We start from the raw sequence: 69,054 nt of genomic DNA on the forward strand, positions 1-69,054 counted from the left end.
GCAGAGTTTTGAGTGGCAGGACAGTGGGGGTTGGTAACAACTGAGGCCAGGGGCCTGCGCTGTGGTAAAGCAGGCAAAGCCACCGTCTGCAGTGCCGGCATCCCATAAGGGCGCCAGTTCAAGTCCCGGCTGCTCCACTTTCCAATCCAGTTCTCTGCTGTGGCCTGGGAATGCAGTAGAAGATGGCCCAAGTCCTTGGGCCCCTGCACCCATGTGGGAGACCCAGAAGCAGCTCCTGGCTCCTGGCTTTGGATCTGCGCAGCTCCGGCTGTTGTGGCCAATTGGGGAAATAAGCCAGTGGGTAGAAGACGTCTCTCTCTCTCTTTCTATGTCTGTAACTCTGCCTCTCAAGTAAATAAATACATCTTAAAACAAAACAACAAAATGGAGGCCAGAGATGGGGCAAGGAACCCCTGGGTCACAGCTGGGTGAGGCAGTTGGTGGACAGAAGGGATTTCAGAAGTTCGTGGAAAATGGAATTAAACGATATTTATTTCAGGGCAAAAAAAATTTTCCAGATCCATGGGGTTGTTGTCATAATACGCATTTTCCTCGAACCTTCTGAAGATCCTTAGAAGTGTTCAGGTGCCACTTCTCACCCCCCCCCCAATCCCAACATGGCTATGGGCGGGAAAACCGAACCCCAGACAGCAACAAGCAGGTGTGTAAGAGCAGCAAGGCTGGCATGGTGCAGACACACACACACACACACACACCCTGCCTGCTGGCTCCTTTTCTGCTCACATATCCAATACACACACACACACACACACACACACACACACACCACCTGGCTCTGGGCTCCTTTTCTGCTCACAACCCAAGATGGAACAAAACTGCAAAGGCTTCTGCAATGTTTCTTGGAAACTCGAAGCAGGAGGGTGTGGAGGGCTGGGTGGGGGATGGAGATAACATCTCTGAGGCCTTCCAGGGGTGAACAGAGCACACCCCACCCCCAGGAAAAAGGGAAGAGAAGCCCCTGGAGGGAGAGGCGAAAGGAGGGCCGAGCCATCCAGCCCAGGCCTCCCTGCCTCCAGCCAGTAACTTTCCACTGGCCCGGAGCTGGCCATGCACACATGCCAGCTGCACGTTCTCCAGGTGTGGCCCCCCAGTCCCCTCCCCTGGCCGAGCTTGGGTGACCCAACGCACACCCTGCCTGAGATCCCAGCCGCCTGGAGGCTGATAAGGGAGCCCTGGCCTCAGCGCATGGGGCCAGCCGGAGGGCCTGGCCCTGGCTGTCAGCATCAGGGCTGGACAACTTGCAAAGGAGATGCAGCGATAAGGGGTGGGGGCGGGGGCTTGGGGCTGTGGGCCTGTGGGGAAGGGACGTGGCATTGCCAACACCACTAAGGCCTTAGGAGGCCCGGCGGGGGGGGGGGGGGGAGGCTAGCAAAGGGGAGCAGGTGGGGGAGGGCTCTGGAAACAGGTACAGAGGGGACTTGGGGGGGGGGCAGGACAAGGCGCCCTCCAGAGGGGGTGGCCCAGCTGCTGCAGCCACTGCCTCTTCCCCCAGAGCCTCCTGCCTGAGGGCCTGCACACCTCTCTCCAAGCCTCAGGCCGGGGCTAGAAATGAGAGAATGGAGGCAGAGGGGAGGTGTAGGACTTGGCTCCACACCCCCAACACCTGCCCTGTGGACACAGCGGAGGGTCACGTACTACAGAGGGTCACTCCCTGCTCTCCAGGGGACCCAGGACGGGCCTTTTTCAGGAGAAGCCCCCTTCCCCCCAACCATGTCCAAACCTCCTGCCCCAACAGAGCTCCGTCACACCCAGGAGGGGAAACCAAGGCAAGCAGCAGAGGCACCGGCTTCCTGCCTCTCTCCTGCAGCCCTGGGCCCCTGGGCCCAAGCCCCTGGAGCAAGCGACTGGTGGGAGGCCCTTCTCTCACTTCATCCCCCACCTGTGAGCATCCCCCCTTCCTTCCAAAGTGACAGTGCCGACCTGTGGCACAGTGGCAGCTCCAGGCGTCCTGGGAAATCCTGCCAGGTCCCTCTCACCCGTCCCTCGGATCCCCAGACTCAGAGGGGCCTTCGAGTGTGACTGTCCCAAACTGGAAGATGTCATTGGAAAGGTTCTCCATGGGGCCCTGATGGTAAATGCACATGCGACATCTTAGGGGCCGGGCGGGGCACATGAGACGTGGGCTGGCGGGCAGCTAGTTTTATGTCTGGTCTTGGGAGAGCAAGGGGAGAGGGCGTTCTGAGGGAGAGGCAGGGGTGGGGGCGGGGGGCGGGGCTCCTCAATCCCGGTTGGTGCCAAAAAGCTGCAGGAAGAAGGTGAAAATGTAGATGATATCCAGATAGATGTTGAGGGCTCCAAAAATATACTCCTCGGGGCTCAGCGAGTGGCGACGGTTACCCATCAGCAACTGGGTGTCAAATGCCAGGAACTAGGGAAAGGAAAGAGAGAGAGAGACAAGTCAGAGCCCGGTTAGAGTGACACTGCCTGCCACAGCCCCGCCGCCCCACCCAGGTCACACCCCCTCCCACCCTTTTAATCCCTTCACCTGCTGCTTGGCTGCTCAGTGCCCCACTCCCCGCATCCCCTGCGACAGCCTGGAATCTGGAACCTTCCCGACACCTCCCATCTCTGTTCCTAGTCAACACCTGCTTACTGGGCACCTACTACGTGCCAGGCAGAAAGACACAGCAGAGACACAGGATCCCTGCGGTCGAAGAGCTCAGGGAAGACCAAGAGTATAATCCAGGAAAATACAAAGCTCCCCCTGGGTGCTGGAACCCGACCCTTGGAATCGGACCCATGAGTGGGAGTGGGGAGTTAGGGAAGGCTTCCTGGAGGAGGGGACCTTCTTCCAAGTCTTCTTGCTGTGCCCTCAGGACCCTGCTCTCAGAGGCTAAACAAATGCTTCAGGGAGCAGTGAGCAGGGATTGAGTGCCTGTGATGTGCTCTGGAGACATGTTTCAGCCTTCTCAGTTTTCTTAACATCTCAATCCATCAGGGACTGTATTATTCCAGGGGAAACTGACGTTACGTGTTTGCCCAAGGTCCACAGCTGGGAAGTGGCAAAGCCAGGATTTGAACCTGAGCATCCCAGCGGTCATTCTACCCCGCTGCTCTCCTGGAGGTGGGGTGGGGGTTTGCTTGGTCTGATGGGCTGGGAACAGCTCCTCTCTGCCCCCACCCCTGCTACCCCCACCCAGCCGTCCCACTGTCCACGGTGACACCGGTGATGCTGCCTCCTCTTCTTCCCTGCCCCCTACATAGTTTTCCCCCGCTTGGGTACCAGCCCAGGGAGCATAACCCTCCGGAGACAGCGTATGACATGACAGGTACACAGCCTGTTTCCCTTGGGGGAAGGAAGCCAGCGGCTCCAAGGTTATGAACCACTGGTCCACACAGGATCAGAATCCTTGAAATTGACTCACATTCTTGTGAACTGGGCTGTGCCCAGTGCCTCCGTCACTTGCGTGTAGAAAGCTCTGTGTTCCCCAAGCCCCTGAAACGCGTTCATTATTCTACAAACCTGTATTGTGGCACCGGCTGCGGGGATGTGGGGGAACTCTCAGAGGGCTGGAGAGACCACAAGGGGCCCTAAAGCCAAGCCTGGCTTCCAGGAAGCCCTCAGATTGGCAGGGGGTGGCAGGGGGCACTGGTAAGTGCCTGGAAGTTGGCCTGATGCTGTTATGAGGGCTGTGGGCAGACAGGTGACATTGCACCTGCAGCTCAAAGATGAGACCTATAGGAGCCCTGGGGACCTGCGGGCCACGGTGTGAAGACGGTGGGGCTCACTGTAGCAGGGGTGATGGGGGAAGGGAGAGAGGACAACGGGGACCATGGCGTTGCCCTCGAAGCTTGCACTTTGCCTACTGCTGCTGGGTGCGTGCCCAGGTCCCCTCTCCCTCACCCGACCTGAGTCCCAGGATCCAGAGGAGGCAGTGGATGTGGGTTTTACCGTCAGCATCACCAGGACAAAAGCCCTGCTACCAAGACTCAGATGTCTCCTGTGTCTCTGCAGGGAGGCAGACGGGTCCCCCCGGGGAAGGCGGTGTGGCCTTAACAGTAGGAAAATGGGGAGCCACCATCAGGATGGAGGTGCCCCTGCAGGGGTACGCATAGACACCAGCTTTGTTGTAGGATGAATGAGTTGCAGGGGCCTGAGGAACACAGAGCTTCCACACGCAAGTGACAGAGGAGCTGGGCGCAGCCCAGGTCGGGTGCACAGCGCATACACGGTGAGGGCGTTACTACTGTCCCATTCTGTAGATGAGTACAACTGAGGCCAAGGGGCTGACTCCACCACTGGGGGATGGAGGCAGGACTCAAACCCAGGCACCCGCTCCTCTAATTCTTTAGCCTCATCGCACTCCATTCCACCCTGTTCCTTCTGACTCTGACTTGGATTCCCAGGGATTCGCAAGGAGCGAGCAGAGGAACCCTCTGAAATGCTACAGCCAGCTCAGCAGAGTCGCTGGCGTCAGTTAATAAGTGGCTGGTCTGACTTATCAATCAGTAGCTTGCCTGGTTGATCTCCCAGAGCCTGGTCACCCCTGGGTGAACTAATGACATGGAATCTCTCCACCTAGCAGGCTTGGACTTGACCAGGTCTGGGGGAGGGGAGCCCATCTAAGGAGTGTCCACCCAAGAGGCCTCCTAGAATGGCCAGCTGGCTCTCTCCTGAAGACAAACCTCAATGATTCCTGCTCCTGCCCTTGGCCTTGGGTCACTACTATTTCACACATGGCACAAGGAGTCGGGGGTGGGGATGGTGAATGAGGTGCTGATGGGTGGGGCAGGGTGGGTGTGCAGGGAGGGAGGGCCCAGCACGGAGGGGCAGGTTCACCCTGCAGCCACACTCTCGGCCGGGCCCTGTGTGGCCCCAGAGGTGGGGCTTAAGGGCTCTGGAGGAGGCAGACCATGGAAAGGCCAGGCCAGCCCGGAGCTACCAAGAGAAAGGCACTAAATACCAAACGCGGGGTCTGCAGCATAGAGAGGAGCCGGTGCAGCCAGTCCGGCAGACAGAAATGCCATGTGTGTGTGCCGGGTGCACACCCCACCCGGCCTGTCCAATGCCGAGGTGCCCCTTGGCAGTGAAATGCTAGACATAACCAGAACTCTGTCTCCAGGGGTACCAGACACAGACACAGGGGCTTCCCTGGTGCGTGCAATTGCAAAGGAAAAGTGGCAGAGCAAGCCACATCCTACACTCCCATGGGACTGCACGTGTCACAGGGGCCTCGGTAGCAAATGCCCACTTGCAAAGAGAAAGATTCTGCAAGGAGAGACAGTTGGCCAGTGGCTATTGCTGGGGAAGGCAGCAAGGGACACCGTCAAAGCCTCAAAGCCACATTTGCTTTATCTGTGTAACATTTAAGATTAAAAAAAAAAAAGAAAAGAAAGATTGGGGCTGGTGCTGTGCATAGCAGGTAAAGCCGCTGCCTGCAGTGTCAGCATCCCATGTGGGCGCCAGTTCGAGTCCCAGCTGCTCCACTTCCGATCCAGCTCCCTGCTGTGGCCAGGGAAGCAGAGCTCATGGCCACCTGAGTGGGAGACCTGGAGGAAGCTCCTGGCTCCTGGCTTTGGATTGGCACAGCTCCAGCCACTGTGGCCAATTGGGGAGTGAACCAGTGGATGGAAGGCCTCTCCCTCTCTCTGCCTCTCTCTCTCTCTCTCTCTGCCTCTCCTTTCCCTGTGTAACTCTGACTTTCAAATAAATAAATAAATCTTTTTTAAAAAAAGGAAAGATACGAACAAATGTACGCCTATACTATGTCTTTAGAAATTAAACAACAACAACAACAACAACAAAACTAGAAGGGTTTAAATGACCCTGTTCATCCAAAGCTCATGCTCAGCTTCTGATAGGTGCAGCGGCAGCAGCATGAGCCGGGAGGGCAGGCTGAGCCTCCTGACACCTAATCCTGCTCCCTGCCCACCACGTGCCGCTGTACGTGTGCACATGCGTTTGTTTCTGCACATGCCTGCTTGTGTCCATGCGGAGGACAGAGGAGGGGAGAAGGGAAGCGGAGCTCATGGCCACGAGCGACACAGACTTCTTGTGGGGAACGCTCTCTGAGCCATGGGGTGAGTGAGCTTGGCCTTTGTGATGCTTTGCTGAGGCTGGGCTGTAGGACAGGGGGAGGCGCAGGCGAGGGGAGTAGGGCTCTGGGCTCCAGGTCATCCTGATGCCAACAGAAGCTACTCCGTGTCATTGGACTGGGTGCTAAACATTCAAATGGCACAGGTGGACCATGGATGGACAAGATCTGGCCTAGAGGCCCGGGCCAGGATGAAAGGAGAGCAGTGTGTACAGGTGTGTGGAAGAGCCCATGTGTGTGGTTTGAGGGAGGGTGTGAGTGCTACACACTCAAGAACACTGGCTAGGGGCTGGTGTCATGGTGCAGTAGGTTAAGCCACTGCCTGCAATGCCATCATCCCACAGAAAAAGCAGTTTTGAGTCCTGGCTGCTCCACTTCTGACCCAGCTCCCTGCTAACGTGCCTGGGAAAGCAGCAGAGGATGGTCTGGGTGCCTGAGCCCCTGCCACCCAGGTGGGAGACACAGATGAAGCTCCAAGCTCCTGGCTTGAGCTTGGCCCTTCCCTGGCTGTGTGGCTATTTGGGGAGTAAATCAATGGGTAGAAGGTCTTTCTCCAACTCTGCCTCCCTTCAAATCAATCAATCAATCAATCAATCAATGTTTTAACAAAAGTGTTGGTAATGTCCTTAAAAAAAAAAAAAAAAGAACCCAGGTAGGGGAGTCCCACAGACCCGGGTTTCAATCCTGGCTCTGATCTAATGCAATTCTTTGCTACCCACAGGTAAGCGTTGCTGGTCATGGATGTGCCACGTGCTGTCGGAGCGCTTTATGTGTATTTGTTCACTCGAAATTCACAACCACCCCAAGGTGGGAGCGATCACAACGCCCCTTGTACACACAACGCGGAAACACAGCTATGACACAATCGATCCGTTCACGCACCTGCTACAGAGATCCCCATGAAAGAAGAAGAATGAACCCCTTCCCGGAGTTACTGAGATGAGATGGCCGGGGCTCAGCTTCCGCTGCACCCTGAGGCTATGCTCGACGTGTGGTGCTTCCCAAGATTGAGAGGGATCCCTTCCCATCCTCCAGTTCTCTCTCTCATCAGCAAGGGCTGGATCAGGGCTGAAGCCAGGAGCTTCCGAAACTGCAGAGCCACAGCCCATCGCTGGCAGGAATTCCACATCCTCCCACGTTCAAGAATAACCAGCTATGTCCTGCCATTAAAATTGCTGTTGCGCATATTAATACATCTTGATAGAGTAAGTTACGCCCCCATAAATCAATCGAGTGTTTCTATCGGAATCTTACTTGGGACATAACTGGGATGCCGCAGAGAAGGGGTTCGGCCGCAGGTCCCCCGGCTGTAAGCTTTGGTGCTTGCTACGTCACCATCTACATTTGCAACAAAAGCAGAAGCCCCGGAGTGCCAGGTGCTGGGCTGCTTTCCTTCACGCATTCTCTTATCCGACCACCGCAACAGCCTCGCTTCCTAGCGGCCCCATTTGCAAGATGAGATGGCTGAGGTACAGAAAGGTCAAATAGCTAGGCCAAGGTCACAGTGTGCTAAGGGGACAAGCAAGGTGGGAGTTTGATGGGGGTGCCCTGGGGCGGCCTGAGGGCTTCCTCCCTCTCCACACACGGGGTGGGGAGGCTGAGAGCACAGTGGCGCCTGCCCTGGCCGCCCCCTCTGAGTCAGCCCCCTCTGCAGTCCCCGCCCCCAGGTTGGGCAGCTTCTTGGTGGCGGGCGGGGGAATCAAGCGGGAGCAGGGCTTTAGCAAGCGCAAGGTGCGCCCGAGGCGTGGCCAGGAAGGAGACTCCGCCCAGGAGCCATCACCAGTGAGACCACCGAGCCCCCGAGCCCTCACAGGAACCCACTCAACTTCCACCGGGGGAGTGGCACACGGGGGGGGGGGGGGAGTGGCGGAGCACCAGGGGCGGAGGCAGATTAGGCTCCGGAGAGGGAAGAAGGCAGGCGCTTCTGCTTTTGTTGCAAATGTAGACGGAGACGTAGGGGACGCTAAAGCTTGCAGCCAGAGGCAGTGAAGTTAAGCTGAGTCCAGGGTAAAATCACACCCTGGCCTGGGGTGTGTGCATCCGCGCTGCCTTCCCCTGGGTTTTCCTAACAGAGGAAGGCAGGGCATATATCCGGCGGGGTGGGGGTGGAGTGCAGGGGCGCTGGAGTATTTCTCTTCAATTCCCTCAGATGCTGTGGGGCTGACCTAGGCAGTTGTGGTCTTACAAGTGACGGGGGCTGAGGCGGCCTCTCTGGGCTTCCACTAGAGCACGTCTTTGGGCCTCTACTTTCCCATCTGTGAAGTGGGCAGGGAGACGGAATGGAAAGACCGCTGAGCGAGCGTCCGGAAAGCGGGGCTTTGGTCCGGTGTGCTGTGTGCCTGCGTGCATGTCTGAGTGCATGTGTGTGGGTCTAACCGTGCTCTCTCCAGGCCTCAGCACACGCTCCTCGGGGAGGTCCCTGCCAGCCGTGACAGGTGGCCGTGTGTGACCACAGCCAGGGGTCAGCAGCACCTGGCACCGGAGGCTGAGCGGCATCTTCCTGCCTGAGCTCTTCTTACCCAAATGCCATCAGGCCCAGCGGCATCCAGCCCTGACCACCGCCTTCTCCCTGCCACCCCGTCCAGACCCCGGGACCCTGCGGGGGCCCCCTGAGCGGTCTCCCAGCCTCTGGCCTGGCCACTCGGGCCTCTCATAATCTTCCTATGACCAGCAGTGGCTCCCAGCATCCTCAAGCTGGCCAAACAGGACAGGAAGGGGAGAGTGCTGTTCCCATGGGACCCGCTGCCTGATTTCTAAAATCTTACGCCTGCTTTCTTCTCTAGGTCTCTGGGACTGGCTTTCCAATTTTGGTGTTTTGGAGGCATCAGCTTCCCCAAAGGAGGACCAAGGAAGGACCAACTCTGGGATGCAGCAGCCTGCCCAGCATCGCACAGGCCCTGGAGGCTCAGCCCAGCTAGAAGCCAGCGGCCAGGCCCGGGCCGCACCGCTCTCCTGTCCTGGCCCGGCCCCTCAACCCTGCCCCGTCACCGGCCCAGCCCATGAGTGTCTGCAGAAAAGCACCCAAGGAGAGGACCCTGGAGGGGAGAGGAGACAGGGTCACCCAAAGCCATTCAGCGGACTCACCCACTTCCGCCTGTATTTGGATCCTGGTATCTAGTGGGGAGTATGGGGTAGGGAGGGAGGAGACCAAAACCCCAAGGCTTCCTGAGACTGCCCCAGGGCTGTGTGGGTGAGGCCTGGGAGACCACGGCCCCCACCTGCTCCCTGCCCTCCAAGACAGCAGGGCCCCTCAGGGGAGAGACAGTCACTGGACTCTCACAGGGTCCCACCAGGGGGCTGGGAGCCCTGTCACCGGTCTCTCCCCCACCCCTCGTGTGCAGGCCCCCAGTGAGGCAGCACTGGGGGAGCCCTGAGTGCACCTGCTCTTTCGCTTGGGCCGTGCGGAGGACCCCCCCCAGATCAGAGTGGGGGATCATAGAGGAGCCAACAGAGAGGCCAGGGACTCTGGGCAGGAGCTGGGAGACCCCAGGCTCCATAGGACAGAGGTAATTCTGGGAAGCCAGTCAGAGCAAGGTGGCCTGCGATGCCCTGGTATGCCATAGGAGCGCTGGTTTGAGTCCCAGCTGCTCCACTTCCAATCCAGCTCCCTGCTAATGTGCCTGGGAAAGCAACAGGAGATGGTCCGAGTGCTTGGGCCCCTGCCACCCGCATGGGAGACCCTGATGGAGATCCTGGCCCCTGGCTTCAGCCTGGCCCAGCCCTGGCCATTGTGGCCACTTGGGGAGTGAACCAGTGGATTGAAGACCTCTCTCTCTCTCTATATATATATATATATATATAATTGCCTTTCAAATACATAAATAAAGGCCCCCACCATGTTGGTGTCCTCCTAATGAGACACTGATGGGTAACTGGGCACTGGCTCCTCCTCCTCCTCCCTTGAGACTCACAAGACACTGACAGCCAGTGCTCAATTCCACTGGGCAACCGCAGCTCCGACAGGATGTCGGCGGCCCGGCCCCGCCCCCGGGAACACACTTCCCAAGCATCCATCCATTCCGTACAAGCCTGCGGAAGTACACTTCTGCGTGCCAGGCACCAGGGCCGCAGCAATGACCAAGTCAGACAAAAACCTCCACTCCCAAGGATCTTAGGTTCTGCTGGACGAGGGAGACAAGATTGCGTGGCAAGGACAAGAAGCGCTACGGAGAGAAATGAAGCAGAGAGCCGTGCCTCAGTGCTCAGGCACACAGGACTGACAAGAAAGCACAAGCCATGAGCAGCTCTCAGGGAGTGAGCTTCCCAGGGGCGGCAAGGAGGCCAGCGTGGCAGCGGCGGCAGCGGAGTGGGTGGGAAGAGATCAGAAAAGGGACACGAGGCAGAGCAAAGTCCTGACCTCACTCAAAGCAGCTGCAGGCTGTGGGGGCCAGCAGGGGCAGCCTGCAGGAGGCAACGGTGACCTGGATCTGGGAGAATCCGGGAAGCAGCTCAAATTCTGGGCGGCAGGGAGGACCCCAGAGGTGTGGGGGAAGGGGAGACGTTGTGAGAGTGTTGCCAAGGTGACAGAGATGGGAATGCAATGGGAGAAGCAGGCACCCGGGGAGAGAGCAGGAGGTCAGTTCTGTGCTGTGCCTGGCAGACTTCTAAGTGGGACGCTGACTACCCGGAATCCAAGAGAGTTGCGGGCCAGCGATGCGCATTTTAGAATCAAACACAGCATCAAACACGGCATTCCAAGGTCTGAGGGTAGAAAGGGGGAGATGACAGCAGGCAGTGTGGTGAGGAAGGCGGGAGAGAAATGCGGAGGGGGCGTGGCCTGGGTGCCAAGGGGCAAGCAAGCTGAAGGTTGGCAAACTGGATGGAATTCTTCTGTGAGGGTTACGCGTGGGTGGGAGGAGAGAGGGGTAGGCTAGTGAGCGCACATCCCACCGGGGGGACTTTCACTCCGTGGGGAGCATGGGGTGAGGTCAGGGGTCCAGGGTTTCGCAGGAGTTTCTTACAGTGGGTGCATTTGTGTGCCCATAGGAACCATGTGGGACCCCAAGGGCAAGCTGCTGCGGAGGCCCCCGCCCCGGCCCGCAGGAGCTGTCCTCTTTGATGGGGACCCCAGGGGCCCCGGATCCTGGTTCCCTGTCTGCCCGCTCTCTGGCCACGACTTGCTAAGGCTCCAGAGGTGGAACACCGTCTCCCTAAGAGCAGCGCGCTGTCGCCGCCTCCCTCCCTGGACTGAGCTGGAGAAGCAATGAAGTCACAGGTGTGAAAGTGTTTTTGCTAAATGTAACCAGTGGAACAGATGGCAGGGATTATTTTTATTATCTTAAAAAAGCAGAAGATTAATAAGCAGGTTTAGGGGATTAACGTTCGCCCAGCCCTGCTTGTGTGTGTGCACCTGCCTCGCACACTGGCTGTGTGAGAAGCCAGGTACCCTGGCTGATGTTCCCTGTCCTCTGCCTGCACCAGCCCCACGTGCCCTGGCCTGACTCTTGTGTGTCCCTGGCAGAGGTGGCCCTCGAAGGCCCACACATGCCTGTGTCCAGCTTGCTGCCCGCCGTGGGGCCCTCTTCATTCCGCCCTCCTGACCCGACTTCTGACCTCGCCCTCGGAAACAAGACTCGTTCCAAGGTGTTGCCTGGAGGGAACAGCATGGGTCTGGGAGCCAGGAAAACTGTACGTAGGGGTGGCCCAGGACTCTCCAGGAAGTGGGACTTTCCAGGCTGAGAATGGGAGAGCCCCAGGCACCCTGGACCTGGCCAAGGCTGCTCTTACTGATTGGCCGTGACCTTGCCAGGAAACCTGGGACTCATCCCTTAACTACTATGCGATCCGGAGTTCTCACCTATAAGAGGACGGCTTGGAGTTTCGTGAGATCTCTACAGGCTCTTGAGCCCTGTATTCATCCCCAGTGTTCCCCCTCGGGGGCCCGAGGGCCACGCCCAGCACCTCACACACAGTAGGTGCTCAATTAAGGCTTTAAGAATGAGCCCACCTCACTGGCTTGAGGTCCAGCTGTCCCCACACCTCTGCTCATAGTCATGACCCCTGACCGCTATCAGTGACCCATGAGCCTCTGAACCCGTGACTGAGGCAGGAACTCTGGCCACTGGGTTGGGCTGAACATTGGTGCCTTCCTAGGCACAATGACCAGTGCAAGCCCGCCCACCCGAGCACTAGTGTTGGTGCCTGGCCACCTCTTGTCTACTGGCCATTTGCTGGCGGCTGCTCTTGGCCAGAATGCTATATGACCTTGAGATCTCGGTTTCTGTATCTTAATCAAATAACAGTAAAATCGGTCTCACAGACGGACGGTGAGGCTAGCGGGAAGCAGGTGTTTTGCCAGTATCCGTGCTATTGTTCCCCTAACCAGTCCCAGCCCCCGCCACGCCCCAGTAGACAGCAAGCCCAGCCTCACCGGGCCACACAGAACCCGATGTCTTCCCAGCTTTCCAGGAAGCCTATACCCAGAACGACAGCTACTCACTCGACCCCCAGAGCCAGGATACCCCACTTTCCCAGCTCCACCGGCAGCAGAGAGAAGGCCTAATACCTTAATACCTAATACCTCTGCCTACAGCCTGGATCCTCCTGGGACAGCTTCCTCCCCGCCCCCCAGCTCAAAACTCCCTGAGCACAGCCCGGCCCACAGGTGCACCCAATGGGTTCAGGGAGGAATACAGGGGTGGGGGAGGGACTTGGGGACACAGGGGAAAGTCTGAAAAGGCCACGTGGGGGCCCAAACTCACCAACGTAAACACGCCCGCTCCCAGCACTGCGTAGATTGCATGGAGCCAGGGCACCTGTGGGCAGATACAAAATGAGATTAGGGACAGCCAGGAGGGGCAGCAGAACAAGTGGCCACGATACTGGAGGGCGTGTGTAGACCAACCCCAGTTCTCCCAAAGTGCCCCAGGGCTGAGAGGGGTCGGTGGGTCCAGGGATCCTAGGTGGATCACAGAAGGAGCCCCCCATGGGGTGACTTCTAAGGACCTGGCCCTCTCCCCACATACACCCCCCACCCCCAGCCCAGGCTCAGGCTGGAGGGGGAGGAGGATGAAGGGATGGAGGAGGAGGAGGGAGGTTCATCCTCCCTCCCAGGTCTGGCTGCAGGTTGCTGCTGCCTCCCAGGGAGCACTCACCCCCAGATCAGAGTGTGGGTCTGTCTGTCTCTCTGGCTGGGAGCTTCCTGGCTCTGCCTTGGAGGTGAGGGGCCTACGCGGAAACGGCCCAAGACGTGAACACAAGGATTGGGGGGGGGGCAGCTTTGCAAGATGGGCTTGTGTGCAGAGGCAGCTACAGCGATCCCTAACCTCCGCTCCCCCCGGGCTCGCCCCGCCCAGGTCTCAAGGTCACTCAGCTGTGAGCCAGCCCCCTCCCCCAAGAGGAGTCACCCTGGCCTGCGCCCTCTGTGAGGCCCTCCCCCAGAAGGTCCCTGGGAACAAAGCCATCCTATCAGCCTGGCCTCTGCATAAAGGGCTCTTTGAAGTCGCCAGGGTGCCCCTTCCCGCAACCCCCTCCCCATCCTGGATACACAGAGGGCCCCCGGGCCAACTCCGGTCCCTCCTTTCGTCAACAGGATCTTGGGAAGAGCCAAAGAAATGCCAGAACCGATCCTGGACCGGGAGCCAAATGCCCCAGGCTGGGGCTGGGCAGGACAGGAGGTGGAGAAGGCTGAGGGCAGCAGTTCGGCTCCCAGCCCAGGCAGAAGCAGGACCAGACAGCGTGGCTGAGGGGGTGGTCAAGCACTGAGCCCCCCCCAACGGGGCGCCAACAGGTTCATCTCCCCGGTTCCCAGGGTTCAGGCCTCAAGGCTCTCCTGTGATGTCCCCAAGCTGCCCCCTGCCCCATGTGCTGGAGCCTCAGCACCCACACAGTTCTGGGCAGACAGCTCTAGAAAAGCAGAAATTTGGCTGCCAGCTTCTGGGTGCTCGGGGGTGAGGGGGCTCTGCTCCAGCCCCACAATCCCACTCCCCACCTGCCTGGCAGATTCAGTCTCTTTGGACTTCCTCTGCAGCCCCGTGGAGCCCCAGTCCTTCCTCCCCTGCCCTGGGGTTTAAGTGCTCTGGGTGTCCCCAGGGTCTCACCTTACCCTATGGGGAAGAGGGGGGTGTCAGGAAGTGGGGGGGAGAAAGGTGAAGCCGGATGTGGCTCCTGGAGCCGGGCAGGTGTCCAGGCCTGCCAAGAAAAGCCTCCTTGTTTGCTTACACTGCCACGGGGCCCGGGCAGGTGCCAGGGGCCTGGACAGGGTGGCAGGCTGTGGGGCTTGGGCTCCGGGCCAGCCCTGGAGGGCACAGGAGATACAGGGCCCGCAGACTCACATATTGGAAGGGCAGGAGGATGGCTAGGATGAGTCCACTGAACAGAAGGGTCATGAGCAGCACGAAGATCACGCCCTGGCAGGAGGTGAAGTCAAACTGTGGAGACAGGACAGCTGTCAGAGCCTGCGCATGCGCACCCACCCGGCACCTGCACGGGCCAGCTCCGCCTTCCCGGGGTTCCCCCCCAGCAGCCACTGGGGCACTTACCCCCTTATACCTGCGGCTTCTCCCCTTTCCCCCAGGAGGCCTCCCCTGACCTAGCGCCTCCCCCCTCTCCCCTCCTCCTCAACCCTGGATCCCAGCCGACTGTCCACCCTCTGCTCCGCCTGAAACTGGGCCCCCTGAACCTGACCTTGGTCTGGAAGCTGAAGATGGTGACCGAGAGGCAGACGAGGGCTGTGATTCCCAGGCACAGCAGCACAGATGTGGTGTTGTAGTAGCTGCGGGCGTCAGGACACATGGGGGTCAGCCTCTGGTGCATGCGCGCAGGGTGGAGGGGGCCTCTGTGCTCCCCCACTCCTCACAGTCCACTCCCCTCTGCCAGGACCTGTGTGACCTCTGACCCAGCCCCGCCCCCAGCCCCTTCCCCTGATCCCTCCTGCCTCAGCTTCCCCAACTTTCCTACTGAACCATACTTAGACCCAGGGTCATGTTGGAAGAATCTGGGACAGGTGGGTGCGGGAAGGGGGAAGGGGTCTCTGTGGGTGCTGGCAGTGGCTTTTGGGGGAGGTGGGCCTGCAGAGTCATGAGTCTGGGGTCTTTCAGCTGCTGCTTGAGAGGACTCCCCCTTGCTCCCCACCACTCCCCACCCCCACCCCACAGGCCTGCTGAGCCCTTGGAGTGCCAGAGGGGAGGAATTCCACCTGCTCCAAATGCCCCCATCAGGGTGTGGCCCAGCCTGCCCTAGGGCCCTGCTCTGTTCCCTTTACCTGGACAGCATCCCAGTGAGGTACGCCATGGACAGGGTCTGCAAGGAGAAGCAGGGTGAAGGGATGTTCGTGGCAACACTCAGACTTTGGGGGCCCCGGGCACCCTCCAGGTCAGCCTGGGCCTCTGCCCCACGCATGCTCCTGCCTGTGTCTGCAATCCGGACTCAGCCGGCGCAGGAACGTCCCAGAGGCCAGTGCACCTGCTGTTTTGTTCCTGGCAGCCTCATCCTTCCCTCCCTGCAAGGGTCCCCACACTTCTACATAGCCCAGAACTCCGGGTGCCCCCATAACAAACCTCTCAGACCAAAGCCACAAGGAAAAGGGGTGGGGGTAAGGGGAGAGCAGCTCCTTGGAAAGAGACGGCAGAAGGGCTCCATGAAGAAGTGGGCTGAGAAAGCCCCGTCCCCGACCCCCGACCCAGGCTTCCCCTCCTCCTCCATCCCCAGGCAGCACCTGGCCCCAGATCACTTACGAACACGGTCAGAAGAATCAGGTTCCATGGAAAGTGCCTCCTGCAAGCAAACCCAGGCTCAGAGGGGTTTGTGCCCAGCCCCTTCCCGCTCCTTGGGGTCTCCTGCTTCAGCCACATCTCCCTGTGCCCCCCATCTGTCTACCTCCCCCCGCATGAGAGGGAGGGGACACCCCTTTTCCTATAAGCTGATCCCCGAGAGTCATTATTATACCTGGGTCCAGAGCAGCAAGCCAGGGTCAGATAGGTGACGAAGAACACAGCGCTGTGGACAGAAGGAAGGGGAAAGGGTGGGTCAGCCGCAGCCTGGTGTCCTCGAATGTGCACCCCTTCTCTAGGAAATAGGTTCTTTACAGTGTAGGCGGCGTGAGGTCAGGGGACTTGTCTGGGGACCAGGGCCAAGCAGCCAGCATGTTGCTTGCCACAGCCGGCTTCGAGCCCACATGCGCCTGCTCCCCACACTGCCTCATTCTGCCCTTCACGGCCCCCTTGTGACCTGTGACAACCTTGTGGGTCCCTAGACCGCCACCGACCAGTCCCCGCATTAGACTGCAAGTTCAACATGAGCAGGGCCCCTGCCCTGCCAGCCTGCACCTGGCACTTACTCAGTGAGTTCCTGGGTCAGGGGCCATGTGTGGTGGGGGAAGGGCAGGTGCTCGGGGCAGTGCAGAGGTGGCAATGGTGGGTCCAGCATCCTCTGGAGAGCAGTGGAGGAAGAGGCCAGTCCAACAGGCTGGAGACGAGGACTTGGGACCCAAGGGAGGGCTTGCCCATGCCTACCTAAGTTAGTGCCACCACCGAGGCACGGTCCCCAACTCCTAACGGACCTTCAACGTGGCACAGTCGTCCTCTCCCCATCTCCTCCCTGAGCTCCCTCCCGTATCCCAGCTGTCTTCTGCACATACGCACGCACGCACACACGCACAAGCCTCCCAGCTGCCTCACCCCTGTTGTGTCCCAGAAGGAGCTGTGACGGCGACAACGAGTCATCCCCTGTTGTGTCCCAGAAGGAGCTGTGACGTTGACAACGAGGTGGGGCTCCCTGGCTGCCATCACACTGCATCCTCCTGCTGTCTCTCCTCCCAGCTCTGGTCCCGCCCCCTCCACTGCCAAGCAATGTCTGAGAGGTAAGCCTTTCCGCTGGACCCCCCTGCCACTTGAGCTCCAATCCGACATCTTCTCTGCCTTCATCCACCCTCGCAGCCTCTGGAAAGGGACCTCCACTCCTGGCATCCTCTTCTCCATCTCCCGACCCAACAAACCCAGCCCCAACCCCAGTTAATGACAGCTGGCTTTGCCACATCGCAATGATCTGAGTCCCACTGACACGCGCCAGCCCTTACCTTACCTGACTTCCCAGCATCCTCTATTCCTGGCCACTCCTTCTCAGCCTCCTGCGGTTCCTTCAACACAGGCTCTGCTCCCACCACGCTCTCCCGAGGCAGGTGCACCTGTCCACGTGACTCGCACTCCCGTTTCACCTCGGTTTTTCCCTTCTCAAACCCAGACTCAAATATTCCACTGCCATCCGGGAAGAGGTGGGCACTCAGCCCTCCATCGTTGCCCGTTCCTACTCCTGCAAAGGATGCCGCACAGGTGGAGGCTCTGGTCTCCAAGCAGAGATGGCAGCATCATCCTTGGCTCTCACCTGGTCCCGCCCAGCTAATCGCCTGCATCTGTGCATCTGCCTACTCAGGCAGTTCACAAACCTGCTGTCTTCCCTCTTTCCCACTAGCACCCTCTCAGCGTCTGGCCAAAGCTGTTGCAGCCCCTTTGGTCCTCCTGCCTTCCACAATCCAGGCCATCACGTGACTCCTCAGTGGAGACTCCCCAGAGACCTGGCAGTGCCCCATCCGATCCACGCCCTCCGGCCTCTCCAACCCGTCTCTCATCACATTCCGCCCCCTCCACACCCTTCTCATCACAACCTGCTCTGCACCCTGGAAATGCGCCTGCCCCTCTTGGCTCCTGCTGGCCAGGACACCTGAGGTTTCCTCTTCCAAGAAGCCTTCCTGCATTGCCCAAGTGAAGCCACACCTCCATCCACAGGTGCAGCATCCGGGGGCGGCCTGCCGTATACTCGTGTTGTATTGTTGACTGGGGGCTTGGCACCTGCTGGGTGCTCCTTACATGTTGCTGGGTGAAACAGAAACACAACCAAGAAACCAGAAACCTGGGGTTGCGGCAAGCCTATAGAATAGGGGGTGAGACCCCCTCCCTCTGCCTTAACCCTTTCCTGTTCTTCCCTGGTTCTCAAATAGCACAGAACTTGTCCGGGTGACGGGGTCCCCCTGTCAGGTGGTGTGGGGGTGCCCTTTCTCCATCCTGTCCCAGTTGGGAAACAGCCACACCTGTCCTCTCTTGGCCACCTTTGAGTCATTCCTCTGCCACTTAACAACAGCGCCAGCAAGAAGAGTCCATCTGCATGTGTCCTGGGTGTGGGCCCTGTCTTCCAGGCCAGACTGGAAGCTTCCTGAGGGCAAGAGCCCACAGCTCCTCAACCCCTGGACAGGGGAAAGGAAGACGGGCAGAGGGACCAAAGCCCCAGGGATCAGGACGCAGCTGTGAAGCCTGATGCACGCCGCCCGCCTGCCCCAGCTCTGCCCCTGCACCCGCGCAGCCCTGTACAAGTTCCTTAGCAGCCCAGGCCCGGCTTCCTCCTCTGCAGATCAGAAACACTGAGCCCAGCTCACAGGCTGCGGGGAGGATGGAGGAGAGAACGCAGTCCCATCAGCGCAGGGCTGAACACAGGGCAAGGACTCTCTGATGGGAGTTGCCATTATTATAATTAGACACCGGCTGATGGACAGCTCCCTCCGCCCCACCTCTGCTCTCTTCTGTTCTGCCTGCCTTTCTCCCAGATGCCCCGCTGCACAGACACTGGTGGCTCAGCGGGAGCAATCAGACAATAAGGCGAGAACCCACGGGGGAGACGCCTGGGGGCTGGGGTGGGGGAGCTGGCATCCCAGGGGGCAGAGGATGAGTCATAGAAGAATGAGAGAACGCAGGGCGGGCTCGCACGTCAGACGCTGAGCCCCAGGGCCTGGGCCGGTCTGCTCCCAGAGCGACGAGACCAAACCCGGCACCTCCCCAACTTGGCCTGTTTTAGGATGCAGTCCTGCATTCTACGGGGGCAGCAGGGCCTGGGTTTCACCACCAGAAACACCTGCTTCTCCAGCCTGGCTGTGCTGCTTAGGAAGCAAGAACAGCTCTCTGAGCCTCAATGTTCTCATCTGCAAAATGGGGGTGAACAACAGCATCTGCCGGGATGAAGTGAGACGTTTATACATGGGGCCCCACTCGTAGAAAAAGCCATGTTGTATTCCTTGTGCTGTTTGGGTTGTTCTCAAAGGCAGAGGATGGAGCAGCTCTCAGGCGTGGTGGCGGAGTCGGGACCCTGTAGCCCTCAGACACCAGATGGGATGTGGGGAAAGGCAGGGCAGAACCCAGGCAGGCTCCCTGGAGGAAACATCATGGTGCCGAGAGAAGCCCAACACCTTCGAGGTTTTGTGGCACCCGGTGAAGAACATATGGTTCACGCCCACCTCTGCCTGTCTCTGCCTGAGCCAGGACGTGGAAATGCCAAGGGCAGGCTCCCAGGTGCTCCTTCCCCACCCAGTGCTCCCTTCCCCTACACCTGAGCTGCCCCCCCACCCCCACCAATCTGCTCAGAGCATCCCCCTCCCAGCCCACTGGCAGCAGAAGGCCCTGGGGGAGGGGTCCCAGGGCTCCACTGTCCAGGCCTCGGGGCCCCCGGCTGCCAGCACTGCTGACGTGCCGGGAGCCATGCCAACCCGCCATGTGGGCTGGCCCGGGTGGCGGTCGCTGGGGCCTCATTAGTTCTCCCATCCAGGGCCTCCCAGTTCCCCCGGGCCCAGGCTGCCTGGCCTGGTCTGCAGACAGTGCTCTGCCCTGTGCCGCAGGAAAGACTCTGCCTGGCAGTCTCCTTGCCCTGGCGGCGCCAGGCTGTCCCACCACGGGGCTGGAATGAGTCTCCAGGCCCAACACTGAGGGCTGAGCCCCCTGCCCCACCAGACCCCAACCTGGGCACAGGTGTGCCGGGGAGGGGGAGGGGCAAACTCCTTGGTCAGCCCCACTGCTCCCCTGCGTGGAGTCCCCTCGTGCCTATGCCACTCCTTCCCATACAGCGCCTCAGTGGTCTCCGCCCTCCTTGCAGGTGCACCTTGGGATATGTGCAGGGCTCCCTTCTTCCCACCTCTCTGCGGCTGCCTTGCGTCACCCCAATCTTCCCCAGCAGCCCCAGAACAGGGCTGGGCTCACAGTGGGAGTGGAGGGAGACCAAGACCAGTGTATTTCTGCTTTCGGCGTCCCCTGGGGCTGCTGTGGCCTGAGTCACCTGGACAGAAAGGTGAAAGCAGCTACACTTCAAAGCCCTTCTCCAAGGGATCCGCACAGGAGCCAAGTGGCTCTAGGGTTGAGGGGAAGCTGCCAAGCAGAGGTATTAGGAGCACAAGTCTCAGCCTGAACCCTGGGTTTGAGTCCCGGCTCCACCACTGGCAAAGCTGGGTGACCTTGGGCAAATGACTCAACCTCTCTGAGCCTTCGTTTTCTAAGGTCATCGCACTAAGCAGATTTGAGGATCGGATGCAACATTGTACACAGAGGGACACCCAGCCCTTATTAGACACTCTCTGAGTGGGAGCTATTATGATTAATGATTGTGCAAGCACTAATAACATCGTTAATAAGAGCAGCAACAGTATCATTATTGTGGGTCGAGGTGTTCCAGTCCCCCTCCCCTTAAGGTCGATGGTCTCCATCTCCCCAGCCCTACCTAACCAGCACGCGCGCCATCTCTCCTCTGCCCCACCAGATCTCAGCTCCCTCCCCTCCCCCCAGCAAGATCCTACAGAATGCAATAGGGCCATGGGGAAGCCTGGGTTTGGATTTGTCTGCACAGACACGGCGGCTCCCTCCTCCCACTCCTGGGCATCTCTGGGAAGGGGCCCCGGGGGGGCCAGGGGGTACTCACTAGGACGCCCAGTACCAGCCCGGATTGGCTTGAACATAATCCTTCACAGGGTCACTGCAGAGAAGTGGAGAGAGTCAGGATGACCCCAAGTCTGCATTTGTACCCCTGCCCTGTGGCTGCCCTGCACAGCCCCCTGGGCACGGAGCAGTGGGTCCCTTGGGTGTGTGGCAGATGCCCTGGGGTGGCCGATGGCCCAGAAGGCTCCAGGTGCAGCCCATGCCCGACCAGAGGACGGCTCTCCCAGGCACTCTTTTGGGTTCCTCCCCGCATGGGGGAGGAGCCTCCAACCACATCCCGGGAGAGACCCTCCCAGGCCCACGTCCATGCATGTTGTCAACTCACCAGAAGGTAAAGAGAGCCACGACGCCCAAAGTCACCAGCAGCTGGATCAGCAGGATGGTGTAGACCTGGGGGAGGGAGGAGGCTCACACTCAGCCTGGGGCTGGGGGGCGGGGGTGCTGGGTGGGGCTGGGTGGACTCAGGCCCCCAGCCAGGCCCCAGGAGAGCCCGCCTTCCCCAGGGGACTCAACAAACTCTCCAAGCTCATGGCCTGGGTGCTCACCCTGCTTCCTTGGGGTCACTGGGACGGGCCTGGGACACAGAGAAAGGAGAGTGCCGAGAGCGGACCCGCAGGAGAAGGGGTGGAAGAGATGACGCGTGCAGGGGTGGTGGGGAGCTGGGGTGAACCCTAAGATGGCCCTGCCCTGTGGGTGCTGATGGCTGGGATCCCCCAGGAAGGGGGAGGAAAACTTCTGTGGCCAAGGGCTGGGCTCTTCGGGGCTCCCCCAAGGAGGCCCCCAGTCCTAGAGAGTCGGGTAGAGGCAGCTAACCTTTCTGATAAAGACGCGGCGGACTTTCTGGTCGTCCCAGCTGAAGGTGGTGAAGAGTTCATGGTGTCCAGTGGAGAATCCGCGGTCATAGCTGGAGCTGCTGCCTGCGTGGGCAGGTAGAGGGCCGTGAGGGTCCCCGTGCGCGCGGAGCTAATGCCGCCAGCGGCCCCCTGCCCAGGGGGCGCCATTCCATGCCATGGGCTCTCTGCATCTGCTGAAGTCCTCCCTCTGGCCACATCACCCAGCACCACACCCCTGCCCGCCCCTGTTCCCTCTCCCCTGTCACGTCTCGCTTTCTCTAGAATGAGCTGTCATCTCCCTCCCTGGCCCTACACCCTGGCAGAGCCCAGATGATGCTATCCACCTCCTGGACACCAAACCAGCTAACAACAGAAGCCTGTGGCTCTGTGCCTGGTGGCAACGACACCACCGTCTCCCTAGTACCCCCCCCCCCAAGTTGAGGACACTCCCAAGTCCTCACATGGGGTCCCTTAGATCCCCTCCACTGTCACCCCCTCCCCGCCCTGCTAGTCCCCTAGCATGGCCCCCGTCTTGGTCTTTCAAAGCTGCCATTCTACTGCCCTGTGGTGAGCTCTTCAGTGACTCCCCACTGCCCTCATTCAAGTTCAAGTTCCCTATCAAAGCCTGCACAGCCCTGGTGAGTGGGGCCACTGCCACTCCACTGCACATTCCTCCCTCCCACTCTTCCCATCAGCCTCGCGCTCTCTTTGCCTCTGGGCCTCTGCACATTCTTTTCTTTTGGTCCTAAGCCCTCATCTCCCTGGCAGAGCCTGGGATGGGGATACGGCATGGATACCCCTTCCTCCAGGAAGCCTTCCCAGACTGCCAGGCAGGTTAGGTGTGCTGCCCAGGCCTCTCTCACTGCCTCTGGATCACTGTGTGATAGTCATCCCACTTATTCATCTCATGCAGCTAACTTTGTCAGGGCAGGGATTCTGGCACGGCTTGCAGATCAGTGTGTCTCCCCAAAGGAGCCCAGGGTGTCAGACCCTGCTTTGGTGCAAGTTTAGCCAAGTGTTGGTCTTGTCACATGCTGGCCTGCCTTCCTGCCTCCACAGCTCCTTGGAAAACGGCTCCCGTGGTAGTCACTTCCGGAACTGAGAAATGGGAAGCGAGGCAGAGGACAGAGGTAGATCCACTGTAAACCCAGCCTGGGGGCTGGGCACCCTCAGCCACTCGTCTCTCCTTGTTCCTTTATGTTCTAAATACATCCCGGCCAAGATCCAAATGGCCAGGACCCAGCAAGGCGGGGGAGAGGGAGCAGGCACGCTGTCCTGGGGGGTTGGCTGGGGGCGGGGCAAGGGGGCTCCATGCAAGCCAGACCTTCATGAACCTTCCAGTAGGTCACATTGGGGTGAGTCTTCAGGGCTCTGGCCCCGGAGGACGGGGAGTGGGAGGGTCGGCCCATGGCAGCCACTCCCTGTGAACAGAAGCTCTGTCCAGGGGCATTGTCCTTGGGATTCCTTCTAGAATTCTGCGAGCAGTGGGGGCGGGGTCAATCAGTGATGAGGGGCTTCCCTACAGCCTATGGGAAACTGTGTGTTCCTGGCCGCCAGGTAAGGCTCCTGAAGTGAGTGGCTCAACCCAGCCAAACACCCCCAACGGCTGCAGGTGTGTCGCCCCAGTCACTTATCTGATGGTGAACACTGCCCCTTTTCTTTCTCACGGAGCCCTCCAACCAGTCCTCTGAAGCCCTCAGCCTTTGATAACAGCCTCGTGCAACACACACACAGTGCATCTCTTTCTGGGTAACTAACTTCTTCCTACCCGGCTTTCCCACCTGGGTCCGCCACTCCCTGCGATGTCCCAGCCTCTGGGAGCTGGGAGACTTACTGGGGTCCACGTAGGCCCAGCTGGGGTGGAGAGGCACAGCTGTGGAGGTTGGGGGGAAGGCCCCTGCCTTCAGCCCCTCCCCAGAGGTGGCCTCTTCGTAGGAGGGCGGGGCCGAGGGCACAGCCGGAGTCTCCTTCTTCTCCCCCTGCGCCTGCTGCTGCCCTTCGGTCCCGGGGGCCTTGTTAGCCACGGAGAGCTGTGGAGCAGAGCGGGGAAAGGTGGTCACCAGGGAGAGGGGGCTTCCACCTCCGCGTCCCCAGCCCCTTGGTGCCTTGGGGCTTCCTGGCAGGTTCTCACCTATGCTCAGAAGGCAGGCGTGTGCACCGAGCCTACCTATTGGGTAGCCAAGAACTCTGCTCCAGCGGAAGTGAGGAGGGAGGGGCTTCCCCGAAGAGCCCACCACTGCTGGTCACTGTCCCCGGGGCAGGGACCGGGACTCCCTGGGGCCCAGGAAAGGGTGGCACAGAGGAGCCCCTCAGTAGTGTCACTGATGGAGTGTTCTCCCATCTAATCTCTCTGCCACTTTGTGGGCTGTATGCTGCCTCGGGATCAGAGAGGAAGTGACTTGACCAAGGTCATAGGGCCGCATGTGGCCTGCCTAGCTACAGGGCCCGGGCAGTGGCCCCTGGGACTGGCTTCCTTGGGCTGGGCTAGTAATGGCACAGGAGCATGAGGAGGGGAAAGAAAGAGGGTGGGGAGTGAAGAGAAGAGAAGTGGCTGCAGTGTGCAGAAAGGGCAAGGGGTCCCCACGAAGGGCCCCGTTCTGGCCTCATCCTGTTGGGACCTCAGCATCTCCCCCAGCCCAGAACACTTCCCTCAGAAGGCTCACAGTTTAGCTCCTACCTTCACTCAACAAATGGGGAAACTGAGGTCCAGGGGCCAAAGTGTTCCCAAGTCCACTTATGCGCTGCTCTGCCCTCTGCCTTACAACATACACTGAGCTGTGCTGAGGGGATACGAGCTGTGAGGGCTGGAACACTGCAGCCAGACGAGGAGAGGCTGCTGTGGAGGGAGTGGGGTGTGGAAAACACAGCGACACCAGGCCCTGGGCAAAGGGGAATCGTTCAATGCAAAGGCCCCCCCCAACCAGAAGGAAGGCTGTGGGCTCCTTAGCAGGGAGACCTGCTGGCGGTGGCCCAAGGACAGGAAAGGGCCAGGAGGCTTTGAGTACCCATCTGGCCTCCAGGACCCCTGGCCTGGAGGAGTCTTTTCCACTCCCTCCACTCCTGGGGCGAGGAGCAGGTGGGTGGGGGCGGGGCCGGGGTGGAATGAGAGGCTCAGTGGAGGGGATGCACCTGCTTTTCACAGCCCTCAATCCTCACCAGGCCTCCTCGGTGAGGGTCCTTGGAGCCCAGGCCCGTGAGAACGCTTCCCTCCCGTTCCCCACGCCCTGTCACTGCCCCCCAAGACCAGAGAGGACACCCAGAACCCCCACTGCAGTGCCCGCCCTGCCATGCAGCCCCCAGAGCCTCCTGGGCCCTGCCCACCCCCTGCCCCGATGGTATTCCCAAATGAGGGCTGGCCAATGGTGGGGGGTGGCATCACCCAGTGACACCACTTTGAGGCCCGAAGAGCTTAAAAACAGGATACGGGGAGGGGGAGGTATCTGAGGAACCAGGGACGGCTGCCATTGGCTCCGAGGCTATTCTTGGAAAGAAGAAGTGGGGGGGTGCAGGGGGGCCTTTCCTCGGTCTCCCTGTCCTATCCCCAGTACCCCCAACCACCGATGGAGGACCCCCCTGTGCCCCTAGGCCCCGCCTTTGTGTAATTCCACAGGCTGTTGACATTACATAACCCTAGGAGGCCAGCCAAGTCCCTGCCCAGCCCTTCCCCCACCACTCAGGGCTGAAACTGGGGGAAAAGAGATGTTGTGTCCGGTCCCCACCAGCTCCACACCTCGTGGAAACCAAAACAAAAATCAGAGCATCCTGATGCAGGGTTGCCATAGTAACCCCAGCCACACGGGATGGCACGCAGACATCCAGATGTTAGCTAATGAGGAGGGAGGTGCTGGGGGGTGCTTGTAGAGGGGGCAAAGACCCTCGCAAAGTGGCTGGGTTTGGGGCTGGAGGGTCGGACCACAAGGGATGCTTCTCGGGCGCTGTCCCTCAGGGCTGCCCTGGCAAGCAGGTGCCTGGGAGGGGCGGGGGGCGCGAGGAGAGGACAGCCACGTCTTGCAATGGACCTTTCGGCCCTGACCGAAAAAGAGGATGCTTAAGGGTGCTCGCTCGGATGGCAGGGAGGCAGGAGCCCAAGGGATGGAGGATGTGCAGGTAGGGGTGCCGGTACCTTGCCCTGGGTCATGGTGCCGTCTCTCGGGGAACGGGTCCCTGAGGCAGGGGTGGCCGCTGGGGTCAGCGCAGCCTGCCTGCGTCGCTTCCTTCCTGCGCGTGGATTCTAGCAACATCCACTGCGGCCGGGCCAGGCGGACCGGAGCGTACCATCGGCGCGGGGAGGAGGGGCGGCGCGGGGGCGGGCCAAGGATGCTGCGGAGCCGCTGCGGCTCGGCGATGCGGGAGCAGGACCAGCGCGGGCGCGCCTCCCCCGTCCCCCCAGCCCCGCCTCCGTGCACTGCCGCACCTGCACCCTTAGGCGGCCAGGGGCGCGTGGCGCTGCGGAGCAGCCCGGTGGATGAGTCCGCGGGGGAGGGTGCGGGGGCGGCGGGGACCGTGACATCCGAGCGGCTGATGCCGCTGGCTGGCATCGAGGCCTCCCCGCTCCGCGTCTCGCGCCCAGGCTCTGCCTTTCCCCCTCCCTCCCTCTTTGGTTGCAGCCCTGATTTCTGCCCCCATCTCCAGCCGGCTCAGCGGCTCCGTTTCCGCAGACCCCAGGCGTCTGTCTCCCTCGCCCGCTTCTAACAGGGTCCTGGAGGAGCAGTGCAGCTGCCGCTCCTGGCCTCTCTTCTCGCCTGTGAAATGGGTCCGATGCCCACCCCCCGCCCCCACCCCCGCAACTCTTTCCTTGTCTGAGGGGTACTGCAGGGGAGGATGTGGCTTCTGTGTCGCTCATCCCTGCTGGGATATTTCACCACATTTTTCTGTCTCCAGGGCTGGCCACCTCCTGTGCTTTCCTCCTGCCTCCATCTCGCCCTCCCTGGGCAGAGCCGGGTCCACCCTCCTGCCCAGCTTTGTCCTTGAGACCCAGGCCATCACCGGGCCCTGTTTTCTGCCATTGCCGCAGTGTCACTGTGGGATTTGCCATCTCAAGACTTGGGCTCAACTCCCAGTTTAGTCACCCACTGGCCGTGTGACCTTGGCAAGCTGTAACTTCTCCCGTGTCTGAGCAGCCCACGCCCTGCTGCCTGTGTGAGCTGTTGGTAAGAGAGGTCTCTCCTGCCACAGTGTCTGGGGCCTCTCTAAGGTGAGCACTTAGAGATGGGCCTACAGCAAGGCCTGGGATGGGCGGAGGTGGCCACTTCCTTCCCATTCTCCTGGCATCCTGGCAGGGCCCTGGGTGGCAGGTGCACCCCACAAGTCTTTATTCCAACTCTTCTTTGCGTTTATTTGGGTGGAAGGCAGAGAGAGAGAGAGAGAGAGAGAGAGAGAGAGAGAGAGGTTGAGATTGATTCTATCTGCTGGTTCAAGCCTCAGATGCCCATAACAGCCTGGGCTTGGCCAAGCCAAAGCCGGGAGCCAGGAACTCCATCCAGGTCTCGCACTTGGGAGACAGGGACCGGGGTACTTGGGCCAGAACCTGCTGCTTTCCCAGGTGCATTAGCAGGGTGCTGGGTTGGAAGTAGAGTAGCTAGGACTTGAACCGGTGCTCCTATGGGATGCTGGTAGCACAGGCAGCAGATGAACCCGCTGTGTTGCAATGCTGGTCTCCATGCCGTCTCTTCTTGGCTCGTTGTTCCCTGCTCCGTAACCACAGGAGCTCTGAGCCCTGCAAATCTGAGCCTCTAGCTTCCTGTTGGGTTGCATTCTCCCCTTCTGAGGTTTCCTTGCACCTGATGGAGCACCCGGCTCGTGGCGGCATGGAATTTCTTTGTCTGTCTCTGTTAGACTCCAAGGAGCCTATGATCCAAGTGCTTGGGTCCCTGCCACCCACATGGGAGACCTGGATGGAGTTCCAGGCTCCCGGCTTTGGCCTGGCCCAGCCCTGGCTATGGTGGCCATTTAGGGAGTGGACCAGCAGATGGAAGATTTCTCTCTCTCTCTCTCCATATCATTCTGCCTTTCAAATAAATAAGTTTAAAAAAAAAAAAAAAAAAGGACTCCAAGGGTCCTGTCTGTGGCATGCTTATGTTGGCTGGGCTGAGCACAGTCCCACACATGTAGATGCAGGCAATACATTGCAGGAATCAGTATTCTCCTGACATGTGTCCTTACCCAGAGCCTGGCTTGATGGAGGTCTCTACGCTTCATGCTTCCAAATTCCCCTGTTCCTGTTCCCCTCACTCCCTCTGCTCCAGCTCATGTGGGGAGCCATTGCACGGCACCCTAAAGATGGCGCCGGCTCCTTTCCCCCGGAAGGACTGGCGAGAAACAAACATCTCCTAATAAGGAGATGGTTGAGCTCCCTTCCGGCTTCTGCATTGCTGTACCAATCAATGCTTGCCACTTGGCTGCTTTTGATTGGTGTGCTGATGGCTATAAGAGGGATGGGAGAGGGAAGGAGGCGGAAGAAGAAGCTTGTTCAAGGTTCCTGAATAAACTGCTTGAAGAAGAGTTCGGGTTGCGTCTTCCTTGCTGGTCGAGGGACGCGACAACTGGTGGCCCGTACGGGGAACCATCTCAAACGCGAACTCAGAACTTCCTGCAGTCAGGGCAGCGCTGGTAAGTCCCCCAGGAAAATAAGGTGGGGATCCGCGATAAGAGCGGGCAGTCCTGCGACAATAGCGGGAGGATAGCTCTGCGATTAAAGCAGAGGAAGTTCTGTGACAAAAGCAGAAGGAGCTCTGACCCGTGGCCAGGGAAAGAGTAAAATATTAGACGATGGGTAATTCACAGTCCCATCCAATTTTTCTGGCGCTGAATGCGCTGCTTTGAGAAAACGGTTTGAAACTTAAGCCTAGTACATTGCATAGGTTTTTACGTAACTGCGATACCATTGCACCCTGGTATGGGGTTTCGGGAAGCCTTACTATCCCTTCATGGGACAAACTAGGCAGGGATTTGGATTTTGCATTTGAACAGGGTAATCTCGAAAGGGGAGTGAGACCAATATGGAAGTTAGTGCGAGCATGCCTCGAGGATGAGCGGTATAGTGAAGCTATTCTGAGCGGTCAAGCTGCCTTGGAGGAGCTTCAGGAAGAGCGCTCCGAGAGAGCTGCCGGTGAAAAAGGGAAAACTTTGAAGGAGAGTCAGAAAAGAACTAGGAAAAAACTGTACCCCAATCTTTCCGAGTTGCGCAGCCCCTCCTTAGTAAGTAGTTCTAGTGCAGAAAGTAGCTCAGAAAGCAGCAGTGAGTCTGAAGAGTGTGGCGATAACAGAGTCTGGTATAAAGCAAGTACGGGAATTGAATCGGCAAATGAGGATTTCCAAAAATTACAGCTGCTGAGCCATTACCAGTTGTTGTCAGATTCCTTATATGTGGTGAACGCATTAAAGATATTGGAAACCACAGGACTGATTAAACCTTCTAGCCCAATTGTATCCCTAATGTCAGGTGATTGCTCATTGTCTGGATGCATGGGCCGCCTGGGGGAGACCCCAGGTGCTAAAAACTGATAATGGCCTGGCCTATACATCTCAAACCTTTACCACCTTTTGCCAAAAAAATGGAGGTTCAACTTGTCCATGGATTGCCGTACAATCCTCAGGGCCAGGGCATAATTGAGCGAGCACACCGCACACTGAAAGAATATCTTTTAAAACAAAAAGGGGGACGTGACAGGCCAGGAGAAAGAGAGAGGAAAAATTCCACAGGTATCTTGACCTAGAGAAAAGTCTTAATTTGATAACCCTTTCCAACTTGATGGGTTTTTCTCTTTACAGTTAATAAAAACTTAAGCAATGGGCTCATACGCTGATAATCAATTCTTTTCTGTGCTGCTGTAGCTAACTTATCTAATGAGAGTTTTCGTGTGTCTTGAAGGTTTCGCATTTTTCTATTGCCAGTATGAGTCTTGATTGGAAAAACTGCACCATGAAGCTGTTTACGTTATATCTTTAATGTTTGAGTGAGTACCTAACTTTGATCATATCTAGTCCACAGCCTTGGTTAAATGTACTAATTTTTGACTAAAATGGTTTGACTCTCTGATAGTTTAAATTCTAAACCGAGTCTTTCAACTTTGGGGCTTCCAGTCGGATCCCTGGAACTCTCAAAGGGTGGGACTCTAAATTTGTTAAAGTAACAGCTGTTTGAGTCAATTCAAATTATACAAAGTGTATTAAAATGTAGTAAATGATGTCAAATCTATGTTGTATTCATGTTTTTGCTTTTCAGCTAAAGTAGTCTTATAAAAATGAGAGTAAATTCTGTGTATGCAAGTCTTTATGTTGTTAACTCAAGTAAGCCAATACAGATTGGTTCAGAAAATTGGGTTAATGCAAACGCCCTTTGGTTCACTTGCTCAGTTGTACATTTACATGTCTTTGATATGCTTTAAACTTGTTTCTCTTAAGGATGAAGATCTTTTCAAAGTTGTAAATATGCACTAGTGACTGTTGCTGCCCAAGTGGTGTTATCCTTATGTTACTTAAAAGCATGGAAATGTAATTTTGACTTTTAATTCAGATAATGGTGTGGTATTCATTAATAGCTCAGTGTTTTAAGTTATCCAGGCATCGGTGCTAAGTAAAATATGGAAAACATATTATGTGTACCTTTAACATCTTAAATTTGATAAGAGAGACTTTTAAGTTTGCCAGCATGTATTCTCATAGGTTGTCCATACATGATAATTCAAGACTGTAAAAGTAACTACAGGTATAAAGTTTCAGAGGGTGTGAGCAAGTCATGAAAAGTTGTAAAACGTTTATGATTTTAAAACATTGTTTACAGAGTTTTCTATAAGTTAAATGTTGGTGCCAAAATTACACTAACCTAAAGTTGAAGTCTGATCTTCTGTTATAACAGTGGGATTTTTTAAAACGTGTACTAATGTTATTGATTATCTGGAAATGGTCTCAATTGTAAATCTTAAAATCTGTTGTTGCAAAAACTGTAACGTCTCTTTTTAACAGTGTCTGCTTAATCAGTTACTCTGCCATTTCTAAAGTTAGGTCGTGTAAGCTCTTTTTAACTCTGTTAAATAGTTCTGAGTTATGTGATAATTTCATGTGCTAACTCTTATGTTCAAGGTTTTTGTATTTCTGGTTTACCTAAAAATTCATGTTCTGCCAAGTAAATGTGTACTCTACTGTCTGTTAAGTTATGATTGATAAAAAGTATTAAGTCTTAAAAAGTTATGTTAAATATTATTATGATCAGATGTGGTCTAAAAGTGTTAAAATCACCCTGACTAAATGTTAAGGAATTCTATTTTGACCAGATACTCTAAGTTCTCTTGGCACCTTTAACAGATTTTCTGAAAATCAAAGTTCTAAATTCTCTGGACTTTTGGTATCTCCAGAGGGCCCCTGGAGATGTCAAAAGATATATCTCTCATCTTGCAGAGATAATAACCAATCGGGCTGTTTAGATTAAAAGTGGTGCCAAGATGTGAAATGATGCTAAACTTCAGCTATAAACATGTTTCTTTCTAGCTGCTCCAGTCTCTGGCTCAGGCTCAGTAGCCAGATCCTATAAAGAGGGACTGACAAAGTCTAAAAAGCGTCCCGTGGTCATGATTTGCATCACCTCAATGCCCAAACCTTACGATTAAGATATGGAATCACCTGGAAACAGGCAAGGCAAATTGTAAAATCCTGCCCTTCCTGTGTCACATTTCTCCCGGTCCCTCATTATGGTGTTAATCCTAGAGGTTTTATGCCTAATCAGCTTTGGCAGATGGATGTCACCCATTTCCCTGAATTTGGTAAACTAAAATACATGCATGTCTCTTTAGATACATGTTCAGGTTTTGTTTTTGCCACCCCGCAATCCGGCGAGGCTGCCAAACATCTCTCATTGTCTTCAGGCCTTTGCTGTTCTAGGAACCCCTATACAGATAAAAACTGATAATGGCCCAGCGTATACTTCCAACTCTTTTAAGCACTTCTGTACTAACTTCCACATCTCTCATCACCGGGATTCCTTATAATCCCCAGGGACAAGGTATTGTGGAACGAGCACATGCCACATTAAAAAATTATTTACAAAAAATAAAAAAGGGGGAATACGGGACCATGGCATATTCCCCACAAAAATGGCTATCACATGCTCTTTTCATTTTAAATTTTCTAATACTGGATAATCAAGGGAAATCTGCAGCTCATCGTCACTGGCATCCTGAAACCAAAAGACAACAAGTCTATGTGAAGTGGAAAGACCCTCTAACTGCTCAATGGTATGGACCTGACCCTGTTTTAATATGGGGACGTGGACATGTTTCTATATTCTCGATGGTTACCTGAGCGACTGGTGCAGCAAACAGACAATGTCACAAAGCAGCCTCTCTATCTTCATTATAACATTGCTGATTGGGATCGTTACTGCAGCCGTTATAACCGCCATTTCCATTGCAGCTGTGGGCGCTACAACAGCTGCTATAGCGCTCACAGGGACAGTTCAAACTGCTAATACCCTGAATAACTTAACGGCCTCCGTGGCTGCTGCTTTGGATACTCAGACATCCTTAAATGTACATATAAAGGGAGGCTTGATGATTGTTAATCGGCGTGTGGATTTGGTACAGGAGCAGGTGGATACTCTCTGGCAGCTTGCTCAGCTAGGATGTGAGTGGAAATTTTCAGGGTTGTGTGTGACCTCTGTTCAGTACGATAACATGACTCAGGCAGCAAATTACTCTAAACAGTTGTCTCAGATGCTCTTGCAGAATTGGTCCGCAGAATTTGACTACACCTTGAAGCAACTGTGCCTTGCTGTGGTCACCATCAACTCCACATGTGTGGATGTCTCCTTCGCATCTGGATTGTCATTCTGGATCCGCACAGCCGTCTCCAACCTGAAGGAGTGGGCGGGACTTGGAGCTTTGACGGGTTGTTGTTACTTGTTGTGTTATTTTGCCTGTGGTGTTTGTGCAGGATGAGGACAGCTCATTGGCGGGAATTGGCCATGATAGCTCAAGCCTTTTATGCCCTTGAGGCTGGACAATCGCCGCAAGCATGGCTGGCCTTCCTTGAATGCTAGGCATGGGTGCAGGGTGCGAGGCAAAGCACTGCAGAGAGAACGAGCCATTACGTTCTCTGGAAGGCAAGTCTGTCTGCATGTGGGTTGGCATCCCAGATCCCACCCCCGCGAAAAGGATGCTGTTCCAGGTGGATGCCTGGCAGTGGGGGACAGACCCCTACCTTCTCCTGTAATCCTTAGATGCCTGGTTCTAAAACAAAAAGGGGGAACTGTGGGGAGCCATTGCACGGCACCCTAAAGATGGCGCCGGCTCCTTTCCCCCGGAAGGACTGGCGAGAAACAAACATCTCCTAATAAGGAGATGGTTGAGCTCCCTTCCGGCTTCCGCATTGCTGTACCAATCAATGCTTGCCACTTGGCTGCTTTTGATTGGTGTGCTGATGGCTATAAGAGGGATGGGAGAGGGAAGGAGGCAGAAGAAGAAGCTTGTTCAAGGTTCCTGAATAAACTGCTTGAAGAAGAGTTCGGGTTGCGTCTTCCTTGCTGGTCGAGGGACGCGACAAGCTCACAGGCCTCCTGGCTAGACCAGGCCTGCTGTGAGCCCAGGGCCTTTGCACATGCTAGGTCTTCCATCACTGCATGGCTCAATCCCTCACTTTCTTCGTTGCTCTTCTCAGAAGTCATCTTTTATTTTCAAAGATTATTTATCTGAAAGAGTTACAAAGAGAGAGGAAGAGACAGAGAGAAAGGTCTTCCATCCATTGGTTCACTCCTCAAATGGCTGCAATGGCCAGGGCTGAGTCAGACTGAAGCCAGGAGCCAGGAGTTTCTTCTAGGTGTCCCACAAGGGCTCAGGCACTCGGATCATCTTCTACTGCTTTCCCAGGCGCATTAGCAGGGAGCTGGATTGGAAGTGGAGCAGTCGGGACTCGAACCAGCACCCGTATGGGATGCAGCTTAACCAGCTACACGACAGTGCTGGCCCCGAGAAATCCTCTGTTGGGGAGGTGCCACCAACAGCCCCCACCCACCACCCTGGACAGTCCCTTTTATCCTGCTGTAGCTGTGTTTCGTTCCTCCAATGCAAGCCTCCCCTCCGACATCTGTTTTTTGCTTCGTTTTTCTCTCTCTCCCACTGAGACATCAGCTACACAAGTGGAAGAAGTCTAGGGTATTTTGTCCTAGTTTTATCCCCATGGGTTGAAATAGTGCCCGACATAGATGCAGAAGGTGTCTGGTGACACAGCTCACTGGGCTCCACAGTTCCTCAGTAGATTTCTCCGTAGTGCCCATCTCTGAGTGACACACGGTGGTGGCTGTCATTCATCGAGAAGGATGGCATCCATGCAGACTCACCCCATGCAGGAACGGGGTAGGGGTAGGGGTAGGGGTAGGGGTAATGGTGGGGGAGGCAGGGCAGGAGGGCCTGAGGTGTGCGTTCCTTGTGGGGGTGCCCCAGGGCTGGCGGTGTCGCATCCTTGAATCCCCAGCCCTGGATGGGTTTTATTCTGTTTGCATGAGGTGAGGAAGTAGGGGAGACAGTCTCAAGTTGGTTGGCTTGTTTCTAATCTGAAAGAGAGAGACAGAGAGAGAGAGAAGACGCTCTCACCTCCTGATTCACTCCCCCTAAGTGTTTGCAAAAGCCAGGAGCTAGGAACTCAATTTGGGACTCCCATGTGTGGGTGGCAGGGATCCAAATACTCGAGCCATCACCTGCTGCTTTCCACAGTCTGCTTTAGCAGGAAGCTGGAGGCAGGAGCCAGAGCTAGGGATCCATCCCAGGTCTCTGGTGTGGGACAGAGGACCCTCGATTGCTGGGCCGTATACCCGCCGCCTTTTCAAGGTTTTGTGAGCAGGGCGATGACATCATCAAAGACGTGCTTGCCAAAACCAGGTGGCTGCAGCAATGTTTGTTAGGAAAGCGGTTTTTATGGACTGAAGCACAGGCATCCCATATGATACAGGTTCGAGACCCGGCCGCTCCACTTCTGATCCAGCTCTCTGCTATGGCCTGGGAAAGCAGTAGAAGATTGCCCAAGGCCTTGGGCCCCCGCACCCATGTGGGAGACCCAGAAGAAGCTCCTGGCTTTGGATTGGCTCAGCTCCAGCCATTGCGGCCATTATTAAAAATCTTAAAAATAAGATTTATGTTATTTATTTGAAAGAGTGACAGAGGGAAAGACAAGGGCCAGGCTGAAGCTAGGAGCCAGGAACTCCATCCAGATTTCCCATATAGATAGTACAAGTGACCCATGCACTTGGGCCATCTTCTGCTGCTTTCCCAGGCACATCAGCAGGGAACTGGATCAGAAGTGGAGCAGCCGGGACTCGAACCGGCACTCAGATGGGATGCCAGTGTCTCAGGCCACGTCTGAACCCACTGCACCGACCACTGGCCCCCACGCTGTTTTTGAAAGGAGCGGAGCTATGTGCTCTGTGGGCTCAGGCTGGGTGGTGATGACTGTAGGGCATCCGGGTAAGGAAGGTCCCCTGGGCACCAACTGGAGGCTCCTGGCGTGCAGGAGAGAGGTGCGGCGGGCCACCCAGTGTGAATCACGTTCTGCTTCTGGGGAGAGCTGCTCCCCTTCCCACCTTGGCCCCGTGGAGTACAGCAGTGGGGTCCCTACTAAGCCAGGCTTGAGGCTCCCCAGCTCACTCCCACGTGGATACAGGTTGAGCCCTTAGTTCTGTCCCCCTTCCCTCTACCTGCCCCTGGCCGCTGGAGTCCCTGCGCCAACTTCGCCAAGGCTGGCCGGGGTAGGCCAGCACGGCCCACTCAGGGCTCTTGGGGCCACAGGGTGGGGCCCCAGCCACTGCCTCGCCTCCTTTCAGGTCCATGGCGTGGCGACCCAGCCTGCTTCCTGCTCTTGTGTCAGCCAGCTCCGTTCTGGGCAGGTGTTGGAGAGGGCAGAGGCTGCCTTTCCTTTGCCTGTGACGGAAGCACAAGGAGGTTTACTTGCCCGACCCCAAGAGACACGGCTGGGGGCGGGGCCGGGGGCGGGGCAGAGGAGGGGCGGTTCTCAGGCTTCCTAGGTGGGTGGTGGGGGAGGGGGAATCGCAGCGACCCAGGCAGCTCTTGGAAGAGCCTCCCCCCACCCATTCTGAGCCCCAGGGGAAGAGAGAACTCTAATTTCAAGGCCAGTGACAGGGAAGTGGGCGGGGCAGAGCCCCACACCCAGGTCTCCTGGAGTGGGCTGGCAAGGGGGCTGCCTCACTGCTGCCCACGGCCTGCTGGGTATGCCAGGGCCTTGGCCCTGAAGCCTCAGAGCCTGCGGGTCCCTGGTCCCTGCTCCCCTCGCTGCTTGCCCCCCACAGCTGGAGGGCAGAGAGCCCCACCCTTCCGTGCAGGCCCCTTGGGACACACTGTACCTTCACAGACACGGTCTGCAAACACAGGATGCAGAAGCCCAAGGGTTGCCAAGCTTCAACGTCCTGAATCACTCTTCTCCTAGCTGCAGGGAGTTCTGGGTAAGGTGCAAAACCACATTCCCGCCCCTCCCAGTTCTCACTCCCCCCCTCCCCAAACCAGGGATCTGGGGCAGGGGGTGTGGCCTGTGTCTGAGACTGGAGCAGACACTGGCTGAGGGCATGAGAGTCAGTTTCCAGGCTCCCCACAGCAGCCTGCAGTCCCCCACACTCCTAACCGGGGTCAGTTCATTCCTTAGGAGGCCCTGGTGAAGTCCCCTCAGAGCATAATAATGGAAACCAACAAATAAACAGCAGGAAAGACCCTGAGAAGTCACATCTTTCTTCTGGTCCTGGGCCTGCCCTGCCTGGCTCCTGGACTGGCTGTGGGGTCGACTCACACCGCGTGGGCTGCTGCGCACACACCTCTCTGGGGAAAGCTCCTGCAAGGTTCTGGCCCTGTATGCTGATCCATGCGGGCCCGCTCTGCCCCGTGCACCTGCTGGACTCCCGTAGTGAAGAGCACAGACATTGGAGGGGAGGGTCTAGTATGAATTCCAGCTCTTTCGGCTGAGCTGTGAGCGTGTTTCCTTGTCTGTGAAATGGGTGTGCACTTACTAAGTCACTCATCCAGCCAATATCTGCTGGGGGCCTACTGGGATCAAACACTGAGCTCAGACAGAATCCCTGCACTGAGGGGTTCACTTCTTGGAGGAGACGCCTCATGCCTGTCTCAGGGAGTGAGTGTGGGAACTCCATGGGGTGGCTTAGGGACTTGGGCTTAGCACTGTCCGTGCCTGGCACCCAGCACAAGGTCTGATGAGTAGAACCATTTATTGAGAACTTACTATGTGCACAGGCAATGTGCCAGGTGCTAGGGAGACACAGATGTGGACCTCACGGAACTCCCAGGTGAATGTACCTGCTGTGTGTCACATGCACCCACTTCGTCATCGCTCAGAAACTCACAAGCAGCACCAGCTTGCAAGCACTGTGGAATTCTAGAACGTCATCCCTCAGTGTCCTTGAGATAAAGCCCCAGGTGTGCAGAACTGTGCTTTGAGGGGGTTCAGAAGGGGGGGGCGATGCTATGTGGTTGGGGGATCAGAAGGGACTGGCAGGAGAAGTGGCCTTCGGGCTGCAGGGTCAGTGGGCATAGGCCGTGGTGGCGGTGGTGGTGGGAGGGACCGAGGCAGACCCCGCAGGGGACCAGCAGTGCACACGAGTACAGGCAAGGAGGAGGGAAAATGTGGGACAGCGACGCGCTTAATCCCAGGACAATGACGAAGGCTTGACCCAGGAGGAGGTTGGATCTGAGCCAGGCTGCTGTCCAGTGTGTGTGTGTGTGGTGTGTGGTGTGTGGTGGGTGTCTGAAAAATTCATGTATCTTAGGAAAAATAGGTGTTTTTTTTTGTTTTTTTGTTTTTTTTTTTTGGACAGGTAGAGTTATAGACAGTGAGAGAGAGAGCCAGAGAGAAAAGTCTTCCTTCCGTTGGTTCACTCCCCAAATGGGCCACCACAGCTGGTGCTGCGCCAATCCGAAGCCAGGAGCCAGGTGCTTCCTCCTGGTCTCCCATGCGGGTACAGGGCCCAAACACTTGGGCCATCCTCCACTGCCTTCCTGGGCCACAGCAGAGAGCTGGACTGGAAGAGGAGCAACTGGGACAGAATCTGGCACCCCAACTGGGACTAGAACCCGGGGTGCCGGCGCCACAGGCGGAGGATTAGCCTAGTGAGCCACGGCGCCGACCTGAACTTTTAAATAAAAGATTTATTTATTTATTTGAAAGGCAGAGTTACAGAGATGTGGAGAGAGAGAGAGAGAGAGAGAGAGAGAGAGAGAGAGAGAGGTCTTCCATCTGTTGGTTCACTCCTCAAATGGCTGCAACGGCCAGAGCTGCACTGATCCAAAGCCAGGATCCAGGAACTTCCTCCAGGTCTCCCAGGCAGGTGCAGGGGCCCCATCTGCTTTCCCAGGCCATAGCAGAGAGCTGGATGGGAAGTGGAGCTGCAGGGACTTGAACCAGCGCTCTTATGGGATGCCAGTATTGCAGGCAGCGGCCACGCCACAGCGCCGGCCCCACCATGAACTTTTTGAAGTTCTCACATATTCACAGGTTCAGGTGGCAACTGCCCAAGAGGTAGAACTTGAACGACCCCCTTCCTAGCCCTCTACCCCCGAGCAAGACTGCACCAGACTCACAACTCCACCATTAGAAATGCATTTCTTTGGATGAACATTCAGATTCCAAGAAGGATGGTTCTGGGCCAGGGGGGAAATGGTGGGGAAGAGACCTGGGCACGTGGAGAGCCTGGCAGGGCAGAGGACCTAGCCCTCCTGCGCACCCTTCGCTGGGAAGTCACCTGTGGCTGCCTGAGCACTGCTGGACCCTGGGAGGCTGCCCTGGGTCACTGCGGTGGGATGAGTGGTGTGGGCCATCCAGGGGGAAGTGCGCTGGGGCTTGGTGGTGAAGGTGGTGGCCATTCACAGATTCGGGGGCTCTTTAAGGGGGTAAATGGCCCACACAGGTGAAAGAGGACCTGGCCACAGCAGGTGAGGGAGGAGGCGTGTCTCCAGCATGAGCGCCCCCAACAGTAGGCTCTGTGCGTTTAAGTGCTTGCCCAGCCAAGGTCATGCACAGATCTCAGGGCCTGGAGTGGGGCCCCCAGCCCTGCAGTCAGACCCCCGAGCCCAGCCCCCAACCACCGGGCAGTGCCGCCCCTGGGACTCAGTGTCACGGCCAGCTAAAGTGGCTTGGTGGTGGCGGTGTGAGCGCTTCCCTTCCCCCTGAGCCGTGAGCTCCGGTTCTCAGCCCTGAGCCTCGTGAATATTTCAGCGGCGTTTGGTGTAGCAGAGGCCACCTGGCCCCTGCAGGGCCCGCCACGCTGAGATCCCAGGGACTGCTCCAGCTCGTGGCAAGGGTTTGGGGTAGCACGTGCTCCACCCAAGACCTCTCCTGCAGCAGCTGGTGGTCGGTGAGCACAAATGGATCTGCAGACTCTCTTTGGAGAGAGGCCAGGGCGTGAGCTGGCCCCGTGTCCTGTTTCCCCAAGGCAGCGGCCACGGCCCAGCTTCCTTCCCCTGGCTCCGTCACTTGTGCCCTCACACCCGACCTGAGGACTGGGCCCAAAGCCGAACTGGGGGTGGGCTGCCCAGGGTCTGTACCTCAGGAGTTTTGAACACGCCCACTGCCTACCAAGGCTGTAGCCCACACCAGGGCAGGGCTGGCAGGGCTGGGGGAGTCTGCAGCCCACCTCTCTGCCTTGAGGGCTTCATGGTTTTGGATGGTGGGGAAGGGGAGCAGTCTGGCTGGGTCGGCAAGAGGAGGAGCGGCTCTGAGCCCACCACTCAGGGGAGCCCCTACCAGGTGGCGGAGCCTATGCCAGGTCCCATCCTCCAGATGAGAAGATAGGATTGGCCCCAGGTGAGCTGGGGTAGGGACCACGCGGAGGACGGCCATCCTGGGGAGGCTGGGGTGTGCCCTGGTTTTGAAGACCAGGTGGGCTTTGTGAAAGACGTTTATTGATATATATATATATATATATGATTTATTTATTTATTTGAAAGAGTTACACAAAGAGAGAAGGAGAGGCAGAGAGAGAGAGAGAGAGAGAGGTCTTCCATCGGCTGGTTTACTCCCCAGATGGCCGCGACAGGCTGAGCCCATCTGAAGCCAGCAGCCAGGTGTTTTTTCCAGGTCTCCCATGCAGGTGTAGGGACCCAAGGACTTGGGCCATCTTCCACTGCTTTCCCAGGCCATAGCAGAGAGCTGGATCAGAAGTGGAGCAGCCGGGACTTGAACCGGTGCCCATGTGGGATGCTGGCACTGCAGGCAGCGGCTTTTCCCGTTATGCCACAGTGCTGGCCCTGTGATACATTTCTTTTCCCATTGATATAAGTCATTCATACCAGCTTGTGATTTTAAAAATGATAAAGAATTATGGAGAAAAAGCAAAGAAGGGGGTTGGATACCTTGTTGTGAAAACCATGGTTAATACATGGGGAGGTGTTAGGCTGCCTTCTTTTGTTTATTGGGTTTTGTAGCATAGGCACTTGGTAGGGTAGGGCTTTGGCAGGTGCAGCTGAATAAGGAGGGGAAAGGCATTCAGAACGGAGGGGCCTGGCCCCCTGGGCTGGGGTTGCGGGCTGGAACACGGGGCTGCAGCCGCCTCTCTCCCAGCAACTCCACGGAGATGAATGAAGCCCATATTTTTGGGCAGTGCACATGAGTTTCCAGTTCCAAAGCTACGTAAAGCAAACGCCAGGGTCTTTGGACCTGGTCTGTCCTGGTGTGGTGGCCACGAGCCACGCGTGGCCACTGTGCTCTTAATATTCAGCAAGTTCAAGTTGAGACCCACTGGTGCTATGAAGGTAGATCTTGGGTTTCCAAGATCCTGTGAGAATGAAGGCAAAATATCATATTCATAATTTTCTATCGCTATCATGTGGAAGTGATCATATTTTTTGGTATATTGGGTTAGGAAAATTACTAAAATTGGTTTTACTTGTGGTTTATACTTTTTGCACATGGCTGTTAAAACCGTTTAAATTCTGCCTGAGGGGCAGGAGACATGGATTGTCATTTGGGATGCATGCATCCCCTATCAGGGTGCCGGTTTGAGTCCCTGCACCTCTGCTTCCAACCAAACTTCCTGCTACTGTGCACCCTGGGAGGCAGCAGATGATGCTTCAAGTACCTGGGCCCCTGCCACTCATGTGGGAGACCTGGATGGAGTTCCTGGCTCCTGGCTTTGAACTTGGCCCAGCTCTGAATGTTGCAGACTTTAGGGAGTGAACTGATGGATAAAATATTTCCTTCTCTCTCTCCCTCTCTCTCTTTCTCTTTCCCTCTCTCTTGCTATGTCTTTCAAGGAGATGCAAATAAGTACATAAAGATTTAAATTCCATCTGAGGCTCACTTCCATGTGATGTTTCTTTCTACTGAGCTGATTTAGGTTCAACACTTCCCTAAACCCCCCTCTTCTAGGGGGACTTTCTGGGGTGACTCAGTCGGCAAGGGACTGGGGTGCCTTGGAGCAAGACTGTCTGGGCCAGGCTGGGGGTGGGGCTGGGGATGCCAGGCTGCCCCCTAAGCCTGACAAAGTCCCTGAGAGGGAGGGGAGCATGGGAGCCTCAGTATCCCTGTCCATTGTCTGCCTCCTTAGCAGTGAGCGCCTGTGAGAAATAAGCCAGCCTCCGTGCACAGCACCTGCTGCAGAGTGAGTGGTCGCAGGTGCACACACAATGATCAGATATGGACTGGGCAGGGAGAGAAGTCCACAGCCCAGGGCTGCGCTGAGGGTGCCAGCCTGCCTGGATGGCTCCAGGGCTCAGAGTATTTGGAGAGTTTAATCCTTAAATCCTTTATTTGTAATCTCCCAGGAGCAGAGAGGCCCAGCGTGGTACCCACATGCACTGGCCCCGGGGAGCTGAAAGACCAGGCATTGAGGAGCCCCACTTCTAAGGGGGTGGATTCTCCCTGCTCCTGTGCTCAATCTGGGGTACCTACCTGGTGCTTTATTTTTTTAAAAAATATTTGTGGCTGGCGCCGCGGCTCACTAGGCTAATCCTCTGCCTGCGGTGCCGGCACCCTGGGTTCTAGTCCTGGTTGGGGCGCCGGATTCTGTCCTGGCAGCTCCTCTTCCAGTCCAGCTCTCTGCTGTGGCCCGGGAGTGCAGTGGAGGATGGCCCAGGTCCTTGGTCCCTGCATCCACATGGGAGACCAGGAGGAAGCACCTGGCTCCTTGCTTCGGATCGGCGCAGCGCTCCAGCCACAACGCACCAGCCGTAGCGGCCACTTTGGGGGTGAACCAACGGAAAAAGGAAGATCTTTCTCTCTGTCTCTCTCTCTCTCACTGTCTAACTTCACCTGTCAAAATTTTTTTTTTTTTGTTTCTTTTCATCTACCTATAAGGCAGGGGCCTGGTGTTGTGGAGCAGCAGGTTAAGCCGCCGTTTGTAGTGCAGCATCCCACATTGGAGCACTGGTTCAAGTCCTGGCTGCTCCACTTCTGATCCAGCTCCCTGCTAATGCACCTGGGAAAGCAGCAGAGGATGGGCCAAATGCTCGGCCTTTGCAACTCAAATCAGAGGTCTGGGTGGGGGTCCTGGCTCCTGGTTTCAGCCTGGTCCAGCCCTGGCTGTTGTGGGCATTTGAGGATTGAACTAGCAGATCTCTCTCTCTCTCCCTGCTTTTTGAATAAATAAATAAATATTTTTAAAAAGAAAAGAGAGAGAGAGAGAGAGAGAAATCTTCTATCTGCTGGTTCATTTCCCAATTGCCTGCAACAGCCAGGGCTAAGCCAGACCAAAGCCAGGAGCCAGGAGCCAGGAGCCAGGAATTCCATCCAGGTCTCCCACATGGGTGACAGGGGCCCAGGTATTTGAGCCGTCATCTGTTGCCTCCCAGGTTGCCTTAGCAGGGAGGGAGCTGGATCGGAAGCAGGCATTTTGGCAGGTCTCCCCCACCTCCCCGCCCACCCCGCTGCAGCCAGGCTGGCAAAGGCAGGCTAGGAGGAAATGTCAGCTCACCTCGCCTGGCACGGCTCTGCCCCCACTTGAAGCCCAGGCTACACCCTTGCCCAATTCATGGGTCAGCGGCTCTCAGAAGCATCCTCCTTTCACACTGACTGCCGAGGCGGGGGCCTCTCGCAAGTTCCCACAGTCCCACCCTCAGTGGGCCTCTTCCAGGCCAGCAGCTGCCAGATCGGGGAGGGCCTGTGCATACCGGGAGTAGCGGGCGCGGCTCCTGTGGGCGGGGGCGAGGGCCTGGAGCCTGGAGCCTGGAGCTGGGACGTCTGTGTTCAAACCTCAGCTCCTCCACCTGCTGGGTGTGACCGTGGGCAAGTTCACCAGCTTCCTCACCTCAGAAATGGGCACAATCCAAATCCCCTGCCCACTGGCTGGTTCAGAGGTTCGGCATCAGAAAGCAGCCAGGGGCGGTGCTGTGGTGTAGTGGGTTAAGTCTCTGCCTGTGGCACCGGCATCCCATATGGGTGCCGGTTCGAGTCCAGGCTGCTCCACAGCTCTCTACTGTGGCCTGGGAAAGTAGTGAAAGATGACCCAGGTGCTTGGGCCTCTGCACCCGCATGGGAGACCTAGAAGAAGCTCCTGGCTCCTGGTTTCGGATAAGCCCAGCTCCGGCCATTTGGGGAATGAACCAGCAAAGGGAAGACCTTTCTCTCTGTCTCTCCCTCTCACTGTCTGTACCTCTACCTCTCAAATAAATAAATAAATCTTTTTTAAAAAAATGTATCCAAAGCTCAGAGCAGTGCCTGGCACATAGCAGCACTGCCTGGAGCAGGGGAAAGGCAGCCCTGGGTGACGAGACGAGTGGACGGGACCCACGAGCGAGCTTGCATGGCTGTCCTTGTACTTCCCCTCCTGAATGGAGCTGTGTCAGCTCTGACACACGGAGGCGAAACCCCCATGCAGCTGCAGTCTCTTCTTCTTCTTTTTTTTTTTTTTTTTTTTTTTTTTTTTTTGACAGACAGAGTGGACAGTGAGAGAGAGAGACAGAGAGAAAGGTCTTCCTTTGCCGTTGGTTCACCCTCCAATGGCCGCCGCGGCCGGCACGCTGCGGCCGGCGCACCGCGCTGATCCGATGGCAGGAGCCAGGAGCCAGGTGCTTATCCTGGTCTCCCATGGGGTGCAGGGCCCAAGCACCTGGGCCATCCTCCACTGCACTCCCTGGCCACAGCAGAGGGCTGGCCTGGAAGAGGGGCAACCGGGACAGAATCCGGCACCCCGACCGGGACTAGAACCCGGTGTGCCGGCGCCGCTAGGCGGAGGATTAGCCTAGTGAGCCGCGGCGCCGGCCTCTTCTTCTTTTTTAAGATCTACTTATCTGAAAGGCAAAATTCCAGAGAGATCTTCCATCTGCTGGTTCACTTCTGAAACAGCCAAAATGGCCAGGGCTGGGCCAGGCTGCAGCTCTGTCCAGGTCTCCCAAGCACTTGGGTCATCAGCCTTCCCTTCCCTTCCCTTCCCTTCCCTTCCCTTCCCTTCCCTTCCCTTCCCTTCCCTTCCCTTCCCTTCCCTTCCCTTCCCTTCCCTTCCCTTCCCTTCCCTTCCTTCCTTCCTTCCTTCCTTCCTTCCTTCCTTCCTTCCTTCCTTCCTTCCTTCCTTTCTTTCTTTCTTTCTTTCTTTCTTTCTTTCTTTCTTTCTTTCTTTCTTTCTTTCTCTCTCTTTCTCTCTCTCTTTCTCTCTCTCTTTCTCTCTCTCTTTCTCTCTCTCTTTCTCTCTTTCTTTCTTTCTCTCTCTCTTTCTCTCTTTCTCTTTCTCTCTTTCTCTCTTTCTCTCTCTCTCTCTTTCTTTCTCTCTCTCTTTCTTTCTCTCTTTCTCTCTTTCTTTTTAAGATTTATTTATTTACTTGAAGAGTTACAGAGAAAGAAGGAAAGGCAGTGGGGGGGGGGGCTTCCATCTGCTGGTTCACTCCCAAGTTGGCTGCAATGGCCGGAGCTGTGCTGATCCGAAGTCAGGGTCCAGGAGCTTCTTCCAGGTCTCCCATGCAGGTGCAGGGGCCCAAGGACTTGGGCCATCTTCTACTGCTTTCCCAGGCCATAGCAGAGAGCTGGATTGGAAGTGGAGCAGCTGGGACTCAAACCGGCGCCCATATGCGATGCTGGCACTGCAGACCAAGGTTTTAACCCGCTGTGCCACAGTGCTCACCCCACAGACACTGCTTTCACAGGTGCATTAGTAGGGAGCCAGACTGGAAGTAGAGCAGCTGGGACTCGAACTGGCACTCAAGTGGAATGCTGGCGTCAAGTGGCAACTTAACCTGCTGCTCCACAGTGCCAGCCCCAACATGGTTTCTTCCCAGTGAGTTGTTTGCAGCATTACAGGTCAGTCGCATCAAGGGTCCCTGTGGTTCCCCAGAGCCAGCTTCTGGTCATCTTAGAGGGCAGAGGTCTGGGGTACAGCTGGGAGGGGAGGGTGGGGTTGATAAGGACACAGAGAGCCCAGTGACCCCTGTCATCTCCCAGCACCTCCTGGCCCCACCTTGTGTCACTCTCCCAATGCCCCAAGGTGGGCCTTGTTATCATCCCCTCAGGAAACTGAAGCTCAAGGGTTAAGCAACTTGGCCCAAGGTCACTCAGCCTGCAGGGGACAGAGCCAGGAATATAACTGGGGCTGCCCAGGGCGCAAGGCGGGACTGGAATTCTCCCAGTAGCAAAGGGGAGGGGCATTCTAGCAGAAAGCACGATTTGTGCAAAGGCGGGGTGGTGTGTGCAGGTGGCCACTGCCTCTGGGGCTGTAGACAGAAGGGGAAGAGATGCGCCAAGGGCCGGGCCCAAGGTGCAAGAAACGTGGGTTCCAGGCCAAGGATCTGGAATGTGGTCCCTGGGTAGGGGGTCCCAGGGAGGCATCGAGCCTGTGGGCTAATGACAAAGGCTACTTGAGTGTCCAGGCTGAGCTTCCAGAGATGCGTTCTCTGTGCAATCCTCCTGCTCACGCTGGGAGTTGGTCCATTTTCGAGATTAAGAAACAACCCCTGGCCAGCGCCGCGGCTCACTAGGCTAATCCTCCGCCTTGCGGCGCTGGCACACCGGGTTCTAGTCCCGGTCGGGGCGCCGGATTCTGTCCCGGTTGCCCCTCTTCCAGGCCAGCCCTCTGCTGTGGCCCAGGAGTGCAGTGGAGGATGGCCCAGGTGCTTGGGCCCTGCACCCCATGGGAGACCAGGAGAAACACCTGACTCCTGCCATCGGATCAGCGCGGTGCGCCGGCCGCAGCGCGCCGGCCGCGGCGGCCATTGGAGGGTGAACCAACGGCAAAGGAAGACCTTTCTCTCTGTCTCTCTCTCTCACTGTCCACTCTGCCTGTCAAAAAAAAAAAAAAAAAAATTAAGAAACAACCCCTGAATGGTTATGGGACCAGCCACACAGGGCTCAATAACCAGCCCCAAGCTCAGCGCCGTAGCCAACATCCAGCAGAGTGAAACAGACCAGGCACTCTTGGGTCCTGATTTCCCCAGCCCCGCTCCTGCTCAGCCTTGCTGGAGATAAAAAAGACCAATTGGCCCAGGCTCCAAGCATCTTGTGCACCCAAAACACGACAGTAAATAACAAGGATGCAGTAGGTACCTGGGCTCCCACCTTGGGCTAGCAGCACCGGGCACTCTCCTTAATGATCGTATCCCAGGCTCAGGGTCCCCTCAGCCAGCAGCTGCCCCAGATCAGTCTGCAGAGCTAGCAGGGCTCCAGCTGGAGAGACCCAAGGGGCTGCTGGCTAAGCCCACCCCCCACCTTGGCTGTGACCTTGGACAGGGTGAGGACACTCAGTCGTGGAGGCTTTTTTTTTTTTTTTCCATGCCGGAAGTCTCGGGGAGCTTCTCAAGCTGCCACAGGAGATCTGGGTTGACGTCACAGCTGCCCAGACATACCCAGCTCATCAGGGCCCTTCTGGGGTCAGCTGTATGAGTCCCACCCGGCGCCCATTATGGAACGCTCACTGCTCTGGGCACTCAGTGAGTTTGGCAGAGCTGCTGGCCCGAGAGCTGCTGCTGCCCTGAGCCATGACAGGTGCAGAGATGGGGTTGGTGCAGGAGTCAGTGGTGCACAGCACAAAGGGGACTTGAAGGAGGCCGGGAGCTGAGTGCCTATCTGGGCAGGCAAGAGCAAGAGCAAAGGCCCTGAGTGGGCAGGTCTGCTTGCAAGGTGGCTGCTGTGCCTGGAGCCAGGCAGCCCAGCATTGGGTGGAGACAGAAGGGGTCAGCCCTAGAACACTGTTCCTATGAGCTGGAGTGGGAACTTGGTGCTGCCGTGAGTGTCTTGACCCTGATCTTGAACCTGAACCCCTCCCTGCCCAGACCTCTCCCCAACTTCAAGCTTAGGGACCCACCCATCACAGTTAAGGTCAGAACCACTGATACCAAAACTATGTGACTTGTATAAGCATGCATTTTTACCTCCTTAATCCTGAGCATCTTCAGCCTCTCCTAGCCTCTGTCCCACCCAAATAGCTGCCCTTCCCTTCCTGCTGCCTTGCAGGGGCCCCAGGAACTCATGACCTGGAAGGAGAGGGAACAGGTGACCAGGGTCATCCCCATTGTCCCAGGGAAGTCACGGCACCAGGAAAGAGGGGACCCTGTCAATAACCACCCCCTTGAAGTTTGGGCCCCCCATGCTGAGCTGCTCACTGGGAATCCCCAGGTTGGGGGAGACAGCCCTTGTCCCTTAGGGGAGGAGAAAAAACCCACGGCAAACTCAGAGGCACATTTGGTGTGTGGCTGGGATCCTTCAGGTGGGCACCGTGGAGCGGTCTACACTGGCGGACCCTGTGCAAATGGATTATCTTGTTTTCTCAGGCCTGGAAAAGCATGGATACTCGCTGTGTCTGCTGAGCGACTGCACTTCCGTTTCCTTGTGTGTTAAATGGGCTGATTAACAATGACATCGCAGACTGGGGGCTCCCACCCACCCCACCCTCTCAGCCCCGGGCCCTCCCCTCAGCCACCCTCGCACAGCAGAGAACAGCATGGGAAGTGAGGCCTTCTTTGTCACTCTGACACAGGACTTCCTCCTGCCAGGGCCTGCCTGCCCGCTGCCCCCGGTGAGCTCCCAGGCCCACTGAGGCCATGGGAGTGGCAATGTTTGCACCACTTGTGTGCCCACCACGGCCCGGTGCCGACAGCTGCGTGGCTGGGATTCAAACGCTGGAGGGGTCTGAACCCCAGAGCCAAGATCTCTTCCCATTACCCCAGGCAATGGTTGGTGCAAAGTCTCAAGCAGCCCAGGTGAGCAAGGAATGGAGTGGGAGTGGCCATGGGCATCCTGGAGTGGCCTCCACTGTGTCCCAGTCACTGCGTGATTGCCAGGGTCACCTAGGAGAAGCAGTGGGCCAGGTCTGTTTTCCTCTGTTGTGTGTCTGTAGTGTGTGTGTGTGTGTGTTCTCACACTTGCATCCTGTAGTGTGTGTGTCTGTGTGTTTGTGTTCACAGTTGCATGCACCTTCAAGAGCACAGTTTTCCAGTCCCACACAGGCCTCGCCTAGTCTCTGGGGTGGCCTTGGAGACAGGCAGGCTCCAGGGGTGCACCTGTCTGGGGCTGGCTTTCTCAGAGCCCTGCGTTGGCTGCCCATTGCACCTCAGCTAGCAGCTCCTTTTGAGCCCTGCCCTGCCCTGCCCTGCCCGGCCCAGGGCACCTTGGGAGGATGTTCGGACAGTGGGAAGGGCAGGTTGGCAGGGAGGGCGCCAATGTCTCTTCCAGTCTGGGCGCTCTTTCCACCCCTCCACCCCCACACCTGCCTGTGCCAGCAGGTTCACAGCCATCCCCACAGCCAAAAGAGCCTTAAGTTAGGGGCATGCTGGGGAACCACAGGGCAAGACCAGCCATTGCCACACCGCTCAGGAGGGCAAGGGAGAACTCAGTGAGTGGCGGTGGCAGTGCCCGGGGTTACTGGGGAGACTGTGGGGTTTAGGTCAAAGATCTGCATATACTAAGACCCTGTCAGTTCCACAAGGAAATGTGGGCCAATCGGTTGTTCATTTTGAAATGGGAAAGCTTTTTCTGAGCAAGAGAGAAAACCCAGAAGTCATAAAGGAAAAAACGGATACACATGATTACTTAACAACTTGCAGAAAAATCTCAGTGTGGAAAACTACCATACACAAGGTTTTTCCAGGGCCGGTACTGTAGCATAGTGGGTAAAGCCACCGCCTGCACTGCCGGCATTCCCATATGGGCGCTGGTTCAAGTCTTGGCTGCTCCACTTCCGATCCAGCTCTCTGCTATGGCCTGGGAAAGCAGTGGAAGATGGCCCAAGTCCTTGGGCCTCTGCACCCGCGTGGGAGACCTGGAAGAAACTCCTGGCTCCTGGCTTCGGATTGGTGCAGCTCTGGCCATTGCAGCCATCTGGGGAGTAAATCAGCAGATAGAAGACCTCTCTCTCTCTCTCTCTCTCTCTCTCTCTCTCTCTGCCTCTGCCTCTCTGTAACTCTTTCAAATAAATACATCTTAAAAAAAAAAAAAAAGAAAAGAAAAGAAAGCTGTTTCCAGGGTGGGCATTTGGACGAGCAGGTAAGTCGCCGGAGTCCCCTCTCAGAGAACCTGGGTTCAGTTCCTGCCTCTGACTTCTGGCTGATGCATCTTTCCACTAATGCAGAAGCTGCAGGGATAGCTCACATGTGTGGCTGTGTTCCTGTCCCCACAAGGAGAGCCAGATTGAGTTCCCAGCTCCTGGTCTCAGCCCTGCAGGTTCCCCGACTGTGGCTAGCATTGGGGGAGAGATGGATGGGAGAGCTCTCTCTTTCTCTGCCTCTCCAATAAATAAAGTTTAAAACACTTTTCCAATAATGGAGAAGACAAATGATGAAAGAATTTTGCCTTAATTCACACAGAAACTCATTTTAATGAAGAGGAGAAAAAAGTCGAGTAGTTGCAACCGCTACTACTTAATGATCATTGTGATGTGCTGGATAAGTAAGCACACGGTAAGCAACCTGATAAGGTGAGTGCTCCTCTAATCTCCATTTTATGAAAAACACTGAAGCGATTTTCAACAGATAGGCAAGGGAATATATAGAAGTAGTTTGTGGAAAAAGGGGTATCAATGGCCATCAGAAACAAAGCTGTTTGATATCATAATTCAAGAAATGCAAAACAGAATTATAATTTTTTATATTTATTTATTTGAAAGTCAGAGTTACACAGAGAGAGGAGAGGCAGAGAGAAAGAGAAGTCTTCCATCTGCTGGTTCACTCCCCAGTTGGCCACAACAGCCGAAGCTGCGCCCATCCGAAGCCAAGAGCTGGGAGCTTCTTCCAGGTCTCCCACGTGGGTGCAGAGGCCCAAGGACTTGGGCCATCTTCTACTGCTTTCCCAGGCCACAGCAGAGAGCTGGATGGGAAGTGGAGCAGCCGGGACCAGAATTGAAGCCCATAAGGGATGCCGGCACTGCAGGCAGAAGATTAACCCACTGCAACCACAGCACCGGCCCCAACATCTGTATGTTCTGAGTTCTGCCATAGCACAGGTTCATGTCACCGGAAAATTTGACATTTGAGCCACATTAGCTTAGCTGTTCAGGCAAAAATTCTTTGGCCAAGTTCCATTTTGATGTTACACCCTTGTTATCTATTGATGGTTGGCAAAAGAAATGACCACAGGAAAAAACACTACATTTTTTTTTCCTGGGAAAACTTACCACTAAAGGCATTGTCTACTATAGTATCAAAGTCACTTACATAAGGAAGGACCACACAGTAAATTAGTATTTACTATCAGGAAAAAAATTACTTCTCTCTCCTGAAGCTCCAATATGTTTCATTTTTAGCACAGAGAGGTGATTGGTTTCTTATTCTGGTTGCTTTTTTAGTTTCCCAAAATTTTGTTGCAAATGTGTCAGGTTTTTTTTTTTTTTTTTTTTTTTTTTTTGACAGGCAGAGTTAGACAGTAAGAGAGAGAGACATCTTCCTTCCGTTGGTTCACCCCCCAAATGGCCACCACAGCCGGAGCTACGCCGATCCGAAGCCAGGAGCCAGGTGCCTCTTCCTGGTCTCCCATGCGGGTCCAGGGTCCAAGCACTTGGGCCATCCTCCACTGCCTTCCTGGGCCACAGCAGAGAGCTGGACTGGAAGAGGAACAACCAGGACTAGAACCTGGTGCCCATATGGGATGCTGGCACCGCAGGCAGAGAATTAACCAAGTGAGCCATGGCGCCGCCCCCCCCCCCCCTTTAAACTATCTCAAAATTGCTGGCAAGCAAGTAGGATAAAGCAGACAATTAGCATTTAACCCACACGTGGCTCTCACACTCCTTAGGAGTCCACCCGAGGCCCACCTGGCCAGCTCGGAGCCAGCACCTGCTATAAGCCTATGTGGGCTAGAAACCTGGGAAAGGCACCCTGTGCCTGGAGCAGCGGCTGGCAGGCAGCTGGTGAGAACTGAATTAGCAACAGGCCACAGCCTTGGCCTCTGGCCACGCCCTGCCAACGCCCCAGCGCCACTGTCCCCCAGGGGAGTCTCAGGCTTGACAACCCATCTGCCTTTGTCTGCACCCTTCTGTCTGCTCCCGTGAGTTCCCAGGTGCCCTTGCGCTTCCCCCGGGTGGGGCTTGCGCAGAGTCCCAGCCCTGAGATGCCTGGAGGTTAGGGAACAGCATCCCCTTTTGACCCCTGTGCAGCACCCTGTGTGGGCGTTCGGTGGTGAGTGGGGTGGGGGGTGGAGATGTTGGTGACCAAGAGGAGGAGGGCTCATAGCCATGACTCTTGGTCCTCGAAACCCACAACCCAGGTGCATCCCAGGGTCCCGCATGGGCAGAGGGGCCAGCTGGGACTTCCTTGTCCTGACGCCCTGTGTGGTACCAGATGCTGAGCCGGCTTCCCCCTGGGGCTGCCGCCCCTGCTCCCTCTGCCCCTCATTCTCCACCTTGTTGGGCTCCAAAGCAGCTGTCTGGCAAGAGAGCTGAGGTCTGGGCAAGGCCTGCTGACCCAGATTTCCTGGCCGGATGGGCCACCTGGGTGGAGAAACTGCGCCTGGGCAAGCCGAGCTGCGTTAGCCACACCTGGCCTGGAGCGCCTCTGAGCCCAGTCGCAGTCTGAGACCTTCACCCCCACCCCCTGCGAGCAGCCGGGCCACCTGTTCCCAAGGTCGAGCCTGCCCAGGGAGGGGATCCGCCCCCTCTTCTCCCCTGGGACTCAACTCTCCTGGCAAGCCCTGTGGGGTGGGAGAAGGGGCCGGGGTGGTCTCCCAGCCCTCCCGGCTCTGCGTGAGTTCCCCACGTGTGTGGACGGTGACTTCCACGCTGCCCAGGCAGTGCCAGGACCTTGTGGGGGAGAAGGGAGCCCCAGGACTTGGGCTGAGGAATGCACGTAACCTTGCTCTCCAGGAGATGACCAAGAGGAGGAGGAGGGAGAAACCTGCCTGTTTCCATGAGATGTGACGACCCAGTGGACAGGGCCACGCCCACGCTGGACCTTGGCAGGACCCCAGGCAGTTCTCATACCCTGTGTCTGCATTTTATTTATTTGCTTATTTATCTGTTTATTAGAGAGGCAGCGAGACAGGCAGAGATAGAGATCGTCGTTCACTTCCCAAACACGACAAGCCAGGGCTGGGCCAGGCTGAAGCTGGCAGCTCCACCCGGGTTTCCTCGTGGATGAGCCTTCACCTGCTGCCTCCCAAGGTGCACTTCGGCAGGAAGCTTAGGGGTCAGGTACGGAATGCAGGTGCTCCAGTGCAGGAAACAAGCCTCTTACCTGCTAAGCCGAATGTCTGCTCTCATGTTTCTCAATGTTGAAAGGCAATCAAGCTGACAAAATGTTACATAAAGTGCTTTCTATCTGCCTACTTGGCTGAGTGACAAATATATATGTAATTATTGTGCTTTTATTCAATAAAGCTTATTTTTCTTGCTTTTGTCATAGCAAAGTCACCAATTATACATTTATAATAAAGATTATAATAAAGATCTTAATGTAAATTATAGTCATGCCAAATTAGACACTCTTTTTTAAAAAACATTTATTTTTATATACTTGAAAAGCAGAGTTACAGAGAGAGGGAAGGACACAGAGAGAGAGAGAGAGAGAGAGGTCCATCCACTGGTTCACTCCCCAAATGGCTGCAATGGCTGGAGCTGGGCTGATCTGAAGTCAGGAGCTTTTTCCAGGTCTCCCATGTGGGTACAGGGACCCAAGGACTTAGGCCATCTTTTTGCTGCTTCCCCAGGCACATTAGCAGGGAGCTGGATTGGAAGTGGAGCAGCTAGGCCTCAAACTGGCGTCCATATGGGATGCCGGCGCTGCAGGCGGCAGCTTTACCCATACACAACAGCACTGAACCTAGAAAACCTCTCTTGAGTTATCATGGCACTTAGCTTTTTATTAATTTCAATTTGGAGAAGCTTCAACTCACCAAGAATTGATATAATTCTTGAAGCAATTCCTGAGTGGAGAACCAGTCTGTATGTATCATGTACAAATATGACATAGGATAAATTGTTGCTGTTCCCCCAAAATTACAAGAATATTTTTATTTCCTTGCGTAAACTGCCACCCCTTACATCCTGGAAATTTCTTAAAGTGGTATTAAGATCTACAGACCGACAGCTCTCAAGCATTTGGTTCAAGTCCTGGCTGCTCCACTTCTGATCCAGCTCCCTGCTAATGCACCTGTGAGAGCAGAAGATGGCCCAAGTCCTTGGGCCCCTGCACCCATGTGGGAGACCCAGAAGAAGCTCCTGGCTCCTGGCTTTGGCCTGGCCCAGGCCTGGCCATTGAGACCACTGGGGGAGTGAACCAGCAGATAGAAATATCTCCTTTCTCTCTCCATCTCTCCTTTCTCTCTCTCTGCTTTTCAACTAAATAAATCTCTTTAAAAGAAGAAAGAAAGACTCAATTTTATTAAAAAAAATTTTTTTAAAAATTTATTTGACAGGTAGAGTTACAGATGGTGAGAGAGTGAGAGAGACAGAGACAGAGACAGAGAGAAAGGTCTTCCTTTTCTGTTGGTTCACCCCCCAAATGGCTGCTACGGCTGGTGCTGCACAGATCTGAAGCCAGGAGCCAGGTGCTTCCTCCTGGTCTCCCATGGGGTGCAGGACCCAAGGACTTGGGCCATCCTCCACTGCACTCCCGGGCCACAGCAGAGAGCTGGACTGGAAGAGGAGCAACCGGGACAGAACCGGCGCCCATATGGGATGTCGGCACCACAGTCAGAGGATTAACCAAGTGAGCCACAGTGCCGGCCTCTCAATTTCATTCTTAACAGTTACTGAGGACCCCCGAAGAGCTTGTGTTAATGTAAACTCTAACTGTGAGTATTTTTTCAATAGATTTATTTATTTTACTCGAAAGGCAGAGTTACAGAGGCAGAGGCGGGGGGGGGGGGTGTCTTCCATCTGCTGGTTCACTCCCCAATTGGCCACAATGGCTGGAGCTGAACCAATCTGAAGCCAGGAACAGGAGCTTCTTCCAGGTCTCCCATGCGGGTACAGGGGCCTAAGGACTTGGACCATCTTCCACTGCTTTCCCAGGCCATAGCAGAGAGCTGGATTGGAAGAGGAGCAGCCAGAACATGATCCAGTGCCCGTATGGGATGCCAGTGCGCGGGCAGGGCTTAGCCCCTAAGCCACAGCGCGGGCCCCTTGTTCTGCTTTGAAAACACAAGCACGCGCTGTAGTAGTCATCAAGCAGTGATGTCATCGCACACCAGGGAGTTTCTGGAAAACTCCACTGCACACTTCCGAGAGGATGTGAGTGGAAGGGCAAGGAGTGCCTGAGTGTGAGGAGGAGGAGGCTGGGACCGCAGGAGCCCCAGCTGCAGCCCTACAGAGTGCAAGCCCTCGGCGTGGCGCTTCCGTAGTGGGAGGTCTGGACCTGTCTGTGCACCAAGCGATGCCCCATGCAGTCCCCACCAGCAAGAGGCCCTGCACTACACACGGCCCCTCAACCCTGGGGCTCCAGCCTGCAGAACCAAAGAACTGACTGGCCCTCTTAGAATGAACAGAGCAAGGAAAGATGCCTGGAGCTGCTGCAACCATCTTGTGATCAGGAAGGAAAGAATGAGAAGTTGCAAAGCAGAGCAAAGAGCCCTGGCCTCATGTGGAGTTTCTGCATTGTCACCCACTGAACACACCTGTATAAGCAGAACCCATATGGAGAGACAGGACGTGGCCAGCGCCACAGCCTCTCATCCTCCTTCCAGTCACCACCTTCCCTGGGGGATCCCTGCCTGTGACATGATGCCTTTCATCTGCTTGTGCATTTTATGTGAGTGGAATCAAGGAGTTCAGACTCTCTTAGCAGACACTGAGTGTTAGACTCTTAACAGACACTGAGTGTTGGATTTTTACTTATTTTTTTTAAAGATTTATTTGAAAGAGTTACAGAGAGAGGTAGAGACAGAGAGAGAGGTCTTCCATCCACTGGTTCACTCTCCAGTTGGCCACAGCCATCTGCCTGGAGCTGCTGCTTTTTTTTTTTTTTTTTTTTTTTTTTCTGACAGGCAGAGTGGACAGTGAGAGAGAGAGAGAGACAGAGAGAAAGGTCTTCCTTTGCCGCTGGTTCACCCTCCAATGGCTGCCGCATCGCACTGATCCGAAGGCAGGAGCCAGGTGCTTCTCCTGGTCTCCCATGGGGTGCAGGGCCCAAGGACTTGAGCCATCCTCCACTGCACTCCCTGGCCACAGCAGAGAGCTGGCCTGGAAGAGGGGCAACTGGGACAGAATCCGGCACCCCGACCGGGACTAGAACCCGGTGTGCTGGCGCCGCAGGTGGAGGATTAGCCTAGTGAGCCACGGTGCTGGCCTGGAGCTGCTTCTGTGTGGAAAACAGGCATCTGTCTGCTTCACACGCCTTCACTGCCGCAGGCCACTGCTGTGAACACTGCACTAATTCATGTCTGTGTCCAGGACCACGAGATGGAACACGTGGCCTTCCTAGGAAAGGGCTCTTTGCTGGGATGGCGTCTGTGACATTTGTGCGATCTGGGAAAGGTGTGGGCTGTCGCTGCTGCCTCCTGTGCTTCCCCCGACGGAGGTGTGCGAGCCCCATGTGCAGTAGCAGCACACACACCACAGGGTGTGCTTGGAGGGTATGGGGTGAGAGACGTGGAGAAGGACCAGCCTTGGTCACGAGAGCAGCTGGCCAGGACCCAGCTCCTGGAGGAGCACAGCACCGCAGGTCCCGAGCCGGCTTGTGGCTGTATAGGACCTGGCCGGGCCCTCCACAGCACCGGGCCAGCACAGAAGTCCCTCTGGTCTGGAGGCTTGCATGGGAGAGACCCCAACAGTGTGCTCCCATGCCCAGAGGTGTTTGTACATTTCATTCTTTTTTTAAAAAAAGATTTATTTATTTATTTGAAAGGCAGAGTTACCGAGAGGCCGAGGTAGAGAGAGAGACAGAGGTCTTCCATCTGCTGGTTCACACCCCAGATGACCGCCATGGCCAGAGCTGAGCAGATCTAAAGTCAGGAGCCAGGAGCTTCTTCTGGGTCTTCCACGTGGGTGCAGGGGACAAGGATTTGGGTCATCCTCTACTGCTTTCCCAGGCCATAGCAGAGAGCTGGATTGGAAGTGGAGCAGCCGGGATTCAAACCAGTGCCCATATGGGATGCCGGCACTGCAGGCGGCAGCTTTACCCACTGTGCCACAGTGCCAGCCCCACTCTTTTTCCTAAGGAGTTCCACGCAGAGTGTCCGCTAACCTGGAAAGGTTTTTCTCTGCCCGGCGCTCGCCTGGAAGGAGCACTGAATTGCATGCTCTCCAACAGCTGGGTGTGCATCCCAGTGTTGCTAGGCTGCTGCGTGGCCTTGGACATAACAACAGCGTGCGACCGCGGGCTTTGCTCCCAGGCAGGCGCCAGCCCACACCCTGAACGGGCTTCGTCATGTGTGCAATTCTGAAATCTCTCTCAAAGCTTTGGTCTTTGGTTTTTTGTGCAGTGCCAATGACATCCAAGCTCATTTCCTGTCTCTGTGCTGTTTGCTACCCTAGGGCAGGCCTTGCCTTAGTCACCACCATGGCCCCAGTGCCCAGCCCCATGGCTGGCCCCACAAGGCCATGCTGCGGAAGGCAGCCGTGGTCTGCTCGGTGGGGATGGTAGCCAAAGAATGTGAGCTCCAAGGTCTTTCCCCTCGCCGGGGGGCCGGCAGCCCCTCCACTCTGCAGCCAGGATGCCTGGGCAAACCCGCTAAGCTAGGGGAACACAACACAGGTCACCAGCTCAGAGGGCTGTGCCCAGTGCCCGACACAGAGCACCTGCCACACGGCACACACCTGGAGAGCATTTTGCAAATGCTGTTACTCTCCTAGGCAAGCAGCTTTCAGATGACAGATTTATGATAAATCAACTCCCAGAGGGCAGGACTGGGGCTTGCCCACAACCTTAGTTATGGACTCCTCGTGCCGGGCAGCCTGATTGCCCCAGAACTTGGTGTGCCCCTGCCTTGCCCTCATGTGCACTGTGCTGGAATTGAGTCTCCCCACCCCCATTCCCCTGGAGCGGACCCTGGCTGCATGCACCCTGCTCTCTTTTGTCCATGGCTCCTTCCCACCCGTGATATCCTCCAGGGGAGAGCAAGAGGCTTTCTCTTTAAAACAACACACACACACGCACACACACATACTCCTTTACTGTTTCGGAGCTGGTTAAGCCACTGCTTGCAACACCAGCATCCCATAATCCCAGCACTGGCTTGAACACCGGCTGCTCTGCTTCCGATCCAGCTTCCTGCTAATGCACCTGGGAAAGCAGCAGACAATGGCCCAAATGCCTGGACCCCGCCACGCACATGGGAGACCCAGATGGAGTTCCAGACTCCTGGCTTCAGCCTGGCTCAGCCCCAGCTGTTGCAGCCACTGAAGGAGTGAACCAGCAGATGGAAGACCTCTCCCCCCTGCCCTGCCCCCGTCACTCTGCCTTTCAAATAAAGATAAGTCTTTCAGAATCAATAATTAGAAACTCACAGAATCTGGAAGTCACCATGGCGAAGGCCCAGTGCACTGGAGCACAGGCCTGAGGTTGCACAGCCTGCAGCAGTTTTCCTCTCCTCCAAAAGGAGCCCCGCCCGCCAGCAGCCCCTCCCTCTCCTCCTGGCACCCGCTCATTGGCTTACTCTCTCCGTGAATTTGCCCACCCGGGGTGTTTCACATTAGCAAGGTTTTCAAGATTCATCTCTCTTGTACCTTAAGTCAGAATTGCCTCCTTTTTTTTTTTTTTTTAAGATTATTTATTTGAGGCTGGCGCCGCGGCTCACTAGGCTAATCCTCCGCCTTGTGGCGCCGGCACACCGGGTTCTAGTCCTGGTCGGGGCGTCAGATTCTGTCCCGGTTGCCCCTCTTCCAGGCCAGCTCTCTGCTGTGGCCAGGGAGTGCAGTGGAGGATGGCCCAAGTGCTTGGGCCCTGCACCCCGTGGGAGACCAGGAGAAGCACCTGGCTCCTGCCTTCGGATAGGCGCGGTGCGCCGGCAGCAGCGGCCATTGGAGGGTGAACCAACGGCAAAGGAAGACCTTTCTCTCTGTCTCTCTCTCTCACTGTCCACTCTGCCTGTCAAAAAAAAAAAAAAAAAGAGTTAGAGAGAGAGAGGGAGAGAAAGATCTTCCATATGCTAGTTCACTCCCCAGATGGTGTCAATGGCCATAACTGGGCCAGACTGAAGCCAGGAGCCAGGAGCTTCATCTGGGTCTCCCACGTGGGTGCATCCTCTCTTGCTTTCCCAAGCCATTAGCAGGGAACTGGATTGGAAGTGGCGTAGCCAGGACATGAACCAGCGCCCATATGAAATGCCAGTGCTGCAGGTGGTGGCTTAGCTGTGCCATAACACCAACCCCTTTTGATAATTTTAGTTTTTTTTGTTTGTTTGTTTAGGGTCTAGATTCATTCTTTTGCCTGTAGATACCCAGTTATCTCAGCATCATCGGTTGAAAAGATTTACTTCTCCAGTTGTGGAAGGCTGATTGTGCATAAATCCGTGGGTATGTTTCCGGACAGTGAGTTCCATCTCTCCTTATGCCAGCAGCACAGTCTGGATACATGATGGAGAGTACAACCATGCACACGCGAGAAGTTTTAAAATCAGGAAGTGTGACTTCTACAACTTGGTTCTTCTTTTTCAAGATTGTTTTCAACTAATCTGAAGCACAAGTTACTTTCATAGAAGGAAAAATACATGGGACTATTTCTAAAATGTTTTACTTCTTAAAAATGTATTCGAGGGGCTGGCGCTGTGGCATAGTGGGTAAAGCCACTGCCTGCAGTGCCAGCATCCCATATGGGCACCGGTTCGAATCCCGGCTGCTCCACTTCTGATCTAGCTCTCTGCTATGGCCTGGGAAAGTAGTGGAGGATGGCCCAAGTCCTTGGAACCTTGCACCCATGTGGGAGACCTGAAAGAAGCTCCTGGCTCCTGGCTTCAGATCAGTGAAGCTCCGGCTGTTGCAGCCAACTGGGGAGTGAACCAGTGGATGGAAGACCTCTCTCTCTCTCTCTCTCTCTCTCTCTCTGCCCCTCCTTTTCTCTGTGTGTAACTCTGCCTTTCAATAAATAAGTAAATCTTTAAAAAAAAAAAAAGTTTGTGAGAGACAGACAAAGCAGAGCACCCAGCTGCTGGTTCACTCCCCCAAGTGCCTGCAAAAGCCAGAGCTGAGGTAGGCGCCTAGAATTCCATCCAGGTTTCCCATGTGGGTGGCATGGACCCATACCTGCTGCCTGCCAGGGTGCACATCAGCAACAAGCTGGAGTTGAGATCAGAGCTTAGACTTGAACCTGGGCCCTCTGATATGGGACTGTGGCTGTCCCAAGTGGCATCTTCATGGCTAAGGTCAAATGCCCACCTTTACATATTCCTTTGACAAAATCACAATATATTCAACTTGTTCCAGCCGAAATAATCTTTCTCATTTCCAGAGAGTTTCCCCAGGATTTGCCTTCCTTGGGACATTTTCTGAGTACTCTCTTCCGGTGTCTCGTGTTCAAGTGAGGTTCCTGGGCTCACCAAATTCACCCAACAATGAACTTGCCGAGGGAAGGTATCGTTTCTTCTTCACTGCGAGGTATTTTCCACGAACCCTGGCACAGAGCCTGGTTGACACGGAGTACCACTGAGTCATTGGTGAGGCGCATGTTCAGATCAGAACCTGGGCAAACACCCTTAACAAAGAAAGGCTTAGGAAATACATTCATTAAATTCACGGCTACACCTATTGACAAGAGTAATCATATATTGTTTCACCGGAGGTTTCCTTGCCTTATTACAGTCATTAGAATGCTTGTCAATGAAAGAAAAATGTGTCTAAATTGCTTGAGGAATTAGGGATGAATTGCCTACGCAGGCACTCCGCAGCCAGGCCTGGCCTCAATCGATACTGTATCCAGTGGCAGGCTTTATCAGAGCATTGGATCTTGCTGAATTGAAAAGATTATTCCACTTCAAATTAGCACTCCAAACAGGAGTCTCAATTAATCTGCTAATGATTTTTGTTTAGAGAGATTAGTTCAAATCAATTCTAACGCATGCTCCCAGAGCCATGGGCGGGCGCATTATCCATTCCTTAAACAATCCCTGGCAGGGAGCTGGCATCCCACAGCCTCTCACACTGAAAGTGCCCAAACTGCAGCCAGCCATGGTGCTCTTGAGTCAGTGGGGCTGCTGCCAGGACCCTGGTGGGCCCAGAAGTGGAGCCAGGCATTTGTTCTGCCCGGGGACAGGGGAGTGTCGGGCCCCACCAGGCCTTTGAACCGAGTCATGCCTAGAATTCTGCCAGGGACTGAAAGGTTTCAGGCAGGTAGGCAAGGTGTTCCAGGCAGAAGAGCCATGCAAAGGTGTGTTCGCATTCTTAAAAAAAAAAAAAAAGATTTGTTTGTTTGAAAGGTGGGATTACAGAGAGAGGGAGAAGCAGAGAGAGAGAGCTTATATCTGCTGGTTCACTCTCTCTCTCCCTCTCTCTCTCTCTTTTTTAAAAAGATTTATTTATTTATTTATTTGAAAGGCACAAAGAGGCAGAGAGAGAGAGAGAGAGAGAGAGAGAGAGAGAGAGGTCTTCTATTCGCTGGTTCACTTCCCCCATGGCCACAATAACTGGGGCTGTGCTGATTCGAAGCCAGGAGCCAAGAGCTTCATCCAGGTCTCCCACGTGGGTGCAGGGGCCCAAGGACTTGGCCTATACTCTACTGTTTTCCCAGGTGCATTAGCAGGGAGCTTGATTGGAAGTGGAGTACCCTGGACTCGAACCGGTGCCCCTATGGGATGCCAGCACTGCAGGCAGTGGCTTCACCTGCTACGCCACAGCACCGGCCCCCACTGGTTCACTCTCTAAATGCCTGCAACAGCCAGTCTGGGCCAGGTTGAAGCCAGGAGCCTGGAACTCTATCTGGGTTGCAATTCTTAGACCAACTTCTGCTGCTTTCCCTGGTGCATTAGCAGAGAGCTGGATGGGAAGTGGAGCAGTTGCAATTTGAACCAGCATTCAATTGGGGTGCTGGCATCCCAGGCAGGTTAACCCGTTGTGCTACAACGCCGGCCGCCGCAGGCACATTCTCATACCCATCCACTCAAGTGCTCAGGGACATTCTTCTTCCAAGAACAGGGCGGATCAGAAACTATCTGAGAGATGTGATTATGTCCCCATGAGTCCACCCACAGGTCCCACAGGCCCTAGACCTGCATTTCCTCAGGGGACACAGGCCCTCTCTCTGTCACCAGGCTGGGTATCTCCCGAGGATCCTTAGTCATTGCAGACTGTGGCCAGGGTAGCAGGAGGCCCCCTGGGAACTGATCCAGAACCTATGGTCCCAGTGCAGCTTGCCTATTGCTAAATGCTGAATTTTCTTTCTTTTTTTTTTTTAAGATTTATTTATTTACTTGAAAGTCAGAGTTACACAGAGAGAGAAAGAGAGACAGAGTGGCCGGCGCTGTGGCTCAATAGGCTAATCCTCCGCCTGCGGCGCCAGCACACCGGGTTCTAGTCCCGGTCAGGGCGCCGGATTCTGTCCCGGTTGCCCCTCTTCCAGGCCAGCTCTCTGCTGTGGCCAGGGAGTCCAGTGGAGGATGGCCCAAGTGCTTGGGCCCTGTACCCCGTGGGAGACCAGGAGAAGCACCTGGCTCCTGCCTTCGGATCAGCGTGGTGCGCCGTCCGCAGCGCACCGGCTGCGGCAGCCATTGGAGGGTGAACCAACGACAAAAGGAAGACCTTTCTCTCCATCTCTCTCTCTCACTGTCCACTCTGCCTGTCAAAAAAAAAAAAAAAAAAAAAAAAAAAAAAAAAGAGAGAGAGGGAGAGAGAGAGAGGAGAGGTCTTCCATCTGCTGGTTCACTCCCTAATTGGCCGCAATGGCCGGAGTTGTGCCAATCCAAAGTCGGGAGCCAGGAGCTTCTTCTGGATCTCCCACATGAGTGCAGGGGTCCAAGCACTTGGGCCATCTTCCACTGCTTTCCCTGGCCATAGCAGAGAGCTGGATCAGAAGTGGAGCAGTTGGGACTAGCACCAGCACCCATATGAGATGCTGGCACTGCAAGCAGTGCCTTTTACCCACTACGCCACAGCGCTGGCCCCTAAATGCAGAATTTTCTACCTGCACCTGTTGGGCCCTGTGGCTGACTGGCCAAGCTGCGGGGCAGGGTGGGCAGGTGTGACTCTGACCATTAGGGCATTAAGTAGTCCCAGTGTGCTTTTTTCCATCCATCAAGATGAGTATTTACTGATTACTTCAGTAGAAAATTTAAAAACCTTTAGTTGTCTTATACAGACATACATTACAATGACCACGGTGTCAGTGGACAGCCTGGTGCATTGTCACCCACTGAACACACCTGTATAAGCAGAACCCATATGGAGAGACAGGACGTGGCCAGCGCCGCAGCCTCTCATCCTCCTTCCAGTCACCACCTTCCCTGGGGGATCCCTGCCTGTGACATGATGCCTTTCATCTGCTTGTGCATTTTATGTGAGTGGAATCAAGGAGTTCGGACTCTCTTAGCAGACACTGAGTGTTGGATTTTTACTTATTTTTTTAAAGATTTATTTGAAAGAGTTACAGAGAGAGGTAGAGACAGAGAGAGAGGTCTTCCATCCACTGGTTCACTCCCCAATTGGCCACAGTGGCTGGAGCTGCGCTGATCCAAAGCCAGGAGCCAGGAGCTTCTTTTGGGTCTCCCACATGCGTGCAGGGACCCAAGGACTTGGGCCATCTTCTACTACTACCCCAGGCCATAGCAGAGAGCTGGATCAGAAGAGGAGCACCTGGGACCCAAACCAGCACCCATATGCAATGCCGGTGCTTCAGGCCAGGGCATAACCTGCTGTGCCACAGCGCCAGCCCCACTTATTTTTTATTTGCAAGACAGACAAAAAAGAGAGAGAGAAAAAAAAAGAGCAAGCTCCCAGATGGGAGCTGGTTCACTCTCCAAATGCCCACCATGGCCAGGCTGGGCCAGGGCTGAAGCCAGGAGCCAGAAACTCAATCCTGGTGGTCCACGTGGGTGGGAGGGACCTATCTTAGGATGTCAATCATTCCCCCTGCATCTAGCGTCTGCAGTAGCAGGGAGCTAGAATCAGGATTGGAGCCAGGATTCAAACCCTGCAGACGTGGGACGCGGTATCTTAACCAGTACCCTAAATGCTAGGCTAAATGCCTGCCCTTCAAGAGCGTATTTGGAAGATAGAGACCCACGCGAGCAAAATGCAGTGTATCAAGCTCTCTGTGGTACCTAGCAGTGTGCAGGTAGCCTGGTGGAGAGCTCAGAGGAGTTGCGATCAAATTCGATGTCCATCCGCGGTCTCCTGTGTAGCCTTGGGAAAATCTCCCTCTCGGGAGCGCGGCTCCATCCTCTGCAGGGCTGGAGTGGCCAACACTTGCCTACGTTGAACCGAGGTCCCCGCCGCCATGTGCGGATTCCTTCCCCAGCCCCCACCCCCGTTTCTCCTCAGCCGCCAGACAGACAGCGCGGACTCAGATCTGCAGCAGATAGCAAGCGAAGCCGCGGGGGGATGATCGCATTCCGTCCAAAAGCAGAGGCAAGAGCTGAGCCGCTTGACTGCAGGGGGGACCTGGGAGGAGCCAGGGCCTCGCGGTGAAGTGCGGTCCCTAGTCTGAGGACCCGCATCCGGGCCCTCGTGCAGCCCTGGGCCCGGGGAACCAGCTCTGAGTCCGGGATTGCCCAGCGCTCCCTGGAACTGGCTGCAGAGCTGGGTGCGGTGTGCCCCTCCCCTGACCTCAGCCCCCATTGCCCGGCCCCTGCTAGAAGGAAGCTGCTGGTGGAGACTGCTAATTGCTCCCTGGGTGCAGGGCAGCTCCCAGCAGTCTAGGGAGAGAACCCTTGGGGCTCTTCAGGAATGTGATCCCTGCTCTGGGGCCCGCCCCTGCTGCAGACCTGGCTGCCCCAGCTTAGGCTTGAGGCTCGCTCCCCTGCACTGCCCCCCTCCCCTGGGCTTGCTGAGAATGTGGGACTTAGTGTCAAGGCACAGAGAACCTCCCCTGGGGTTCACCCATCCAGCACAGGCTCTGTCTCTGTGGCCTTGCACTGTGAGGGGTGAAGGGTGAGGCAGGTATGGGTGGCCTTGGATGGAGAAGTCTGGATAGGAGTCTTGGGAGAGGAGCAGTTTCTGGAACACCAGCACAGGGCGCTCTGGGTTTAGAACCCTGTTTCTGAATGTGTGTTGCAGGCTGTGCCACTCTCAGAAGCAAAGTGAGTCGTTGGGACCCTGGTCCCTGGGGGCTGATTCTGGGGACAATGGAAAACTCACCTGGTTGAAGCTGTGTGTGGCGGGGAGGGGAGTGTTGGGAGGCTGAGTTATGGGCCTCACTGTTTGTTTTCCAATTTGAGAAACAGAGAAACAGGCAGAGGACAGCACTCCCATCCACTGGTTTACTCCCCAAATGTCAGAAACAATCAGGGCTGGGCTGGATCAAAGCCAGGAGCCAGGAGCTCCATCCGGGTCTCCCACATGGGTGGCAGGGACCCGAGGACCTGAGCCATCACTTGCTGCCTCCTAGGATTCGCACTAGCAAGAAACTGGAGTCAGCAGCCTCAAGACAGACTCAGGTGCTCCCACGTGAGACACAGGCATCACAGCCAGTGTCTTAACTGCTAAGCCAAATGCCACTCCAGCATTTTGGTGGGTTTTGTCCTTTTCTTTAAGATTTATTTATTTGAAATGCAGAGTTACAGAGAGAGGAACACACACACACACACACACACACACACAGAGAGAGAGAGAGAGAGAGAGAGAGAGAGATCTTCTATCTGTTGGTTCACTCTCCAAATGGCCCCAACAGCCAAGGTTGGACCAGTTCAAGGCCAGGAGCCTAGAACTCCATCCAGGTCTTTCACGTGAGTGACAGGGTTCCAAGCACTTGGGCCATCCTCCCTGCTTTCCCAGGCATGTTAGCAGGGGGCTGGATCAGAAATGGAACAGCCAGGACTTGAACCAGCGGCCATATGAGATGCCAGTGTCCCAAGCGGCAACTTTACCCGCTATGCCACAACACCAGATCCAACTGCATTGTGTTTTAGTGGACAAACAGGAGCTCCCCAAGGGGCGACTTGGGCACATGCTGAGAGCCCCAAGCTCCTGTATGGATCACCCCCTCAGAAACACACACCCCAAGGCCTTTGAGTGGAGCTCCAGAGAAGCCCCTGGGGTCATTGAGAGCATGGGTGTGACCACAGACCTTGACCTCTGAGGCTGAGAAGACTCCCCAGGACCAGGGCCCCTGCAGGGGTCTGGATGCAAAAGCACGACTCTTGTGCGTGGCGGCAGGACGGCCGGCAGCGCTGGGAGCTCCTATCTGCAGGCACAGGTTCCTTGTGATAGAGCTGGGCTGAGAATGTGTGGCCGCAGGGGTGGTGGGATGGTGGGTAGTGGTGGCGGGTGGCAGTGGCGGGCACGGTGGAGGAGGGGCCAGCACCTTCAGGGTCCAGCATACCGCGGCTAGAATCCCAGGACTGGTTGCTATCACTTCTGAGTGGCCAGCAACTCAGCCTAGGAGAGTACTTGCTTGGGACCTGGCCCAGCGTCACCCAAGGAACTTTCTCAGCTTCTAGGGGCCCACCCTCAGCCACCCTTGCTTCGGACAGAAAGGCCTCCATGGCAAGGGACCACTGCAGTGTTGCAAGCCCTCCAAGGGACAGGTGTTTGGTCCAGAAATTAAGACAATGGACACCCGTGTGCCATATCAGAGTGTCCAGCTTAGAGTCCCAATGCCAGCTTCCTGCTAGTGTGCGCCCTGGGAGGCAGTGGTGATGGCTCAAGTGACTGGGTCCCTGCCACCCACATGGGAGACCTGGACTGAGGTCCCAGCTCCTTGCCCTGGCCAGGGTCCAGCCCCTACTGCTGTGGGTATCTGTGGCATCTCCATCTCTCTCTCTCTCTCTCCCCCCCCCCCCCCAGAATATCTGACCCAAGAAGTCACTGAGAAAAAGGAGCAAGCCATGGTTCCTCCAAAGTACACAAGACCATCTGCAGCTCAGCCCAGCCCCCTCCAACACAGCACGCCAGGACTGAGGGTCCACAGGGGGCCAGGCATTGGAGACCCAGCCCCAGGCCTGTGTCCCCACAGAGGGTAAGGCCAGGAGGAGCAGAGGTGGTCAGAGTGTGCGACAGCTGTGGAAACTGAGAGCTGAGAGGAACACCCAGGAGGGGCAGTCTTGGTACATCAAGGAAGGCTTCCTGGAGGAAGGGTAGGTGGGAGCAAGGAGCCAGCCAGGAGGGTGGAGACCTTCCCAGAAGACGCAGCCACTTACACAGTCTGGGGATATGGCAGAGCTTGAACATGCAGGAAACACCAGGGTGGGCCGCACGGGAGAGGAGGCCAGGGCTGGAGTTGCCCACAGGGATGGAACAGGAACAGATTACCTGAGGGGGAGCTGGGGGCAGGGGTCCTGTGTTCCCTCTGGCAGCAGGGGTGGGGGCTGACGGGCCCCCGCAGAGACAGGTCTCTGTGGTCAGGGGCAAGACATGCAGAGACCTGAATGTGAGGCGCCCACGGGGCCAGAGGCACAGGCTGGACTCTAAATCACCTTTGTGCTGGGGGCCGACCCCTGGAGAGGCCACACCCCCCTGCTCCAGGATCTGCTCACTTGTGCACAGCACCCCTCTCCCCGGCCATCTTCCCACCTGTGACAAGCCTTGCTACTTGCTCTGCATGGCCTCAACCTCCCCTTCCACCTCTGGGCTGCTTCTGTTCCTCCCCCAGGTGCTGAGCCCGGCTGGAGAGCAGGGAGCCCCCATGCGGGGCCCAGCTGGCCATGGCCTTGAACTCCCGCAGGTCCTTTCAGTTCTTGGTGGTGGGCAGTGAGTTCCCAACCCTCCCAGGCCCTGTTTTGCCCTGCTCCATCCTCACGGCGAGCCAGCAGCAGCTCCAAGCCAGCAGTTCCCACCACCTGCTCCCACCTCCCTTCCACTCTGCACCCCACTTTTCCAGCTCCCTCCTGGCTGGGATGCTCCGCCATCTGGAGCCCACCCTTTCCTTTCTCAGGGCAGGGATCTTCATCCGTTACTCCCTCCCACCTCTCTCTCTCTAACCACCCACTGGTCACTGGCTCCTCCATAATCATTAAAAGCCCAGTGTCCCCGTCCCCCCCACCTCCCCTCCCCCACCATCTGCTTGCCACCCACCCTTGCCCACGCCTTCTCTCCCTGGCCAGCAACATGTCAACATCAGGACACCAGAGCTCAAGTCATCTATTACCACCACCACCCCCCCATCCCTACTGCAGCCTAGCGGGGCAGGGCCCAAGCACACACCCAAACACATTCTGTCCCTCCTCCCTCTCCCTGGAGCCAAACCCAGCCCTGCTACCAAGCCCCTCCAGACCCCTCTTTCTTGTTTCTTTTTAAAAGATTTATTTTATTTATTTGAGAAGTAGAGTTACAGACAGAAAGAGAGAGAGAGAGAGAGAGAGAGGTCTTCCATCTACTGGTTCACTCCCCTAAGGGCCGCAATGGCGGGAGCTAAGCTGATCCAAAGCCAAGAACCAGGAGCTTCTTCTAGGTCTCCCACATGGGTGCAGGAGCCCAAGCACTTGGGCCATTTTCTGCTGCTTTCCCAGGTACATTAGCAGGGAGTGGATAGGACTTGAACCAGTGCCCATATGGGATGCCGGCTCTGCAGGCAGAGGCTTAACCTATTATGCCACAGCACTGGCCCCTGCCCCTCTTTAATGTCCCTAGGATCCATCCCTGTGCTCCCACCGTGGGCCTGACATGCACCTGCAAGCCTTGGTGTGTGCCTGGCCCGTGTGCTCACGGCAGGCACTCCTTGGGGCTCCAGCTGTTCCTGCCCAGACCATTCTCCACTTGTTGCTTCTCGTCCTCACGCCAGCCATGAGCCAAGACTGCCTGAGCACCATCCCCATGGCTAGGCTACCTGCACCTGGTTGCTTCTCCCGCTGCTGTCTCAAGCCGCCATTGGCCTCGTCCCCACCTGTCAGTGGGCTCCGGCAGTGCAGCTGTGATTAGGGACCAAGGTCGTTTTAGGAAAGATATTTGAGCTGAGGCTGTGTGAGCTGGGTTAGAACCCCCTAAGAGGAAGCTGGCACTGTGCTGTAGTGAGTAAAGCCACTGCCTGTGACACCGGCATCCCATATGGGCGCCGGTTTGAGTCCCGGCTGCTCCACTTCTGATCTCTCTGCTAACCCGCCTGGGAAAGCAGTGGAGAGTGGCCCAAGTGCTTGGGCCCCTGCACCCATATGGAAGACTCGGATGAGTTCCAAGCTCCTGGCTTCAGCCAGCTGGGCCAACTGGGGAGTGAACCAGCAAATGGAAGACCTCTCTGTCTCTCCCAACTCTGCCCCATAACTCTGCCTTTCAAATGCATAAATAAATTCTAAAAAAAAAATCCATTAGGCACTATCATTGATTTGTGCACTCTGAGTGTTCATTGAGTGTCCACCACGTGCCAAGCACTGAACTGGACCCCAGGGATCTGCTGGGGAGCAGAAAGATGCAGGTGGGGTCAGCGCTGTGCCGCAGTGCATAAAGCTGTAGCCTGAAGTGCAAGCATCCCATATGGACACTGGTTCAAGTCCTGGCTGCTCCACTTCTGATCCAGCTCTCTGCTATGGCCTGGAAAAGCAGTAGAAGATGGCCCAAGTGCTTGGGCTCCTGAACCTGTGTGGGAGACCTGGAAGGATCTCCTGGCTCCTGGCTTCATATCGGCACAGCTCTGGCCATTGTGGCCAATTGGGGAGTGAATCAGCAGATGGAAGACCTTTCTCTGTGTAATTCTGACTTTCAAATAAATAAATAAATCTTAAAAAAAGAAGGAGGAGGAGGAAGATGCAGGTTCCTCCTGGAGCATCCAGTGTAGTGGGGGGAGGGAGGGATTCATCACATGAACGTCACAACCACGACCGAACCAAGGGCCCCTCTGGGTGGTGCATGGGGCTCTGAGCATCTGATGGAGGGAGTTGACCGTCCCTGATGACGTGATGGTCAAGCCGAGATTGGAAGGATGACAAGGTGTAAATTAAGAGAAGAGAACAGGGATGAGCAGCCCAAGGAGGCGGCTGGCGTGCAAAGGCCCTGGGGGAACCAGAGGCAGGACCAGGGACTCACTGTGGCCAAGGATGGCACAGCACACACTTTGAGGAACTGCAAAGTAACATAACACAAAAACCACCATGTCAACCAACGCACACCATGCAACTTAGTGGGATTTAGCAGAT

At 56.0% G+C, this 69,054-nt stretch overlaps 1 protein-coding gene and 2 long non-coding RNA genes across 5 annotated transcripts; 2 read left to right on the plus strand and 1 right to left on the minus strand.

The window, feature by feature from the left end:
* Positions 1-841: 841 nt before the first annotated feature.
* FAIM2 (Fas apoptotic inhibitory molecule 2) lies at positions 842-25,959 on the minus strand. 2 transcript variants are annotated; one of them, XM_002711124.5, is made up of 12 exons: positions 25,694-25,959; positions 23,405-23,600; positions 21,551-21,654; positions 21,063-21,127; positions 20,721-20,774; positions 15,942-15,992; positions 15,731-15,770; positions 15,259-15,296; positions 14,682-14,769; positions 14,330-14,425; positions 12,758-12,811; positions 842-2,389 (listed from the first exon to the last, which is right to left on the minus strand). In XM_002711124.5, exons 1-12 carry the CDS (start codon positions 25,706-25,708, stop codon positions 2,240-2,242), a joined length of 951 nt encoding a protein of 316 aa, XP_002711170.1. In that variant the 5' UTR covers positions 25,709-25,959; the 3' UTR covers positions 842-2,239. The 2 variants fall into 2 exon arrangements, with proteins under 2 accessions (XP_002711170.1, XP_008254652.1); XM_008256430.3 differs by lacking the exons at positions 23,405-23,600; positions 25,694-25,959 and adding an exon at positions 22,895-23,047.
* Positions 23,075-36,272, plus strand: LOC127491011 (uncharacterized). Of its 2 annotated transcripts, XR_011380046.1 has the most exons (3): positions 23,079-23,319; positions 26,452-35,018; positions 35,920-36,272. It is a non-coding gene; the product is annotated as an uncharacterized lncRNA (long non-coding RNA). The 2 variants fall into 2 exon arrangements; XR_011380045.1 differs by lacking the exon at positions 35,920-36,272 and having other exon boundaries at positions 23,075-23,127; positions 26,452-33,064.
* Positions 36,273-45,792: 9,520 nt separating this feature from the next.
* On the plus strand, positions 45,793-53,772 carry LOC127491012 (uncharacterized). The gene is made up of 3 exons (XR_007919449.2): positions 45,793-49,396; positions 50,328-50,593; positions 51,776-53,772. It is a non-coding gene; the product is annotated as an uncharacterized lncRNA (long non-coding RNA).
* Positions 53,773-69,054: the final 15,282 nt, after the last annotated feature.

The sequence above is a fragment of the Oryctolagus cuniculus genome, chromosome 11 (assembly GCF_964237555.1).
Source record: "Oryctolagus cuniculus chromosome 11, mOryCun1.1, whole genome shotgun sequence".
In the NCBI taxonomy this organism is placed as follows: domain Eukaryota; kingdom Metazoa; phylum Chordata; class Mammalia; order Lagomorpha; family Leporidae; genus Oryctolagus; species Oryctolagus cuniculus.

Bases quoted from the DNA above. Each gene is read 5' to 3' on its own strand.
- FAIM2 (XM_002711124.5), bottom strand. The intron at 20,775-21,062 runs GTGAGTTGACAA...ACTTCTCTGCAG, and splicing joins GTGGCTCTCTTTACCTTCTG to TGACCCTGTGAAGGATTATG. The intron at 14,426-14,681 runs GTCAGGTTCAGG...CTGTCTCCACAG, and splicing joins TCTTCAGCTTCCAGACCAAG to TTTGACTTCACCTCCTGCCA.